The sequence below is a fragment of the Haliotis cracherodii genome, unplaced genomic scaffold (genome assembly GCF_022045235.1).
Source record: "Haliotis cracherodii isolate W230 unplaced genomic scaffold, xgHalCrac1.p SCAF_11, whole genome shotgun sequence".
NCBI classification, from domain to species: domain Eukaryota; kingdom Metazoa; phylum Mollusca; class Gastropoda; order Lepetellida; family Haliotidae; genus Haliotis; species Haliotis cracherodii.
Window position 1 is genome coordinate 7,896,155 of NW_027266266.1, and position 72,089 is coordinate 7,968,243.

Below are 72,089 nucleotides of genomic sequence, written 5' to 3' on the forward strand. Positions count from 1 at the left end.
AAACACCTGGCGAGCCAGACTGTCAATTTGTGGAGCATATCTCGGATTTATAAATAGGACCTAGACTAACATATAGTCTCTGAAATGAACATATCGTACAGAAAAAACAGTTGGCTCAGTTATCTTAATAAAAATATAATAAAAAGGGAGCCCAGTGATTCACTTCATTTTCAGATACTGCAGTAATCTAGACTTGCCAAACATTATAGACTTGCATGGGCTGTAGTTGATATATTTGTATCAGGGTCTGTAAGACAGACTAAAATAGGACCATGTAGTGGGCATTCAGACTAATGGTGCGATGTTGTGGTGACTGGGCAAACAAGTTCTGAGTGAGATACAACACGGATGTGTTTCAGTGATGACTTTTCTTAGAGAACCATCGCAGCACTCGATGACCAGCCAATGTAGGGCCACCCCTTTTTCGGGCAAGGCACGATCCGCTTCTTTCATACTATGCACAAACACAAGAGTGACACCTAAGCGGCCTGCCATCTCTTGCAACTCATGATGGAACGGTTGCTATTCACTGTACACCCACACGATGCGATGGGGTGGTGTATCCAACACCACAGGGCGATGCATCTGATCCATACATGATTTCGTTTTCCTGACCCTGTTGGCCCAGCAATTAGCATAGTTAAAAAGGTGGCGTAGGGTCAAAGGTGAGGTCATGACCTCTTCATCACGTGACATAATTTGTTCTTGGAGACTGGCACAAGGCAACGGATACTTTCAAGCATGACCTTTCTCTTTTATCTTTGTCAAATTAAAGCGGTGTTTTGCAAAGAAAGAACTCTCAAACTTGTTCAACTCCTACGAGCACAGACATGACAGACAGTGTTTACATCTCAACTCAGCCTCTACCCTCGGCTTGGCACCCTATTGGAGTTGAGATAAGCCAAGAGACAAAGAGTCAGTTCAATTAATCACTGTTTAATGAAAAACAACAACAACAACATACATACATAAGAAATACGAATCAATGGACAACTGAGGAGGGGGTGCTTTACATGTCCCTCAAAGAACGCTAAAGCTTCAAATCTTCAAAAACAAACAGTTCTGATCATGTTAATGGCCACGTATATCCATTCAAATCCCCGAAACAGACAGGAAACATCACATGTAGTGGTTAGGTATCTCGACATGTCGTTATGGCGACAGTTACTACCACCATCATGTCTGAATTGATCTTCTTCAAAAAGAAGATCGTCGCATGGCATACCACGGTCGTCGTCGCCATTGAAGGTATCAACCGGTGATGGTGGTGGTGGCACATCATCAAGCAGGGCGGGTGTCCTGTCAATCATACAAGAAAAGAACCCTTAAGTATACCAACTATAATAATTCATGCATTCGTTATACTAATGGACTGTGGAGATGATAGATTACTGAGAGGAGCTTATGCACCCTCGGTGACCCCAGCAACCTTGTTGCTAGGCTGAAGACACATGGCATTGTTTCGCCACAAAAAATTACAAATTACGTCATCTGGTATTGTGACGTGATTGTAAACTTCGAGGTACAAGGTTCCCGTTCCACAAGGCGATCGTATTGTAGCGCAAAACAACAGTCGTTAGTCAAAGTTTAAGTATGTGTTGTGATAACCTTAGCGCTACGATAATTCTGTGGAACGGACGTCAGAATTCTAAAGGTGGACCGTTGCATAGTATTAAATTCATGTACTTGATACAAATTCTGGCATACACATACAATAGAATAGCATGGTACTTACAACGACCGTGGTCGCCTTTTTGCCTTTTTTGCAGGTGTTGCAGGTTTCAAAAATTCTGTCACTTCCGTTTTCCTGTCTGCTGCTGCTGCTGCTACTGCTGCTGCTGCTGCTGTTGTTGGTGTTGATGGTTCAGTCGGTTTCATCTTCATGTTTCCAAGACGTTTTTCTTTTCTGGCCACAAGTTGTGCCACGCTGGGCACCCAGATGGCATGCCCAGATGGCAGCAATTTCGCTTCGACGGCCCTTATTTTCGCGCTTAACATTTCATAGTAACCTTTGTACAAGGCACTAGATTTTATTATCAGATCATGCAGTTCTAACTGATCATCAATGATTTCGTACACTTCACCGCTCACTTCATCGCACACTTCCCTCAGTACCTTGACATCCATGACCTTGGACATGATGTTGCTTCTGTGATGAAAAAGTGATGACAAGATGAACGTGTGCATTTTTATATGAGTCAAAATCCACCAATCGCCACTCAGTAAAAAGAACCAATCAGCGTGCAGAGTTATGGACCAATCAAAACATTGGGACAGCACACGAGTTGTGCTTTCTCTCCCATTGAAAATGCATTTTACTATGGAAAAGAAACACAAGGCTCGAGTCGGTTTGGATAAACCTGGGCGCAGACCAGGCATGAAACGGCCCAATCAGCGTGCATAGTTTGCACCAATCAAAACATGGAGCGACACCGAAACGGACCAATCAGCGTGCATAGTTTGGACCAATCAAAACATAGGGGGGCCACCGAAACAGATCAATCAGCGTGCAGAGTTTGGGCTGGCCAATCAAAACATGGGACGACACCGAAACGGACCAATCAGCGTGCAGAGTTTGAACCAATCAGCGCGCAGAGTTTGGACCAATCAAAACATGGGACATTTCGATCCACTCCTCTCCTATAAAAACAGCGAAGCCACTAACACCGGCACAGTCCTAGCACTGAATGACAATATGGAGAACTGCATGGGATCTGGAGCTCGTTTCGGTTGAGGTACCTCCTTCATCAACAGCATTGCCATCGCCTGCAAAGGCAGCCTGCCGGTGTACGTCCATGACACTGTGGCATGTGATGGGTCATTTCAGTGTACTTATTGCCATTCCAAACAAGGACACTTACATGAGGCGTTTAACCCACGCCAGTAAGTGTCCAGTCAGAAGAAAGATGGCGACCCATTCGTGCACCCATATCTCCCGAAAGAACACTTTGCAAAACCCCAAAAACAAACCCCTAAAGAACCCCACCCTCCCCACCCTCTTAGATGCGCACGCCTCTTGGAACCAGAAGTGCCGCCATCTTGGATGGTGCCGGGGGTCCAAGGGTAGCGACCCGTTCTAGGGTAAACCCCCTCAGCAGAAGCAGCATATGAAAATGATACACTGCTGTGTAATACTACATTACCATGATATCGTATATATAATATATATATTATACATTTCTATACCGCAGGTATCCAGGTGCTGGTCTGTTTTGCTCCTGTTAGCAGCAACAATGCACACCAAGCTGACTGTCATGGCACACATTTCTTTCTCTACAGACGACCCCTCACTTCGTTCAATAAGGCCAGACTTATAAGGGTGGGAGGAATGGGGATTTGTCATAATTTGGTTTAAAATTTTTAAGATAAATTTTCAATATAAATTAAGACATTTAAAGAACTTATTTCTATTGTTAGGGAAAGTAAAGTAGAATCTAGTTGTTTTCTTAACATTTATATTTTGTCTGCAGAATGAATATAAAACCCACTGCTTTTCATTCAAAGTTTTTTTTCATTTCGCTTTTTAGAGTACCGGGCTTAGTGTGGGGGCACGGGTGGCCCAGTCGTCTAAGGCGCCACGATTCGCTGTGCAGAGTTGCGTCCCTTGGGTACGCCAGAAATATATGATTGTGGGTTCGAATCCCGGTTCGCCCGGATTATGTTTCTAGGTTTGTCAGCACCATACCCGTGCTTGTGGGTTTCACCAAAGTGGTAAACGTCTGAGACCTGCATCACTTCGAGCTTTCCTCCCACATTAAGCTGACACGCAGATATAACTGGAATACTGTTAAAAGCGGCGTTAAACCCAACTCACTCACTCACTCAATCAGGCTTAGTGTCGTGTTCAGGATAGTTTGCCCTGTACATGCTGTACAGTGAGTGAGTGAGTGAGTGAGTTTGGTTTTACGCCGCTTTTATCAATATTCAAGCAAGATCACGGCGGGGGACAACAGAAATGGGCTTCACACATTGTACCCATGTCGGAAACGATCCCGGGTCTTCGGCGTGACGAGAGAACGCTTTAACCGACCGCCCCTCATGCTGTACAGACACATGAATGCAAGTGTGCTTGTGGCTGTTCGGACTATTGGAGACTTGTGCTGGTTTTGTAGTACCAGACCACTGAGATACCCTGCCGCAGTATTCCATCAATAACACACGAACAGCATACCAACTCCAAGCTGACCAGTCCTTGTTTTAGCCCCTAATGCCGAGTCACGGGCAGGGTAACAAGTACCATCTTTTAAAATCTTCCTTATGACGCATCTGACCTTCCACTCTCCGGGCAGACTCTATCCACAAAGCATGCACACTTAATTGGCACAATACATTGGCCTGGGATGCTTCATTTGAGTAAATGTCTTTATTGGCATGACTGTTGTATAACAAGGTCACCAGCTCAGCTCCAGTTTACTGCAGTGATGACAATTATACATCTTTGAACTACCCTGCATCAAAGCATCCAAAGCTGTAATCTTATCAAGGTTGCTGCCAATAAGGTGAGTTGGTGTGATCTGCCAATCAGTAAAATTCACACACTTCCTTGCTGAAATTAGTGTCAACAATATTGTCTCAAGTTTTGAATAATATTGATGAAACAGATAAAAAACAAAGCCAGAAATACTACAGCGGCAAGGTCTCAGATACATGTGTTATATTTGGAATCACACTTTCTTAGTAAAGTACAAGTTTAAGTACATTTTTGGGTGGAGTCCCATCTTGGATTCATAGCTTCGACTAGGAAAGCCATTGCTGTTCACTCTTACAGGGGTACACAATGTATGTGATCTGGACTACCAGTTGTCAAACTTCTATTTTGGTGGATGCCTCAAAATGTGAGTTAGATCGGTGATTTTGTGTGCTGGAGATAAGCTGCCTCACTCAGAATGTGGGTTCGATTCCTGGATGGGACTATACACAACAAAACATACTAACTCTGTCCCTGATCACACTCATGCATCCCTACTGGGTGTCCAAGATGCATATCTGCCTCTGTCATCAACAACACTGCATGGTCACCAATGCTAACTATGCATGATCTTTATTCATAACAATTCCGATCCACGTTTTCAATGTTACCGGAAACGTGATATTTTGCCCAGATGTAGAAACCTTGGCAGTTGTTGAATGAACAACCACGATTCTCCCACAACAAAATACATGCTATTGTTGACGTGTTTATTACAAACATATTTCAGGACATATTCAACAGAACAACTTTAAAGGAACACTATCAATTTATCAATTTGAGAAAAGGCAAATACTTGGAAGTACTTAAGGCAGATAATAAATTTCTCACATCACCGACTGCCAGAAACATCAAATCAGTAACTCACATTGTGGACATGGAACACAATTATCTTACTTAGGGTGACATTTTCTAATTAACATATGAGATGATAGAAATGAACATAAATAAATGTTGTTGTATTTGTTAGTGAGCTGTGACAAGCACGATGGCTACTGGCCCAGTCGTCTGTATCAATAGTGTCCCCTTAGCCACTGTGGTCAGCTCCTGACATCTAACTGTACATTCATCGCTCCAGCCTTCAGTCACATTTCCCTCCTCCTCCTCCTCCTTCGTCAGCGCAGTCAGGGAACATTACATTTCACAACCTACCACAGGCATAATCTGATCCTATCTGTATACAAATACATTATTGATGAGAGGGACAACCTACCTGTAACTATCTGATCCTATCTGTATACAAATACATTATTGATGAGAGGGACAACCTACCTGTAACTATCTGATCCTATCTGTATACAAATACATTATTGATGAGAGGGACAACCTACCTGTAATCTATCTGATCCTATCTGTATACAAATACATTATTGATGAGAGGGACAACCTACCTGTAACTATCTGATCCTATCTGTATACAAATACATTATTGATGAGAGGGACAACCTACCTGTAATCTATCTGATCCTATCTGTATACAAATACATTATTGATGAGAGGGACAACCTACCTGTAATCTATCTGATCCTATCTGTATACAAATACATTATTGATGAGAGGGACAACCTACCACAGGCATAATCTGATCCTATCTGTACACAAATACATTATTGATGAGAGGGACAACCTACCTGTAACTATCTGATCCTATCTGTATACAAATACAGTATTGATGAGAGGGACAACCTACCTGTAATCTATCTGATCCTATCTGTATACAAATACATTATTGATGAGAGGGACAACCTACCACAGGCATAATCTGATCCTATCTGTATACAAATACATTATTGATGAGAGGGACAACCTACCTGTAACTATCTGATCCTATCTGTATACAAATACATTATTGATGAGAGGGACAACCTAACTGTAATCTATCTGATCCTATCTGTATACAAATACATTATCGATGAGAGGGACAACCTACCTGTAATCTATCTGATCCTATCTGTATACAAATACATTATTGATGAGAGGGACAACCTACCTGTAACTATCTGATCCTATCTGTATACAAATACATTATTGATGAGAGGGACAACCTAACTGTAATCTATCTGATCCTATCTGGATACAAATACATTATCGATGAGAGGGACAACCTACCTGTAATCTATCTGATCCTATCTGTATACAAATACATTATTGATGAGAGGGACAACCTACCTGTAATCTATCTGATCCTATCTGTATACAAATACATTATCGATGAGAAGGACAACCTACCTGTAACTATCTGATCCTATCTGTACACAAGTACATTATCGATGAGAGGGACAATCTACCAGGCACTGTCCAATTCCATCTTTATTGAAAAATTACTCATAAGAGGCACAAACTACTAATCTCTATCAGAGTGAGTGAGTTTGGTGTAACGCCGCTTTTAACAGTATTCCAGTTATATCATGGCGTGTCACGGGAGGCACAAACTACTAATCACTATCAGATAATATCTGTATTGAAATACATTATTTACGAGAGGGACATCCTACCAATTACTTTCCGATCCTATCTGTACTGAAATAGGTTATTCATGAGAGGGGCAACCTACCAATCATAATTAGATCCTATCTGTATTGAAATACATTATTTATGAGAGGGACAACCTACCAATCGCTATCTAATCCTATCTGTATTCAAATTAATTTGTTATGAGAGGGACAACCCACTCATGATAAATTTTGTTTCCTTTGTTTGTTGTTTAATGCCACACTCAGCAATATTCCAGCTATATGACGGCAGTCTGTAAATAATCGAATCTGGACCAAGCAATCCAGTGAGTGACATCATGAGCATCGATCCACCCAATTGGGATACGATGACATGCATCAACCAAGCCTGACCACCCGATCCCGCCAGTCGCCTCTTACGACAAGCATAGCCATCATACATTATAAATAAAATTTATATAAATAACCTATGTCAGATCTATACAACCATAAATTTATATACATAACTGACTTTATTTAAAAAACAAAATGAATGTGTTTAATAAATCATTCAAAACACTTGAAATAAAAAAAAATAATTGAAATAAAGTCGTAACTTCAGGATTTCTACTTATCCGATTCATTTAGTTGCCTCGTACAACCTGCATCAGCTACTGGAGACCTATTCTAACACGGAATCCATATGAGGGGAAAATGTTTTCAAGATGCCTACAGCTCCTGAGAACCAAGAGTTAGACAAGGATCTGGTTAGTAATACAGATATATCCATAGCAACGCCAATTTTAATTCCTTGTGTGTGCTCCAGGCCCATGAATAACATTGCATTTTCTATTACTTGATTGTTGATAAATGCCACACTCAGCAATATTCCAGCTACATGTCAGCGGGCTGTAAATACTCAAGTCAAGACCAGACAATCCAGTGATAGACATCATGAGCACTGATATACCCAATCGGGATACGGGACATGCATCAACTGAGTCACAGAGTCTGACCACCCGATCCCGTTAGTCACCTCTGATGACAAACATCGGTTGCAGAAGGTGTTGACGACCCAGATACATTTTCTAGTCTAGACCAGACAATCCAGTGATTGACATCATGAGCACTGATATACCCAATCAGGATACGGGACATGCATCAACTGAGTCACAGAGTCTGACCACCCGATCCCGTTAGTCACCTCTGATGACAAACATCGGTTGCAGAAAGTGTTGTCGACCCAGATACTTTTTCTAGTCTAGACCAGACAATCCAGTGATTGACATCATCAGCAACAATCTTGTACTAGCACTTGTACTAGACCTTCTAATGCCGACTTTAAAGTGCTAGCCCACTGAGCTACCAAGCTGCAGTTTAACATGAATACCCCACTCAGTCATAGTATACTGACTCTGAGCCGACTAGTCCTTGTTTTAGCCCCCTTATACCAAGTTGGACAGGGTAACAACAAGTACCATCTTTTGGCATAAATCAGCTGAGGATCAAAATCCCGCTCTCCAGGCAGAGACCATGGAGATGGTCGTATCTTCAGTTAGTACCCAGGGTAGTCTGGTCTATGCATGGTAGGAAATAACTCAAAGCACCAATCTAGTACATTTCTTTTGGATACCATATAGCCTCTATGTAAAACATCAGTTGCATAACAAGATCCTGATCCTTATAAACCAGTAGGGTGTTTTTGGCTTCAATTTCAAATCTAGAGGCTTTGATGTATCATGTACCGTGGGAGAAAATAAACATATCTGCCACCTATCAGATCACATTGGCATTTTTCACCAGAACATAAAAGATTTCCCATGATTTGAAAAAGATTTGATCTTAAAACTTGATCTACTGGACATTAAAAAGAAATCCTCTTATTATTTCTCTGTTTTCAATACGGTTATCATGCTTAAGATATACCATGCACATACTTCAGAATATTTGATACATTCAATAGACAAGAGATTTCTCCAACCTTGACATTACAAGTCTTGACATAATAATCATCATTTGTTTTTCGCAGAGTAAATAGCATCTGTGTGTCACATAGCATGTAATGTTCCCTTCGTGCAGCCGAGAAAATATGTCCTTCAATAAACTGAAATTGTAAATATATAAACCAGTGACAATATCTGAATACAAACTGATTAAAAAGAAACTGCTTTCAACATGTAACAATCAAATTAAAGAAGTGTCCAACTGCAGTTTTCATGTAACAAACTTGCTTCAATTTCCAGGAACCAAACAGAAACCACTTCACTATAGCTGTTGGTCTGGAAAGTAGTATTTTATGCCTGATCAACCAAATAAAGAAACAACTTCACTATATCTGTTAATCTTTGCTGGGAAGTAATATCTTATATCTTATGAACCAAATATAGAGACCACTTCAATAGATCTGTTAATGCAATTTTGGGCTGGAAAGTAGTTTCTTATATCGGACGAACAAAATATAGAAACCACATCAATATCTCTTAATTGTTGCAGGGAAGTATTATCTTAAATCTGATACCATATTTTTTATATCAAGTTACTTGTGCATAATGAAAGCCACGGTTGACAATGTGTGACTAAACAATGAAAAAGTAAAAAATCTTTCATTTTTGCATAATTCTTATATTTACTTATAATTCCTTGATTAGCAATATGTTTGACAGGAAACCTAGAGGTGACAGTAATGTTTAGCAACATGAGTTGGGTATGATCATCAAACACCCTTTCTACGCTATCACACAGATCTGTCATACAGACGATTGTGGTAACATGACAACAACACAAAGCCAAATAAATAATTCTCTGGTAACATTGATTGGGTACTGAACACGAGTTGAAAGCACCTTTTGTTAAATTGAAATGAACTGTACAAACTGCTATGGACAGACCAATGATACAGAGATCGCTATTGAGAATAATGGGAGTGAAGCTGGCACCTCAGTGACAGCAATACAGCAACATCCTGAGAGGGGCATCCATTAGAATCTTGTACAAACACTCGCATGGCTCACTCAGACCAATACAAAAAATAGGTGTTTTTTGCACATGACAATTTGATCAGAAATCACAGAATTCTATTTACATTGGCAAAACATCGGACTTGGAATATACGTGATTCATCATCATCCACCAAGTATAGTCATGAGCATCATCAATCTCTAGCTAGCCGTGGCAGAATCTGCCTGAAGGAATTGTTTCACTGGAAAACTCAGTTAGTATATATACACACTGAAATATATCACAAATTCGCGTGACGTCTCTACACAGCACGTTGCATGTATCTTGAATGGCAAATGCACTTATGAAAACTAAGTCTGGTTTGATTGGAAGGGGATATTTACAAGTCATTCATGAGTTATGTATTGTTTGAAGAAACCTATCGTTGGAAAGTGTAAGATGCTGCACAATGATACAGATGAAACTGTGTCAAATAAATAAAGGGAAATTATTCCGAATGCATGTCGTGATGCCCCAAGTTTGTATCGATGGACTTTTCAATGTATTTCGAATAAGCAGTCTTGATTGCATAACTGACAGGCAAATATACAAGGCACATGTGAGGCTTCAATAGTCATCCATTTCCACAAAATATACTGAAACACGCATCCACTCTCACTCAAACACAGTAATTATGGCAGTCGCGGGTCCTCCTCAACTGCTAAATTTGCACAATTCCCTCTGTACGCTCCATGAATTCTGATCCTCAGAAACAATGATTGGAGTCCTATGTAGTGTTCATTGAAGAATCTGACAGCTTCAGAGTACTGAACGTCTAGGCAAATGATCTAGACTACTGGCGCTGTAGCGTTGTCATGGCTGTAGGAATGTAGCAATGGCCATAATGTATGAAAGACTGAGGGTACAATCAAGTCGCGCCCTATCTCCTGCCAGCCTGCCTCGGTAACTAACACGAAACAACACCAATTAGAACCTGCACACAACAGCACTGACTTCACCTCTCTGTTGAAGCATGAGTCCGTATTCGTAAGACAAAAATACTGCTACAGGTTGATAAATATATATTTGTTTCATGGACATGACACTGTATCTTGTCCAGTGCAACAAAGATGCTGAGATATATGTAACATTCTTCAGTTTGGTAACAGGGGCCGATGTGAGCAAATGCTGAATGGCTGAAGTGGTCCTATGCTACACTGCATGGTATGTAAAGAGATGGGTCCACTCCCTAAGATGATGGTGTTGGGCCCTTGGTCTGCTGCATGTGTACCTTGCTCGATATTGTCTTGATGGTCGATGAATGGAATTAAGACAAGGTCTACTTCTGATTCAAAGTGTTTCAAGGCTTATCCGCCTGACAAAGCAACAGTGCTCTGATGTGTATCTGGTGCTCTGTGATGGAAGCTTGAGTGTGTCAAGCTTTCATGCTGCAAGATCTCAACCTGAGTAAAGAACCACTACAGCGATATTTTCCCAGATTTAACTTCACAATGCTGCAGATTACATCCGGGACGCCAGAATGGACAGTTTCAGAGCTTCACAATGTCCAGACTTCTGTCCAACATCTGATTTATAAAGATTGCTGAAGACAGTTCTACAACTTGACAATATCCTGAATTCACTGCAGATAACATTCGATTCACCAAGATTGTTGAAGTCAGTTTTACAGCTTGACAATATCCTGAATTTACTGCAGATGACATCCGATTCACCAAGATTGTTGAAGTCAGTTTTACGGTTTGACAATATCCTGAATTACTGCAGATGACATCCGATTCATCAAGATTGTTGAAGTCAGTTTTACAGTTTGACAATATCCTGAATTACTGCAGATGACATCCGATTCACCAAGATTGTTGAAGTCAGTTTTACGGCTTGACAATATCCTGAATTACTGCAGATGACATCCGATTCACCAAGATTGTTGAAGTCAGTTTTACGGTTTGACAATATCCTGAATTACTGCAGATGACATCCGATTCACCAAGATTGTTGAAGTCAGTTTTACAGCTTGACAATATCCTTAATTTAATGCAGATGACATCCGATTCACCAAGATTGTTGAAGTCAGTTTTACAGCTTGACAATATCCTGAATTACTGCAGATGACATCCGATTCACCAAGATTGTTGAAGTCAGTTTTACAGCTTGACAATATCCTGGATTACTGCAGATGACATCCGATTCACCAAGATTGTTGAAGTCAGTTTTACAGCTTGACAATATCCTGGATTACTGCAGATGACATCCGATTCACCAAGATTGTTGAAGTCAGTTTTACAGCTTGACAATATCCTGAATTTACTGCAGATAACATTCGATTCACCAACACATGGGAAGAAGTCCAGTAGCCTCAGGTCACAATGTCCAGTCACCACTGCTGATATATTCCAGTTGTTCACCAGGACAGCAGCAATCTGACAAGGTGATGACAGCACAGTTCTGGAGACTTGGTCTCAGTATTGCAAACACACAACAGTAACAGTAACCATCCTCAGAAAAACACAGGCATGCTGAGATTGGCCTCGTCTTCCCTGGGAGGCGGATGTTTCTCTGAGTACATCTTAGCGGAGTCTTGAGACAGGATGTTGGTCAGAGGATTCACGCAGTTGCCCGGGATCAAGCTCCCTAGAAAATAAAAAGGAAAAACGGTAAGATAATCTTCCAATATCAAACCTAGAGAGGGGTTTGCATTACATGTCAAATGTGGGTCAGACAATCCAGTGATCGACATCCCGAGCATCGATACACACAACTGGGACATAACATGCATAAGGCTGAGCCTGAACACCCGATCCATGTAGTCACCGCTAACGACAAGGTGAGGTGAAATGGAGTTTAACAGTGGCTGCTTGTACTAGTCTTGACTGATGCTGATATATAGTGCTAGCCCACTGAGATACCATGCCGCAGTTTAACATGAATACCCCACTCAGACACAGTATACTGACTCCGAGCCGACCAGTCCTTGTTTTAGCCCCTTAATGCCGAGCGCCAGACAGGGCAACAACAAGTACCATCTCTGAACGTCTTTTGGTATGATGCGGACAGGGCAACAGAGTTCCAGATAACTTTTTGAACTATTGAGCTTTTACTCTAGGGTTTCTATTCAAATTGGGTTATTGCATTTTTCACTCATCTATTCATCACTCTATTGGATTTTCCCCAAAATTAGTGAACATTTTAAGATTTAAAAAAAAGTGAAATAGTTCTAAATATATAGGCTTGACTCGGAAAATAAATAAGCTCGTAATTGTGTTTCGGAAATTAGCTCCTTTCTACACATGCTAAAAAAGCTTCATTGGGTATTTACGCAAACTGTTTTAGTACATTTGACTTTTTCATTTAATGCATGCGTTTCTGTACGCAAGTTAATTGAAAGTAGTTGGGTTTGGAATGTTTTTTTGGATATTTTACGCAAATAGGCTGCTTATCTGTAGCTCTGGGGTAACAACAAGTACCATCTTATAATGTCTTTTGGTATGAAGCTTCCGGGATCAAACCACTGACCTTCGTCTCTCCAGGCAGACGCTCTACCACTAGGCCATGGAGGCAGTCACCTCTAACGACAATCATAGGGAGCTGGGGACCTATATGTTTACACAGAAATCCCCAAGGAGTGCATTACAGGCAAACATAGAAGCAGTTCCATACCCACCTTTACCGGAATGCCCCCAAACTTCCCAACCAGAAACATGAACCATTCTGATTTAACCACATTAGGTGGCAGCTGACCTCACCAATATCTATCTAATCATATATGACACCAAATGATGTATCCTCTAGCAATCCTAAAGTAAGCACTGCCAGTTTCAAAACATATGCCCAATGCAGAATTATTGTGAACATAAAACATTTTTGTGTATGATTTTGAGAGTGCATTTGACCTGGATTATCAGTTTCAAATATTTTAAGAACAATCCAAAGGGCTATCCAGCATAGAAATATTATGTCCCCAGGTTGAATTCAATGTGATACAAGCATAAAGCTAAAACAAATATGTGTAGAAATATATGTGGTAAATATGCTTTATAAATGACCTTCGGTGTGACCTTGACTCATGCCTTTTACAATCATGGCCTTGCCCTAAGGAAGACATGTATGAATATCATACAACAAATTAGGCAGCAAACAGGGTTTTTCTGGCCATGACCTTGAGGATGACCTTGACCCTTGAAATGTCACATATTCATATGAAATGACGATTCAGTCCGGTAGAGTTTCATCTTCCCAAGGCAAGGGAGTTCATGGACTAAAAAAGTTTGGCAAGGGTGGAAAGTGGTATTTTACAGCCAGTTGACTCTCTTGCCTCGGGAAGATGATAGTGTTTGTGCTGGTGTATGTTTGGGTAGAAGTGATGGTGGTGTTTGGAAGAAAGGTTGGACTATGAGGACAAAATACAGAGTTTGTGAGGACAAATTTCAGCCACCATTGTCCATGGATAATGCAGGCGCCACCATTGCGAGAATCATAAAGTGAGTGAGTTGGGTTTAACGCCACTTTTAACAGTATTCCGGTTATATCACGGCGCGTCAGCTTAATGTGGGAGGAAAGCCCGAAACGATGCAGGTCTCAGATGTTTACCACTTCACGAGCACGGGTATGGTGCTGACAAACCTAGAAACATAATTGGGGCAAACTGGGATTCGAACAAACAAAATTAGGTTTCTGGCGTGCCCAAGAGACGCAACTCTGCACAGCAAAACGCGTCGCCTTGGACGACTGGGCCACCCTTGCCCCCAATCATAACAAAGAATGTTGTGTTTCAAGAATTCATGATGCTCCTAGATACCTACAACTGGGATATACACCAAACCCTGACTTACCCACAATCCTCTTGCCATCATCAGTTCGGAGCCGAATGATCTGCATCTTGGAGCTGGCTCCGCCTGGCATGGAGGCTAGGACTCCCTCCACCTTGCTCCACACACTAAGTACGGAGCCACTCAACACGTGGTACGTCCGAGTTCGCAGACCAATCTCACACTGAAGGCCTAGGGACATCTTCTTACAGTTGCCCCGCCTGGTGGATTAAAGGACCTCTATCTTATCGTACTTATTAACTTCAATCAACAACTTTCTATTAAATCTTTCCAAAATAACATAACAAAAACAATAATAATTACAGTAGCAACTCATTATTTCACATACAAACAAATGTTGCACAAAACAGAAAAGCATTTTTTTAAAATTTCAGCTCCTAATATACTGCAAGATTTGCTAAACAAACCTTAAACTAATGATGACTATATTTGTCCTCAGCAAATGTTGAGCAGTATACAAAGTAAAAGTTAATTAACATTTTAAATTTCATGAATATCAGATTTTGAGTTCTGTTCACTTTCAGGAGTGATTGCATGAAGGAAAGGCGCTAGTACTAGCTTGCTCCAATTATTGTTCCCAATCTTCAACAAACGGACAAGGTGGATCATTCATGTATGTACTGACCAGTAGGCGTGACTGCAACACTTGGCTGATGCATAATACTGGTCATCCCACCAGTTCTGTGCCTCGTCAGGCAGCACCTGTAACAAGCAGACACACAGTCAAATAACTACCATCAACAACATCATCTCAGAGTAGGTGAATTTTATGGTGGCCCATAAGGGACATGGGAGTCTGCTTTTCAATATTTTGATATTTCACTTACTTTTAGCATAACCTTTTGCAAATTAACACAATTTGTCATGCAAATATGTGATAAATCATGTATAAACCGAAAACATGGAAAATGTACTTTCAAGCAGCTACTGAATCGCAGAAGTGTGAAGCGAAAATGTCAAGAACTAAAATGAAAATGTCAAAAACTAACATGAAAATACAGAAAACTATTTCCACCGTGGTGGAAATATTATCACCGTGGTGGAAATAGTTTTCTGTATTTTCATTTTAGTTTTTGACCTTTTCGTTTTTGTTTTGACATTTTCATTTTAGTTTTAGACCTTTTCTTTTTGACATTTTCATTTTAGTTTCTGACATTTTTGCTTCACTTTTCAGCGATTCAATATCTTCTTTATACATGATTAATCACACATTTGTATGACAAATCGTGCTAATTTGCAAAAGGTTACGAATAAACTGTTGACAGATGTTGATTGACATGATGCATTGAAGATTGGCAGGAAAAAGTATATGGCTTAAAAAAATAAAAGAAATGGTTCTCGGGCAATAGCTTTTGCAAATAAAGTGCCGGCCGGTCTACTTTCATAAATGTATTCCTTGAGTAAAATACTGGAATACAGTATATTGGATCGCATTGTTTGTTAAGGATTTTCTTTTTTTATGAAAATGGGAAAAAATAAAAACGTGCGGCAGACTTTAGGATGATGCGGGCAGTGCCTGAGAACCAAGACTAGTATTTTGTAAACCTTTGGTAGACAACTAAAACCATTAACACACATGGCAATTGTCTTTGTCTATAGGAACTTGGGGACAATACAATGAAGTGTGGGATTTGGTAATGAAGGGAAGGGGAATGAACATCTGACTATTAATTTATTATGGCCTCAAGTATACTGGACAAAATTCTTAGAGATCATGAATCCTTTTGGATATTCTGCTGAAATTGTGTGTTCAGACTTCACTACCAAAAATATCCCCAAAATATTCAAGATTCCTAACTTTTTTTTGTTCAGCATATGACAGCCATTGTGGCTTGAGAACAATACCACCACATTGTCAGTTCAAGAGTGGAAGCATGTCTGACCTTCTTGTACTTCTTGCGTATCTCCTCCAGTGTCTCGCAGCGGAGCTGGAGGCCGGTGTTGGGGCGGTACACGTTGTACAGACGCTCCTTCTTCTTGTTCTTCCCCTGGTGCACGATCAAGATGGACGTCCGCTTCATGTTCCGCTCCTGAAACACATGACAGTTTCAAGCTGGACAGATTGTACCGCTATGGAGCATCGATATGTATCTTAGGGTCGAGAACACTTTCAGCAACCCATGCTTGTCCAAAGAGGCAACGAATGGGATAAGGTGGTCAATATTTATTACATAGCAGGGACATTTCCATTGTCTTCAGTAAATTTGTTTTAAATGTGTTATTTCTTACAAGAGGCGACTAACAGGATCGTGTGGTCACGCTCATGACTTGGTTGATTCATGTCATCGTATCCCAATTGCATGGATCAATGCGCATGATGTCAATCACTGGATTGTCTGGTACAGACTTGATAAATTACGGACCGTAGTGACATAGCTGGAATACTGGCATTAAACAAATAAAACAAAAGCCCTAGATTAGCTATTGACAGCATGAACATAAATCCACACCGAGATGCTAATTTAGTCAATTATATGCCAAAAGGGACCTGCCTACATATCTCAGGTAAAACGAAGGTTGAAAATATGTTTATAACTTTCATAATTTCAGTGATTAATAATATGTAGTGAAGCTAAATACTGAATGTTGCCGAGAATTTATTTTGTTTTTTCGCTGAATTAGTTTCATCTGTTGGAGGACAGACTGACATGAGGAAAACATGACTCGACCAATCAGGCTACTGTGGCAGACACAAGTGTTGACCTACCCCATAATTTTTTAACTTCTAACATTCGGGTTATGACAAGGCCCCTTGACATTCAAGAATAAGTTCCAACATTGCAAACAGTCGTCAGGTGTGTACACCTACCTGATAGGCCAGATAGAATCCCTCTTCCGATCCAGCACACTTCCTCCACAGTTCAATCGCCTGGTTCCAAGCCATGCCTCTCTCTACACTCACCTGTACAACACATACATCACTCACAACAAAAGGTTCAGGTGAAGATAACATTGTGCAAGTACTGTATAATGACAACATGATAGTGTCGGATGCAGTGAATGAGTGAGTGAGGTTTAACGCCGCTTTTAACAGTATTGCAGTCATATCGCAGCATGTCAGCTGAATGTGGGAGGGAAGCCCGAAACGATGCAGGTCTCGGACGTTTACCACTTCGGTGAAACCTACGAGCACGGGTATAAAATGGTATTGTGCTGACAAACCTAGAAACATAATCGGGGCGAACCGGGATTTGAACCCACAACCCTAGGTTTCTGGCGTGCCCAAGGGATGCAACTCTGCACAGCGAATCGCGGCGCCTTAGACAACTTGGCCACCCGTGCCCCCAGATGTTAAAAGAAAACAACCAGTCCTTCAATACTGTCTGTAATCTCTTGCTAGAGGACAAGCAGCCATAACCCAGAACAAGGCGTAAAAGGAAATGAACATTATTGAATTTTCTTACTAAAACCTTATTCTTATCAGATCCTGTAATTCATTTTGGGTGTCGGATCAAAAGGATATAATTTGTATATCATTGTGAAATAGTCCCATTATAGAACAGTACACTAAATGGCTACATCAGCTAAGACAAATCAACTTTATGGTCTGTAAACTTTACTTTGAATCTGTACTTTACTAGGAAAGTGTTATCCCAAATATAACATGTTACATTTGACCACTTCCTAAATGGCATTGTGTGTTAATATAGTTACAACTAATGATGAGTAAATTTAAGTTGAATCCCTGAATCCAGAGGTGCCAACCCTTAATGAGGCTTTGGAGTAATCAGTGTGGAACAACAGTGTAATTTCATGTAGAAAACAATAACATTAAGAGTACTGTACCAAGAAGCTGGTTTTTCGCTGACATCTTCGTCAGGCCGAAATGCATGTGAAGCATGGGTACAGAAGAACAATGTGGTGTTTCGAATTCCTAAGAAATATCGGTGTATATGCAATTAGCTCCCTGTAGAATGCTTCATGTGATCGGTGCATTGACAATCTGCTTTCTGTGATATTTAATACATGTAAATAATTCGCAAAAAAAAAACATTTGGGAAGGATAAGTTTAAGAGCGTAAGTTTAGGTGCAAAAGTGTAATTATTATGCCAAAAGCATAATGGTTGGCATCTCTGCGGAATCCCATAAACCATATTCAACTACGGAAACAAGTGACATATGTTCAATATGGCAGACAGCACCGGTCAATCAGGTCCTACTCACTGTGGTCAGTTCTGTCTTGGCCGTGTTGGTGGCAGTGTTGCCAAGGAATGTCAGTGTCTCCACCTTGTGGACCTTCTCGCCTCCAGAACCCAGATCTACATTGTGAAGTCAGTGATATGTTATCATACACCACTGCACCATTCATTGTATGCTACTCAAAACAAGTGAAAGAACACCCACAATTGGAAGGCTGTGTAATGCAATACCCACCAGCCATGACAGATTCAGCCATTGTCATAGGAAAACAAGCATGAAATACTCACATCCCCCGCCAATATGACATGTCGGGTGTGTGCAATGCATTAGCCCCTGTGAACTATGTTCACTGAGCCTCTTTGTAAAGAAACATAGTACGTTTTTCAAGATCTGCTCCGGAAACGAGGACTACCGCCATTTTCAGTCTAAATCAAAGTCGTTGCCATGGAAACTCAAAAATTTTTTTTTTTAAAAATCCCAAACTATCAAAAGGCATCAGTTCACCACTAGATCTATCTATGTGCCAAGTTTGGTGAAGAAATATGGTACGGTTTTCAAGATCTGCTCCGGAAACCCATTCCTATATCCCCCTTCCACTTTTTTTCGGGGGATAATAAATCAGGTCTTCTTTAACCTCTTTAAAGTAGTACAATACAGAGTGATCCCTTGAAGCTATGTGATAAATTGCAAAGAACAATGAAGAACGATGTGTGGCTTATTTTCCAATAAAACACTGTTCTATCATGAAGTCATTTCTGGAGATTCAAACATGCACTCGTAACTTGATGATGTTGATATTGGACAATGTTATTTTTGAGGGGAGAGTGTCCAGTGATTTGTTCCCCCATAGATGTACCTGGACACACAGAAGAATGTGATGGCCGAACAATCGCATCCAAAAGCGGGAGATATATGACAATCAGTATCAGGAGAAAAGGTACAGGTAATCGATGTGAAGATTGTAGGAATAGGAGGCAAATATCCACCTGTGCATAAAATTGACTTGTCCGGCAATGCCGAAGTTGGATTCTAGTGAGCGAGTCATCATTATTAAAATATGGGTACATACTTTAAAGCTTGTACACTATACACACTACTCAAAAGAAGTTAAATAACACTCAAATCTTTCATACTACAATAGTTAATCTATCATGCCATGACACATTAACTATAGTAATGAGAAAAAAATCAGGTATTCTTAAACATGTTTTTAGTAGCATACATCAATCTCGAGATACACAACAAGCATCGGGTACGTATTCTGATCACGAATACCCACAAGAACTTTAGTCAACGACATCACAACAGAAGTCTGTGGCATGGACTTACCCAGAATTCCCATGTCCCAGCGCCCATTCCGCTTGGCCTCGAGGATGATGGCAGTGAGTGTGTCTGTGAAATACTTGAAGAGGGAGTTCTGGAGCTCCACCTCCATACCCAGGATCCTGTTCAAGTACTTGCTGATGTTGTTGTAGTCTGGTGGAGAAAACAGGGATAGCATCACAGGGTATTACACCACACACAAATGTGTGTCAAGTACACACAAAGGTATAGAGTGGCTTAAAAAAACAGGGATAGCATCACAGGGTTTTACATCACGCGGAAATGTGTGTCAAGTACACACAAAGGTATAGAGTGGCTTAAAAAACAGGGATAGCATCACAGGGGTGTTACATCACGTACAAATGTATGTCAAGTACACACAAAGCTATTGTATGGCCTCAGGGGAAAAAGAAGTATGCATTCCAAGGGATGCACAATAGTATTCATTGTAACAAATTCTTGACAAGAAATATACACGTTAGGCGAGTTGAAATGGGGGTAAACATTGTGTCCAAGATTATTGCACTTATACAGTGATGAGTACGTGCATCTGGTGTGTGTGTGGCTGCTTGTACTAGTCCAGACTAAGTCCGATTTTATAGTGCTAGCCCACTGAGACACCATGCCGCAGTTTAACATGAATAACCCACTTAAAGGGTACTGTCTCCGCAGAATCCCAGAAAGCAAGCCAGCATCATACAGAAGCAGTTCAACATACCCTTTTCCAGACTGGGGAAGCCTGATCTCTCATCGATGCTGATCATTCCCACGCCAACAAGGCCTCTCTTCACATCTGAAAGTAGGCAACAGTTCATGTACATCACTATCTGCCTGGTTAACATGTGCTGACAACAAACTCGCCTATTTCTTAGTCCCCTTTCCCCCCTCCAGGTAAATAGACTGTTGAATTGAAATAGCTTCAAAAGCCAATTGACATCGGAACTACAATTGTGATAGAAAAATAATGTAGAAACATTTATTTGCCTGTTGGTCAATGCAGCGCTCGGCAAGATTCGAGCTATATGACAGCCTGTAAAAGTCTAGACAAGATAATTGCTTGATCAATATTGTGAGCAACGATCGCCACCGTTGGGGTATGATGACACACAATCAAACAAGTCCCCAACATCTGATCATATGGTCGCTTCTTGCTTGGTTTGGTTTGGTTTGGTTTGGCTGGTTTGTTGTTTAAACGCCACACTCAGCAATATTCCAGCTATATGACGGCGGTCTGTAAATAATTGAGTCTGGACCAGACAATCCAGTGATTAATATCATGAGCATCGATCCACACAATTGGGATACGATGACATGCATCAACCAAGTCAGCAAGCCTGACCAACCGATCCTGTTATTCGCCTTTTACGACAAGCATGGGTTGCTGAAGACCTATTCTAGCCCGGATCTTCACGGAATCGCTTCTTGCTACAAGCATAGGGTGCTTGGGACCTGCTCAAACCCAGATCTTCACAGGGAAAAATTATTTGCCTATCTTTTCTTGCTCTATTTTTGCAGATCCCACTTAGGACAGACAAAGTAAAGATCGTTATGCAGTCCCAGACAAATTCAGGCGATTGCAGAAGATTTGCAGAAAATGGGTCTTATCGCAGAATTGCAGAAAAATCACAGAATTTTTATCATTTACTGCAGATTCCTCTGGAACTACTTATGTAGCTAGTCATAAATGATAATAGCTGCAGTTTGTAAACTAAACAAAATGATCAGCAAGGGCATTACAACTGTGAGTTGGGTGTTCACTGCAAATTGCTGCAAAATTGCTGATGCTGTATTACCTGTAACCAATAATCACTCTCAGTCACTCCCTGAGGGAATTGGACGTCTAGGAACAAAGACAACATTGGGTGATACATTAAACATGACAGTCAGTATTGCCTACCGGGGAAGAAGTCTCCCTTGTAAGTCTGTGGGGGTGGCACAAGCGGTGCGTCCACCGTCAGGTTGAGCACACACTTCATCACAGCCTCCAAAGCAGCACGACCATACTGAAACATACACATGATCCTTCAATAGCTGCACGACAGCACTTCGGTAGCTACACAACAGTACACAACAGTGCTCGAAAGATGACAAACTGGCACTGGTATTCATGGTGATTATATCACGTGAGTGAGTTTGGTTTAAGGAAGATTTTAACAATATTCCAGTCATATCACGGCGTGTCAGGCTTAATGTGGGAGGAAGGCCTGAGGTGATGCAGGTCTTAGATGTTTACCACTTCGGTGAAACCCACGAGCACGGGTATAGTGCTGAACAAACCAAGAAACATAACCGGGGCGATCCGATATTCGAACCCACAATCATAGGTTTCTGGCGTGCCTAAGGGGAGCAACTCTGTTGTGCCTTACATGACTGGGCCACCTGCGTCCCCTTATCACATAAAGTCTATTACTCACTCTGATTATTTATTGGTGTCATCTTAAAATTAGGATGAACTGTTGACACCTTCAGATGTTTTTATAAAGAAATCATCTGCTGTTTTTCCTCTTTGTTTGTTTGTTTGTTGTATTAACGCAGCACTCAGCAATTTTCAAGCTATATGACGGTGATCTGTGAATAATCTAGTCTTGACCAGACAATCCAGTGATTCCCATCATAAGCATCGATCCACACAATTGGGATACAACACAGAAATTGAATACAGAAATTGGCACTAGTCCTATAGTCCTTGCAAAACTGCACAATAGTTGGGTATCATAAGGACCAGTAGACATAAGCCCTTTTTAAGGGTTTTTCTCTATGTTATCATTATAAGGACTAGTGGACTAAAACTGTTAGTTTCTAAAGCTGTACAATGACATGCATCGCTAAGTCGGCAAGCCTGACCACCCGAATCCGTTAGTCGCCTCTTACGATATGCATAGTCGCCTTTTACGGCAAGTATGGGTTGCTGAAGACCTATTCTACCCCGGATCTTTCCTGCTACATGTGGTGTTGTGATACACATCGTATTGTGCATGTGGTGTACCTGTATTCCTGACAACATGTCATCAGACAAACTCCAGGCTTGTGTGTAAACCCAAGACATAAGACTAGTTCTCACCTTGTTGTCTATATTGAACCTGCTGAGATCCCTCGACTCCGTTGCACGTCGGTCACCGTGAGTTAGCGCACCCTGCAAACAGAGACATTGTCATGTGATCTCACTCAAAGGATGTTGGCAGATTGGTCTCAAAGTTTGACTTTCTAACGAAATGACACAAACTCAAAACGCGAGTCATCAGGAGATGACATGTCCCTCCTGTCTGGTGCAAGTTGGAAATGGAGTCTGGCTACATATACCCACTTCTGATTCTTTGCCATGCGATACCTTCTGTTCAGTGAAGGAAATAATAATGGTGTTCAGTATTTTTTAATTATCCCAAATTATCAAAAGGCTCAAGTTCACCACGAGACTATAGTGAGTGAGTGAGTGAGTATGGTTTTACGCCGCTTTTAGCAATATTCTAGCAATATCACGGCGGGGGACACCAGAAATGGGCTTCACACATTGTACCCATGTCGGGAATCGAACCCGGGTCTTCAGCGTGACGAGCGAACGCTTTAACCACTAGGCTACCCGACTGCCCCCGAGACTATAGCAAGTTTCATCAAGTAATATTCAACACATGATGATTTTGCTATATATATCCCACTTCTGGTTCTTTGCCATGGGATACCTTCTGTTCAATGAAGAAAAAAATAATGCTGTTCAGTATTTTGCAATATCCCAAATTATCAAAAGGCAACATTTCACCACTAGACTGATCTGTATAGCAAGTTTCATTAAGAACTATTCAACGGTCTTGGAGTTCTGATCTGGAAAAGAGCACTACCCTCGTTTTCAGTAAAAGTCTACCATGTCATCATGAAAAAATATTAAAAATAAAAATCTTAAATCATCAAAAGGCACCAGTTCACCACAAGACTGATATGTATAGAAAGTTTTAACATGACATAGCCAATGGTTTAGGAGTTCTGCTCCGGAAACGGAAAACTGACAGACATGCTGATCGCCCATTTTGGAAAACAGAGAATCAAACTTCTGTATAATATAATTTTTCAGGTTTTTTTAAGTAGTGACTGTGATTTGGCTCTAAGCATCATTTTCAGTCAAGTTACGGGTGATTGTATCGGCTATTATAATAATTATTTCACAGGGGACAAGCCTGAGGTACTAGCAACCTATTGTGCCACACCGTTTCCACAAGTAAACTCACCAGACTCTCCAGTCGTTTTGCTACAGTAGAAGCGAACCTTCTCTCTCCAGCAAGCTCAGAGATCATGAAGACATACTCGGGTGCTGTGACCTGGTTCGACCTGTGTGTACGACCTGGACAAGAACATATTTGCATGTAGTGAGCATCTATGTGTGTATGTGTTTTGAGCTAGCAGTTCCTAATGTAAACAAAGAAAACATTGGACATGCAAGTGTTATGTTCTGTGCATAACATTACCTTCATTATTGCTGTTTAACAAATGTTTTCAACTAGTTAAAGTCAGTGAGTGAATTTGGTTTAATACCACATTGAACAGTATTTCAGACATATCAAAGCATGTCATCACAAGTGCACAATCAAGTCACAGTATTCTGACATCCCTAAGGGCCACAACTCTGTACAGCCAATTGTAACGCCGGAAAAGACTGGGCCACGCCTGCCCCTCCCAAGTATTTCAGTTTACAGTCTGTGCATAGTCTTTGTGTGTTTCTTTGTTGTTTAACGCCATTCAGCAATATTCCAGCTATGTGCTGCTGTCTGTAAATGATCAAGTCTCGACCAGAAAATCCAGTGATTGACTTCATGAGCATCGATCTATTCGATCATGAGCAATTGGAATACAATGACAGGCATCAACCAAGTCGGCAAGCTTGACCACCCAACTCCTTTAGTCTCCTCTTACGACAAGCATAGTCGCTTTTTATGGCAAGAATGGGTTGCTGAAGAGTGAGTGCGTGAGTGAGTGAGTGAGTGAGTGAGTGAGTGAGTGAGTGAGTGAGTGAGTATGGTTTTACGCAGCTTTTAGCAATATTACAGCAGTATCACGGCGGGGGACACAAGAAATGGACTTCACACATTGTACCCGTGTCAAGAATCGAACCCTGATCTTTGGCGTGATGAGCGAACGCTTTAACCACTTGGCTAACCGACCGCCCCTTCCCCGGTTGCTGAAGACCTATTCTAGTCATGGGTCTTGTTCATAGTCACTCACCGAACTGCTGTATAGCCCTATCAGCACTCCAGGGAAGCTCCAGCGTGATGTGCACTCTCCGCCGCTGGTTGTTGACGCGGCGATCAGCTTGTAGGGAGATACCCGAGCTGGCTGCTTCTGATATGATAGCTATAAACTGTGGACATAGAGGAAACCAGTTGGTTTTATTTGCATCTAAAAACCCGACTCAGTAATATTAAAGCTACTGTAATCGACATAATAAGCGCCCCGCTCTAATAGGCAACCACAGCGACATTTGCTAATATATTGGCTAGTGAACAATTTAGCACCCCTTCCGATAGATCAATGTACTTAAGGCTTATTAATTTGCGTATAATACGTACGTTATATGCATCCTTAGTTATGGGCAATTAAATTCTGGAAAAATATATCTGTCGTATATAAACATTTCAGGCTGTCAGCATAAACCACGAAATTTACAATTTTCAACAGCCTTTTTTTTATCACCAAAATAATATTCTAATAAGAGCCCCCTATTTCTAATTTGAGAGCACCCTGGGCGCTAGACTAACATTTAGTCTCTGAAATCTTATATTACACAATATCCTTCTTGACTCTAAAAATAAAAAAATTCCCTATGCTGATAGAGCTAGCTTGAGCTGGCTAGACTTGCTTTTGTATGCATTTCTAGATTATTATTTTTTCATAAAATAAATATATTCCACGGTCATGGTGCAGGACTACCTGGGCGCTTGTTATGTCAAATACTGTATATGACAGCATCACAGCGGCCTGTAAAGGATCAAGTTTGGACCAGTGATTGATAATATGAGCAATGATCTGTGCGATCAGGTTACAATGACATGAATCAAGCAAATCATCAAGGGAGATCAATCAACCAGCCATTGAGGCTGACCAACCGATCCACCAATTCGCCTCTTTCGACAAGCTGGGGACTACTTCGAACCGAGAATCCCCAGAGGTATTTCAGTTAGCTCCATGTGTCTAAAGTGGTTCAAAGCCCAAAATGTCACAGGATTACCATTTACCTCTCAGACTTCAGACTTATGGGTAAAGCCACACACTTTTAAAATCAAGAAACATTTTTTTTCATATTGCGCCTACATATTTTAGCGAGGGCATCAAAAAGTAATCTTTTTCTGTGATGCACTGTCATGGCATACCTTTTCTCCGTCCATGAACCTCTGTTTTTCTGTGAGGTTGAGGACCTCAAGGGGAACATCGACCTCACTTCGAGACTCGTAACTCACACCACCGTCATCGTTACTGACAACTCTTCCTTTCCTTCCTGTCATCTGCAGAACAATAATCAACCCTTCGTGGAGATAACTCAATTTACTGACAAAATGCATGGCAATAACGATCGAGGCACTCAAACAAGTCATCAAGCCTGTGAACACCTGATCAATCAAGTCACCTAGTACACCAAACACAGGGTGCTGATATTATGAGCCAATTCTGAGTTTGAATCCATAAGTACAATTAAAATCAGCGACTGATATTACTGACAGTTCCCGATTCATTAAGTCATCTAGCACAAAAAGCATAGTTCGTTTGTTTATTGTTTAACCCCACACTCGGCAATATTACACCTATATGACAGTGGACAGACAATCAAGTAATTGACATCATGAGCATCGATCCACGCAAATGGGATACAATGACATGCATCAACCAACTCCGCGAGCCTGACCACCCATTCCGTTAGTCGCTTCTTACGACAAGCATAGTCACCTTTTACGGCAAGACTGAGTTGCTGAAGACCTATTCTACCCCGGATCTTCACGGGTCAGTAAGAATTGTATCGTGTATCGAATCGTTGCATGTAAAGTTAGGGTGCACCAGAGCAGTGATGTATTGTTTCCCAGACTGCCTATCCCACCCTGACATTCTCTCCGCCCCCCCCTCCCTTCAGAGAAGAGTTACTGTCCCCCAGATTCTTGTGTCTTACCTCTGCTACACTCTCTGGTCCACCGAGCTCATCAATGAGGTAATCCAGTGTGTTCGGAGGAAGGTCATCTCCCAGCTTCTCAATCTTCACCAGCAGATCGGACTTCATTGACATTGCCTTATCCCAGCCATCCTCATCTAAATCACAACAATTTGAGTCCAAATACAATCTGGTGGCAACTTTGGTCACACCAATAGTTTGGTGTAGTGCTGATTAACTCATGATGACAACTGGGGCAAATCTGGGACTTGAACTTTGATTGATTGAGTGAGTGAGTGAGTGAGTGAGTGAGTGAGTGAGTGAGTTATATCACCGCGTGTCAGCTTAAAGTGGGAGGAAAGCCTGAAGTGATGCAGGTTTTAGACGTTTACCACTTCAGTGAAACCCACGAGCCCGGGTGTGGTGCTAGAAACATAATCGGGGCGAACCGGGATTCGAACCCACAATCATAGGTTTCTGGCGTGCCCAAGGGACTGGAACTTGTAACCAACAGGTACTGGCAGTATAAACAGCTTGAAAAACTAAGAATAAGACAAGGATACCCCACTCACACACAGCATGACTACTGACTTCGAGCCAACCAGTCCTATTTTAGCCCCCATAATGCCAGGTGTCATGCAGGGTAACAACAAGTACCATCTTTTTACGTCTTTTGGTATAATGCAGCAAGGGATCAAATCCCACTACACAAAATATCATGACTGTTTGCTTGTTGTTCAACCGAGAGCAACAATCCACACCATCAGGGTACGATAACACACTGTCAACCAACTCAATCCATTAAATCGCCTCTTACAACAAGCATAGGTTGCTGGAGACCAATTCTGAGCGAGTGAGTTTGGTTTTACGCTGCTTTTAGCAATATTCCAGCAATATTACGGCGGGGGACACGAAATGGGCTTCACAGATTGTACCAATGTCGGGATTCGAACCCGGGTCTTCAGCATGACGATTGAACGCTTTAACCACCAGGCTACCTGACCGCCCCATTAACTCTGAATCGCCACATGATAAATATCATAGGATAGTCATACAGTCATCTATGCAAAACTCTTTTTAACATCAATAGGTCCTGCCTTTTTTATTCAGTAGATTTAAATTAAAATACTGAGTTATATAAGCTTAACTTACTCAAAAACATATTTCCAAGACTTGAGCTTTTTACTGCTAATGATTACTATCGAAAGTCACAAACTACCCGATGCACTTGTTTTCATTCCACAAAGCTGACTAGCTGCACACTCACTGCTAAATAAATTGCTCCGTAGACTAGAAGATCCATTCTGACTGTTGGACGACGTTCCCCAGCTGCTGTTTTTCGACAGAAGGCCTGCAGCTCCTAACATCTTGTCAAACTCCTCATCCTCGTTGCGATCCTTCTTCTTCTTCTTTTCCTTCTTCTTCTTTTTCTTCTTCTCTTTCTTCACTTTTTTACTCCCTGACTTCTTCTTCTTGGTCCCCCGTTTCAACCATGGGTCTGTGGACACAGACAAAGCATTTCGTGAACCACTGATTGTAGCTCGACCATAGTTGCAACTTTCTCAAATTACAATTACCGTATTACCCAAGTATAATGCGCACTACACTCAGCAGATTCAGTATTTTGGAAAAAAAAATAATTGAATATTATGCGCAGAAAATATTACACCATACCCTTTCAGCGATAAACGGTAAACGAACGGGTGATAAATAACTTGGTCAGTACAAATTTGAAATTTGAGATAAATAAATCACCAGACACGTTGATTTACCGTTTAAATTGTATTTTGGGTTCTGCTAGGCATTATTTTAAATCCAGGGATTAAGATTACCTTGTGTATTTTCTCGTAAACTAAGTTGGAAACAGCAATCAGCTGTGCACACATTTTCTTGGAATCTACCGGTGATTCGGTCAAGACACACCCAAAGACATAACTTTAGAGGATTTTAATGCAAGGATGGGGAAAAATTGTATCAGAAAATATTTTTTTTATCAGGAATACTTTTTTGCAATATCTTGTTATTTTAGTTGCAGCTTTTACTAAATATATTTAAAATAATTATAACCCTAAGCGAAGCAGCTGATCGCAATTGACGGTTATTATTTTTACCATGGAACCAGTTTGACCAGTCACTGACGTGATCGCGAGAACTATATGTTGACATAGAATCGTCAAACTATAACAAATATGAATTTTAACGAGTCAAGTATGGCATTTATGATATACGTATCGATTCTCTGTCAACTCAACTTCGTTTCAAGGCATCAATAGCAGAAATCTGACCGTGGTTGCTGTTAGTAATGGTGAGTTGAGCGATCTTCCAATCCCTTCACACACGATTTCGCCGAAATTTATCAAAACAATATTAAAAGGAATTTTTAATATAATTTATGAAAAAAAGAGTTACAAATATAAGTTCAGATATACATAGAACACTTATGGCCAGACTGTGTAATTACATGATTAATTAACTTGCGTACTTAAGTATGGATTTGTTGACATGGTATTTCCGGTGTTACGTGCTCACGTGTCTTTCAGTTGGGGGAAAAAACATCAAAACCCATTATTGCGTGTATAATGCGCACCCCCTTCTACACAGCTGTGTTTTTTTGGAAAAAAAAGTGTGCAGTATACTCAAGAAAAAACAGTGGTAATTTGTTCCAATCTTCTGGTCAGGACACCAAAACTCGACCATATGAAGAGTCTACAGTACAATACAGCCATCTTCGTTGTGGTGGCGGATACGAAATCCAATAAAGTGAGTGAGTATGGTTACACACTTTTAGTAATATTCCAGCAATATGACAGCGGGGAACACCAGAAATGAGCTTCACACATTGTACCCATGTAGGGAATCGAACCCGGGTCTTTGTCGTGACGAGCGATCGCTTTAACCACTAGGCTACCCGACGGACCCCACAGTAATAAAGAGGTGAAGGCTCTAATGCTTAATCTTACATTACTGCACTGAATACAATGGTAAAATACCTAAGAATTTGGGAAAATAAGAGAAAAGTCCCAATTTTAATAAAACAAAGCTTTTTTCTCAATTGAAAAGGGCACTTGGTCTAGAATGCACTATCAAGCGCTGTTAAACCTACCATCATCACTGTCAGACCCACTCCCGAAGGGGTTGATATTGTCATCTCCACTCTCGGAGTCGGAGTCAGAGAAACTGCTGAGGCTGAGGTCAAAGTCACTCTGTTCCTTGCCAGAGTCATCCGAGTCACTTGAGCTATCCACATCACTGTCATTGCGGGGCTTCTTGGCATTGTTGTTGTTTACCGTATCTGTCAACATACAACATTTACACAGTAAACAGAAGAGTTGCAACTAGAATGAAGTGTCCAGTCCAACTCTACACTTGAATTGACAATTCTTTTTTTTTATTTTGTTTGTTTGTTTGTTGTTTAACGCTGCACTCAGCAATATCAATATTCCAGCTATATGACGGCAGTCTTTAAGTAACAGAATCTGGATCAGACAATCCAGTGGTTGACAACATGAGCACCGATCCACGCAATTGGGATCGAAGACGTGCATCAACCAAGTCAGCGAGCCTGGATTCAAATGATAGGGATATTGAGATATTTCATACAGACGTTACACGATAACAATTGACGGCGGTCTGCAACATGAGCATCGATCCACGCAATTGGGATCGAAGATGTGCATCAACCAAGTCTGTGAGCCTGAATTCAAATGATAGGGATATTGAGATATTTCATACAGATGTAATGAAGCTCCATGGCGATATAGAATACTATTCATCTGACAACATAACCAGGCAATCAGCCACATACAGAACCCACCCGGGTACTTCCAAGCCCCATCAAAAGTTGGGTAGTATATTCAAAACAAATCCTTAAGAATATTCACACCTGAACTTCACGAATGTGGAGTGTGTGAGTGAGTGTGGTTTTACACCGCTTTTAGCAATATTCCAGCAATATCATGGCGGGGGACACCAGAAATGGGCTTCACACATTGTACCCATGTCGGGAATCGAACCCGGGTCTTCGGCGTGACGAGCGAAGGCTTTAACCACTAGGCTACCCAACCGCCCCTCACGAATGTGGAACAAAATCAAATTTCAGGTTCTTTCACACTTTCCCTCAAGTCTGTAAGCAGATTCAGGATAAAAACGAACCCTCCAGGAAAAAGGCCAAACAGATATTCTAAACCCACATGGTATTCTTATAATGGCTGAATAAATATAAATTGATTGCACGGCAATATTTTCAAGCATAACTCATTATTCTTAAACTATGAAAATAAGATATCCCACCCTTCTTTCTCTTGTTGTTGTTGAAGAATCCATTGGTTCTGTTGTTGGAATGTCCCCCGAGGTTGAACATGTCAAAGGTTTTCCTTCGGTCTGAGCAAGGGAAGTGTTTCTCCACCAGCGTCTGGATCACACCTCTACAAACAAACCATGGGGATATCATCATATACTTGACAAAACAACATGGGATATCATCATATACTTGACAAAACATGGGCATAGAATGTCATATACTTGACAAAACAACATGGGATATCATCATATACTTGAAAAAACATGGGCATATAATGTCATATACTTGACAAAACAACATGGGATATCATCATATACTTGACAAAACATGGGCATATAACGTCATATACCTGACAACATGGGCATATAACGTCATATACCTGACAAAACATGGGCATATAACGTCATATACCTGACAAAACATGGGTATATAACGTCATAAACTTGACAAAACATGGGCATATAACGTCATGTACCTGACAAAACATGGGTATATAACGTCATAAAAATGACAAAACATGGGCATATAACGTCACATACCTGACAAAACATGGAGATAACATCATACACCTGACAAAACTGAGCAATTTTCTGTCTGAAACTGCATTTAGAGTAGAAAACACCAAACAACCCATTCTAAATATCTGCAAACAAAGCTCCAAGATATTGTGATGTTTTTTTGTTTTTTTGTTTGTTGCCGCACACAGCAATATTCCAGCTATATGACGGCGGTCTGTAAATAATCAGACAATCCAGTGATTGACATCATGAGCATCGATCCACGCAATTGGGATACTATGAAATGCATCAACCAAGTCAGCGAGCCTGACCACCTGATCCCGTTAGTTGCCTCTTACGACAAGCATAGTTGCCTTTTACAGCAAGCATGGGTTGCTGAAGACCTATTCTAACCCGGATGTTCACAGGTCTTGTAAAGCAGACTTACTTGGCTGTGGAGACAAAGTCATTGAGTTCACCCCCCATCTCCTCCAACTGCTCCAGGGTCCTTGCCTCCCCCGTAGACTGCAGACCTATCACAACACACTGAAACAAGGACATGGTGGAGTCAGCACAGTTTGCTTGTGGAGGACAGTGAGGCAGATTCTCCGTTATCTATCAGCAAACACACTGCCATGTACATGTGGCATAAGTCGGTGTCTGAAATTCCTGGATTTTCCTTTTTTATATAAGGAATAAAAGGCTGTTCAATCAAGACCTAAAAAAATGGACGTAAAATTATGTTTTTCAAGAGAGTCCCATTTCAATCACAGAATCCTGAGTGAGTATGTTAAACCATTCATAAGAAGTGCACAAAATGTCTACAGAAAGTGCAGGATCCTAGAACCCCTCCGACTAGAGGCCTCTCACCTTGCCCCCTTCGACTAGAGGCCACTCACCTTGCCCCCTTCGACTAGAGGCCACTCACCTTGCCCCCTTCGACTACAGGCCTCTCACCTCTCACCTTGCCCCCTCTCACCTTGCCCCCTTCGACTAGAGGCCACTCACCTTGTCCCCTTCGACTAGAGGCCACTCACCTTGCCCCCTTCGACTACAGGCCTCTCACCTTGCCCCCTTCGACTACAGGCCACTCACCATGCCCCCTTCGACTACAGGCCTCTCACCTTGCCCCCTTCGACTACAGGCCACTCACCTTGCCCCCTTCGACTACAGGCCACTCACCTTGCCCCCTTCGACTACAGGCCTCTCACCTTGCCCCCTTCGACTACAGGCCACTCACCATGCCCCCTTCGACTACAGGCCTCTCACCTTGCCCCCTTCGACTACAGGCCACTCACCTTGCCCCCTTCGACTACAGGCCTCTCACCTTGCCCCCTTCGACTACAGGGCTCTCACCTTGCCCCCTTCAACTACAGGCCTCTCACCTTGCCCCCTTCGACTACAGGCCACTCACCTTGCCCCCTTCGACTAGAGGCCACTCACCTTGCCCCCTTCGGCTAGAGGCCACTCACCTTGCCCCCTCCGACTAGAGGCCACTCGCCTTGCCCCCTTCGACTACAGGCCTCTCACCATGCCCCCTTCGACTACAGGCCTCTCACCTTGCCCCCTTCGACTACAGGCCTCTCACCTTGCCCCCTTCGACTACAGGCCACTCACCATGCCCCCTTCGACTACAGGCCTCTAGCCTTGCCCCCTTTGACTACAGGCCTCTCACCTTGCCCCCTTCGACTACAGGCCACTCACCTTGCCCCCTTCGACTACAGGCCTCTCACCTTGCCCCCTTCGACTACAGGCCTCTCACCTTGCCCCCTTCGACTACAGGCCTCTAGCCTTGCCCCCTTTGACTACAGGCCTCTCACCTTGCCCCCTTTGACTACAGGCCTCTCACCTTGCCCCCTTCGACTACAGGCCACTCACCTTGCCCCCATCGACTACAGGCCTCTCGCCTTGCCCCCTTAGACTACATGCCTCTCGCCTTGCCCCCTTCGACTAGAGGCCTCTCGCCTTGCCCCCTTGGACTAAAGGCCTCTAGCCTTGCCCCCTTCTACTACATGCCCCTCACCTTGCCCCCTTGGACTACAGGCCTCTCACCTTGCCCCCTTTGACAGCATCTCTAGCGAGCTGCACACAATGTGCACACTTGGAGGAGATACACAGGTACTTGAAGAAGCGCTGGTGAGCCGACCAGAACTGGCCCCACATGCTCTTCCTCATCCTCTGCTCTGCATCAATCAAGTCTGCAGCCTGCTGGAACTTCTCACGGGCATCTACCCACTGCAACACAGAATTCACGACTCTCTCATACACATAGTGGCATCCCAAATGGAGTCATTCGTAAGATGACTGTTTATATTAATAATTAATCAATTAATTATGAGTTGAGGTTAATAGTGACTAGAACAGTATTTCAGTAATATCAGAGCATGTCATCTTAATGTGTGAGCAAAGGCCAAGGGACACAATCCTATAGGCTCAGGGACACAATTCTAGAGTGAGTGAGAGTGATTTTACGCCGCTTTAAGCAATATTCCAGCAATATTCCAGCAATATCAAGGCGGGGGACACCAAAAATGAGCTTCACACATTGTACCCATGTCGGGAATCGAACCCAGGTGCTCCAGAGTGACAAGCAAACGCTGTAACCACTTGGCTACCCGACCGCCCCCATAATACTACAGAAAAAGATATGTTTATAGACCTGACAACACGCATGTCCGAGATTTATGGACTAAACTTTGTACATGCTGATATTCAGCCGTGTTCAGCCTGTACCTAACACTAAAGTGTACAAATGATGTAGCAAACCATATGTTTATTGATTCATAGTTTACCAGCTTGACAGACTTGTTGTAGATTTCCACAAAGTTGTCAGCTAGTGGAATCTCCTCAATCTTGAAGGAAACACCTTTGAAGCTGAGCTGCCTTGCTATATACATCCCACGTAGCTTCATATCCATGGCAACCAGTTCCATAGCACCAACGCCTCTGTAACACAAAAAGGCTTGTGATATGAACATAATCGTGTTGTTCCAAATAATACATTTCACTGTTGACTGATTGGTTCAGTTTGATTTATTTTTTAATCACAAAAGTTGGGGATATGTAAATTGAGATTAAATGACCATCGATTGCTTTTCATAAACCCTTGTACAATGTTATACTTACATATAAGATAGCTACGCCATTTCTGGCCATTCGAAACAAGCGCTCACAACTTGATGACGTTGTAAATGGGACGTCATTATTTTAGGGAAGTGTGAGTGAGTGAGTGAGTGAGTGAGTGAGTCACAAGCGTGTTGAGGTGTTCCCCACTGATGTCGCTGGACAATGCAGAAGAACGCAATGGTCGACAACCACACCCAAAAGTGGGGGAGATATGACAATCGATATTGGAAGAAAAGGTGTAGATAATTGACATGAAAATTGTGAGAATACCAAACTCCCTGTACATTAGTTGCCGAGGTCAGATTGTATTCGGGGAGTCATCATTATTTGAATACGGGTTAATGTTTTTAAAGCTTGTACAATTTACTGACATCCTTATAAAGGCTGTACAAAATGTTAATATCTCATACACGAAATATACAATTCTTGGTCGTCTATCGTACAATAAAACACTGCAAAGAGAATAAACATTCATAGATGCTCCCCTCATGGTTTATTCTCCATACAGTGTTTTATTGTACAATCAACTCCCACAGGCATTTTTCACTTAAATAACAGCCAATCTATCTAAGTCAGTTACTTCCGTTCAAATGACTGGATGAAGTCGCGTTCAAGATTATTGATCTTAAATAGCGAAGTGCATGCACGTGCGTGTGAGGCTGCTTATACTAGTCCGGACTGATGTCGATTTATAGTGCTAGCCCACTGAGATACCATGCCGCAGTTTAACATGAATACCCCACTCAGACACAGCATACTGACTCCAAGCCGACCAGTCCTTGTTTTAGCCCAGTAATGCCGAGCACCAGAGAGGGTAACAACAAGTACCAACTTTTAACATCTTTTGGTATGACGCAGCCGGGGATCGAAACCCCGACCTTCCGCTCTCCGGGCGGACGCTCTACCACTAGACCAAGGAGGTGTCAATCACTCACCTCCGTTCAACTGCCTGAATGAAGTCGGTGAACTCCTTGAAAGGCGTGCCTGGTCCCCACAAGCCCAGCCTGGTCATGTAGGCCATGTTCTTGGGTTCAGAAGCTCCTGTGGCACTGGCGTAGATGACGCGAGCCATGGGCAATCTGTTCTGTAGCTCCAGCACAGTCTGGCCTGTCTTCGTGGGCTTGCTTGACCCCACAGGGCACAGATTCTTTGCTCGATGACACTCATCAAATACAATCTTTATAGTTAAGGACAAAATCACATACATACAAACAGACATTCCTGGCATTGATAAGGGAGATTCCTGATCTATAGGGAGAGGGACAGATTTATTGGAGGAGGTGCAGATCTATTAGAGGAGGTGCAGATATATCGGAGGAGGTGCAGATATATCGGAGGAGCGGCAGATCTGGTGGAGGAGGGGCAGATCTATTGGAGGAGGGGCAGATCTAGAGGGGGAGGGGCAGATCTACTGGAGGAGGGCAGATCTATTGGAGGAGGGGCAGCTCTATTAGAGGAGGGCAGATCTACTGGAGGAGGGCAGATCTACTGGAGGGGCAGATCTATAGGAGGAGGGGCACATCTAGAGTGGGTGGGGCAGATCTAGAGGGGTGGGGCAGATCTAGAGGGGAAGGGGCAGATCTAGAGGGAGAGGGGCAGATCTAGAGGGAGAGGGGCAGATCTAGAGTGGGAAGGGCAGTCAACTGAACATTTATCAGTTATGGATGTGACAATATCAAGGTCAACGTTTAGTTCAAATTACAATGTTTTGGGACAGTATTCCTGATACACTTCACCAATCAGATTGGCTAAATTTGGTATAAACAATTGTAATGATTCCATCAAAATGGCAATGGTAGGCATTAACATAGGAATCCCCACAAAGGAACTAAAACAAGGATACAAGTCCATCAAAATCTTTGCCACACCACTTGAGGAGCTGCTTCAAGCGTGTGCGGTACTTGCTGCTGGACTGACTCTCGCCTATCAGTGACGAGTATGTGGAGAATATCACACCCTTCTTAACACTCCCGTTCTCTTTGGAAGTTATCTTGGCATATTTGAACTGAAAATAGATAAATTATTGGATTGCAGTTTAAAACATTGTGACGTTGCCTAAATAACTAATGCCTCAAATTGCGACTGTGTTAAACAGTTGGTTTATTTGTTGTTTAACGCCGCACTCACCAACATCGCAGCTATATCACGGCAGTCTGTAAATAACCGAGTCTCGACCAGACAATCCAGTGATTGTCATCATGAGCATCGATCTACACAAATGGGATATGATGACATGTATCAACCAAGTGAGCGAGCCTGACAACCCGATCCCGTCGCCTCTTACTGAGTGGAGCAGATTTTACATGTTTACCATTTTAGTGAAATCCACAAGCACAGCGAACCAGGGATTCGAGCCCATGATCATGTTTCTGGTGTGTCAACTGTGAAGAGCATGGGGTACTGGGGACCTGTCCTGCCCAAGGATACCCCAAAATAGAGGAAGCTCACTTGTTTTCCATGCACATATCCAACCCCTCCCAACTCATGGGAGTGACAATGAAGCCTGCCATCTGGAGTGACTTACTTTATTCAGTGGGTGGACGTCAATTTTCCCAGCTCCTATATCCCTCAGATCTCTTTCAGCATCAACTTTCAGATCATTGGACACACTCAACCTAAAACCATGTGATTAATTACTAACACAAGAAAACTTGTCAGTTAATCTTAAATCTTTAAAACTGTTTGACAGCATTCAAGAAGTTGATAAGTAGATAAGAACACACACAACTTTATGCACAAAACGATCTTAGCGCTAAGATGATCGTAACTCCCATTCTTTAACATAGGCTTACAAAAGTCGTAGATCTAAGATCGCTTTGTGCAAGTGGGCCCAGATGTTAATATTATGTTTATTATTATTAAAGTTGTAGGTTTTGTTATTTGGTGGTTTAACAATGTAAGAATATAAACAAGGGTGTTGAGTAGTAACTGTTATGAGCCTAGTATTGTTTTACTATTTACAGTGATGAGACTGAAACAAAGCATATCCTTCAGATAGACATGATAGATGTAGCTTTATCATACAACATATATATACTTCAGACAGATGTAGCCTTGTCATACAACATATACTTCAGATAGACATGATAGATGTAGCTTTGTCATACAACATATCCTTCAGATAGATGTAGCTTTGTCATACAACATATACTTCAGATAGATGCAGCCTTGTCATACAACATATCCTTCAGATAGATGTAGCCTTGTCATACAACACATTCTTCAGATAGATGTAGCCTTGTCATACAACACATCCTTTAGATTGATGTAGCCTTGTCATACAACATATACTTCAGATAGATGTAGCCTTGTCATACAACATATCCTTCAGATAGATGTAGCCTTGTCATACAACATATCCTTCAAATAGATGCAGCCTTGTCATACAACACATCCTTCAGATAGATGTAGCCTTGTCATACAACATATACTTCAGATAGATGTAGCCTTGTCATACAACATATCCTTCAGATGGATGTAGCCTTGTCATACAACATATCCTTCAGATAGATGTAGCCTCGTCATACAACATATCCTTCAGATAGATGTAGCCTTGTCATACAACATATCCTTCAAATAGATGCAGCCTTGTCATACAACACATCCTTCAGATAGATGTAGCCTTGTCATACAACATATACTTCAGATAGATGTAGCTTTGTCATACAACACATCCTTCAGATAGATGTAGCTTTGTCATACAACATATACTTCAGATAGACATGATAGATGTAGCTTTGTCATACAACATATCCTTCAGATAGATGTAGCTTTGTCATACAACATATACTTCAGATAGATGCAGCCTTGTCATACAACATATCCTTCAGATAGATGTAGCCTTGTCATACAACACATTCTTCAGATAGATGTAGCCTTGTCATACAACACATCCTTTAGATTGATGTAGCCTTGTCATACAACATATACTTCAGATAGATGTAGCCTTGTCATACAACATATCCTTCAGATAGATGTAGCCTTGTCATACAACATATCCTTCAGATGGATGTAGCCTTGTCATACAACATATCCTTCAGATAGATGTAGCCTTGTCATACAACATATCCTTCAGATGGATGTAGCCTTGTCATACAACATATCCTTCAAATAGATGCAGCCTTGTCATACAACACATCCTTCAGATAGATGTAGCCTTGTCATACAACATATACTTCAGATAGATGTAGCTTTGTCATACAACACATCCTTCAGATAGATGTAGCTTTGTCATACAACATATACTTCAGATAGATGTAGCCTTGTCATACAACATATCCTTCAGATAGATGTAGCCTTGTCATACAACATATCCTTCAAATAGACATGATAGATGTAGCCTTGTCATACAACATATCCTTCAGATAGATGCAGCCTTGTCATACAACATATCCTTCAGATAGATGTAGCCTTGTCATACAACATATCCTTCAGATAGATGTAGCCTTGTCATACAACATATCCTTCAGATAGATGTAGCCTTGTCATACAACATATCCTTCAGATAGATGCAGCCTTGTCATACAACACATCATTCAGATAGATGTAGCCTTGTCATACAACACATCCTTCAAATAGATGCAGCCTTGTCATACAACACATCCTTCAGATAGATGTAGCCTTGTCATACAACATATCCTTCAGATAGATGTAGCCTTGCCATACAACATATCCTTTAGATTGATGCAGCTGTGTCATACAATTTCAAATTTGCATATTTCCTCACCATAGTGCTCTCTTCCTCCCCTGAAGATAGTTCTCATAGATGATACCAGCAATTGTCCTGCCTTTGCCGACACCAGCACCGTCACCTGCAACAGTTGAGGCAAGTAAGCAACCCCCACATACTGATGAACGTACTAGTACTCAATTACAGGCAGTGTTTAATAAACAACATAGTGAACTTAGTGACTTTAGCCACTTGTGGAAGCCTAAGTCAAATACAATCTTGTTGGTCTAGTAAACACAGCTACTATAGTTTCACCAGTATTGAGAATGAATACAATCTTGTTGGTCTAGTAAACTCAGCTACTATAGTTTCACCAGTATTGAGAATGAATACAATCTTGTTGGTCTAGTAAACTCAGCTACTATAGTTTCACCAGTATTGTGAATGAATACAATCTTGTTGGTCTAGTAAACTCAGCTACTATAGTTTCACCAGTATTGAGAATGAATACAATCTTGTTGGTCTAGTAAACTCAGCTACTACAGTTTCACCAGTATTGAGAATGACAACATAGTAAATTTTAGAATTGATAAGTCATAGACGAAGAGATAAGTTTGTCCAACAAACACTGTTTACCTGAAGCTACTAAAGAGAAACTGTTCTATAGTTTGTGAGGCCATCTCTTGTCCTACTTCATGCTTCATGTGGCAAGGCATACTGTCATACTGTCCCAATACCTCACCACCCCTGCTTTCATGTCTCATATATTTTTAGATTTGTTTGACTGATATGGTCCTTCATAATTCCCCAATTGGGTTCAGGTTTCTTGTTAAGCCATTCCTGAAAATGCATCGTTCTATGTTTTGGATCTTTGTCTTGCTGGAATACCCACCCGTTATGATACTAAACTTGTGGAAGATGTCCCTGTAGAATGTCAGTTACCTTCAAATACACATACTGGTGTGGCACTGAACACAGACCCCCCCACCCCACACATGAAATTTAGGACTGAACTATGCAGAGCTCAAGATAAGCTGCGTATCTGCATAAAATATGCATCAGAAATGCAGAAATACGCAGTAAAATAAAATCCAAGCATATCAAATACGCAACGAACATTACAAATACACTACAAAAATATAACTTGTGCATATCACCCTGTATTCATTCTCAATACTGAAATAACCCTGCGTATTGGATTAGCAAATCGGCAATTTATTTTGAAATTATAAATGGGCATTCCGTCAACCTTGCCAAACTCCACGATGACAGTTACATCATGATCATTTGCCATCACACTTTCTTGTGGAAGTATCGTGGTATTTTTTAGTCCTACAAAGCTCTCGAACCCACACGACACCAGTTTGCAGGGACTAGATGATTAGTGTTTTTAAATATTTAACTTAAATACCCACATGTGTAAAAACTAGTGGGTAATAGAAATTTAAATACCCAGATGGATTACTGATACCCAATGATTTTAAAATGCATGGGTAAAATACCTACAACACCAAAAGCTTATCTGGAGCTCTGACTATGAGTGCTGGTAAATAAGTTTGTCTGTACCTTTGGTCCACATATTTATGCAGTTTGGAAATAGCCACATTGAACTTTTGTCTGAAAAGATAACATTGTCCTAATTGATAGTTCTATGCTCCAAACATTAGTTTAAACGTCTTCTTGCTGTTCAGGTATAGGGAGTGGTGATGGAATTCCTCAGTGATTTCTGAAAATCCATTGCATGCAAATGCGTTCTCATTGTCTCTTTAGACACATGTACTGTCCCCCTATTTATTATTCCATGCCTGATATTTTCTATGCTCATGCATGTTTTTAGACACCAATATACCAACCAAGTCGCCAACTGTCTTTGGCCTACCCTACCACTTACATCAACACACCCTACTGATTCAGAGTCCTCCAATACGCCCTAACTTACCTATGAGATAGCCAGCACGTTCGCCACTGGGCAGGATTGTCTGATGTCTCTGACTGGAATACACAATGGCCTCCAGCTGCAGAGCAGACAACTGACAATTGTCCATCACAGACTCGGGTATACACAGCTTGTAGTGGATATCTGGAGGCTCCACGCTGGCCATTGAGCTCGTTTCCACAACAGCGTCAGGATGCTTTTCTCCAAGCTTTACTGTAACATAAATTTGGATGGTGATACAGGCCTCAATTTAGCTACATAAAACAAGTGAAACCTATAATTGAAAAAGGCTTCATATTTATGTCTACATCCACCAAGTATGTTTCTGACTATCACTTACTTGTCCACACAAAATCAATCTTTGAACAGACTCTATACCTCTGAGGTTTATTACCATTTATTCCCTGTGTTATGTCTAATATGGGCTTGAAGTAAGGAACTTGATTCAACTTGCATTAGCAGCATGTTGACTTGAAAACCTCGCTGCATAGACAAAACCAGGTTGGACACTGTTCCACTTAATTCATCAAGTTAAAACAGATGCATTAACACGTCTAAACAAACAAAATGTCAGATCTCTGATGACTGAGTAATGATTTCATATTAATTAATGACATATTGCTGTAAAACTTAGTAGGAACATGTGCACATAATCTTGAAGTACCCACAGTTTGATGACTCCAAGCCGAGTGAGTGAGTGAGTGAGTGAGTGTAGTTTTACGTCGCTTTTAGCAATATTCCAGCAATATCAAGGCAGGGGACACCAGAAATGGGCTTCACAAATTGTACCCTTGTCGGGAATTGAACCTGGTGCTTCCGCATGACGAGCGAACGCTTTAACCACTAGGCTAACCGACCGCCCCTTATTTGGCATGAACAGAAGTCCTTTGGGTTGATCAGTTAAGTCAAGTCAGGTCAGACTTGGGGGGGGGGGGGGGGGGGGGGGGGGGTATGAATATTTTATCCCACAGGTTGGTAGGTTAAAAAAATAATTCATTCATCAAATGTTAAACTGGAGAGGATAAAGACAGAGGAATAAAGATTTGACATAATTTGTTTTAAAGTGGTAAACGTCTGAGACCTGCATCACTTCGGGCTTTCCTCCCACATTAAGCTGACACGCCGTGATATAACTGTAATACTGTTAAAACCGGCGTTAAACCCATCTCACTCACTCCATCAGCAATGATCCACTAATAGTTCAAGTAGTGCTACTCACATTTTTCCGGCATGTAATCGAAGTAGGTCTCTGCATGTCCCAACTCCTCCACTTCCTCTTCCACCTCCTCCTCCTCCAAGGCTGTTGGAGGACGCATGATTGTCTGACTGTGTTGTCGATGGACCTGAAAGTGGAACAATTAAAGTTGATCAAGTGTTTTCCTGTCATCTGACCCATCCTGATTCAGAGAACTTTTCTGTCATGGCATAGAACACAGACAAGGATTTTTCTAGGCTTCCTAACTAACTGCCATTGCCAGACAAGTTGGGAAAACTGTGTACAAAATTGGAACTTTTCTTCAAAAGTCCTTATTTTCTTAGTGTTTGATTGGCATTCTCTAAGTTGGCAAATAAGTAAGAAAAATGTAAAAATGAAAAAACTTTATGAATAACAACTTCAGATTTACTGCATAAAGCGACGTTTCAATAACGTTGCCATATGCAAAAAGCGTATAGTCGATGAAGTCATCTATATCCCCCGCCCATTTTAACACGTTATGGTCCCAAACCAGGTAACCGACCCAACATTTCTCTTGTCAAAATAGCTGCAATTAAAATTCTAAAATAAACATTGAATACAAAAATGTAAAATTTAACATTAAAACCTCTTCATGTTCATTGTCCTGTTAGTGAAGTGTGACCAGGCTCCAAGTGCTAACATTATGTCCCCCGGTCATTGGATCAGAGTGTACTCAATTTTCATTCTCAGCTCCCTAGGGAGTACACAACCAAGGCTGCCCTTGTCAAACTTTTCATGGAAAATAATTACAAAATAACCAACAAGCTACAGGGAATTACGGATTATCTGTTAATCAAGAGCCTTTGCCTAGGGACTTATGGCATTCATTCACGAGGAACAGCTAATCCATATTTTTGAGTTTCAAGTTGGTTATACTGACATTTTAACAATGTTTACGAGAGAAAAAAAACATGAAATGTCACACTGCAAAGAAACTGCACTGAAGGCAGCCTACTGTTCAGATGACGTAATGTCAAAATCTGTGCAGTCATGAACAATGGATGACGTTGTATTGAATATTTCTCAACTATGAAGCACTGTGACGTCATAAAGGTTGAACTGAGCAACTGAGAATCGTTTTCTATCCTTATCTCTCATACCACAATAACACTGATCTGGATATCATGAGATACAATACAGTTTTCCACCTACCTGTATTCCAGCAATGTTCTTTAGCCGAACATCCTCTTGAGACCACAGCCTTGAGAGATCCTTATTAGAAAGACTAGTTTTGATGGCATTAATGTTATTACCATTCACAAGTGACGTTGCCACATTGCTTGGAACCGTAGAAGTAACTGAGCGATTTCCTTGTAAACTGTTCAACAAAGATGTCTGAGCGGGAGTCATAGTTGAGCCAGGTAAAAGCTTCCCTCCCGACATCCCCACTTTGCTGACAACCTGTACTGGCGAACTAGTCCGCATTATTTGCCCGTTCACTGTGGAAATTGAGTTCATATTCTTATTACTACTTGCTACAATAATCTTTGGGCTGTTTGCACTGGTCACTTGTGGAGTGAGGGTGATGGTTTGCCTGCTCCCCACGTTGCCTCCGGACCCCATGCGGGTGATGGTGATGACGCGGGGCTGATTGGGCGACACCCCCTGCACCAGGGAGCGTGTGATGCTGCTGGGGAGGGACGATAGTGGGGAGGAGGAAGAGTTTAACAATGAACTTGGAACACGGATGATCTTTGGTGCATGTACTGTGGGACTTTGTCCAGGGACTATATTGGCTCGTAGTAGAGACTGTGGAACACCGGCCAGTACCTGCAACATTGCAGCATAACAAATCAATTATTCATTTCTGTATGCCAGGCTGCTTAGGCATTTAAATAGAAATCCCAAAGTGCCCTTATCGGGAAATTATGAAAATTTATTTCATTCAAAATCGAGATTTAAAAAAAAAAAGATTTTCCTAACATAAGCATGATAAGAGGTATTTGAAAAGTATTTAAAAATTGCAGTCAAAATTTCAATGCAATAATGAAACAATGTGCACTGAACCTCCTTATCATGCTTATTGATCCTGTTATCAGTGAAATGAAGTCACCTTTAAAAATCCAAAACATTAGTTATACCAACATTAACATGAACTGAGAAACCTTAAATTCTAATGTGGAATTTTTTACTGACATTTGGGGCCCAATATCAGCGTTAGAAACTGGCATTAGTCCTTTAGTCCTTGCCAAACTGCCCAACAGTTAAGGTATCATAAGGAGTAGAAATTTGCCAATTTTAGGGGTTTTGCAATATGTTATCACTATAAGGACTAGAGGACTGAAACAATTAGTTTCTGACGCTGTCTAGATATCATAAATCCTTGTCACTGGTCAGTATACAAGAATAAGCTAAACCTGCACTAAGGGATGAGGTTAGTACATGAATCAGATATTGATAATTGAACACTAATCACATTCACTGAGCACTGTATGTAGCATGTTATGATACTACACATTTAAGGGCCCTGTTTATAGTTGTTGTCGCACATACAATATTATTAATAGGCTGATTTTCTTAAGACATAGATGTATAGAGGACTGTAGAGAACTTTGTGAGGTATATATTACTGGTAGATTATGAAGTGAATATGTCAGTGAGTAGCAATAACAAGAGGTTTCTCAGGGATTACTTTGGGCTGTGCCCATGCACCACATACACACTGAACTACGAAATGGCAAATCAAATTAGCGAACTGCAGACAGCACAATAAATAATCTGGGCCAGAAATCAGAAATCGTATGATGATTCGTAAAAGATCACAGATTGTTTACATAGGAAACATCCGCTCTCTACAGTCTGGGGGAATAAAAAGGCATTTGGAAAGCTTCACAAGTGGTCGTTTTTCTCCATGTCATACAGCATGTACAGATATGTAAATTGTTAGAACTACTCCGAATGACAATTGCTTCTGTCTAGGTAATTTGTGTAACACGTGGAATATACAGCCAAAGAAATAGGAAAATCATGTTCTGTTTAAACTCAAATGACAACAGTAGCAGGCCACACTATGAAGATAGTGATCCCGAGTTTACTCATACAGGAACCAAGAAATTTCAATCGAAAAATAGTGAGTGAATATGGTCTTAGCAATATCACCGCCGGGGACCCCAGAAATGGGCTTCACACATTGTACCCATGTCAGGAATCGAACCCAGGTCTTCGGCGTGATGAGTGAACGCTTTAACCACTAGGCCACCCAACCGCCCCTCAAAGGAAAAATAATGGGACAAGGGGTCATTGTAGGTTAGCAATAGGAGCTCCAGGCCCATTCATATTATTTTCCAGAGTGATACCTGGTAGTCGCAGCGGTAAAAATTGTTCAAATCAAATGGAAACATCAGATCATGATTATGTAGCCACACTTGGGAGGAAATATAAAATGGTGATAAAGGGGGAATGTTTGGTCCTGTTGCATAGTTACAAGTCTCAAACTGGCGGGCCACATTCCAAAATTGACAACAGAAAAAAGTAGCATCAACGAGGAGGACTTCCTTGATGATGCAGGTGATGTAGAAACAGTCCAGCTTCTGCTCCTGGACACGTGTGACTTACTGGGCTCGGGGTGTTTCTTGGTTTGATATGTGCAGAGGTTGCAGTCAGCTGGCCCATGGCCTGGTTGAACAGATCAGCCTGGTTCACGTCACCATGCTTGCTGTTTGGTGTCCCATTTACCAAGGGTGAATCAGGAAACCCCTGCAAAAAATTAAAACAACTTTAACCATTTGGCAACACATTATACACTGATACTAGTTGGTTGGTTTGTTCTTTAACGCTGCCCTCAGCAATTAAGTGCTAGATCGTTACAACTATAACAATAGCTGTTTGTTCTTTGGTTGTTGTTTTTTGTTTAATGCCGCACACAGCAATAATCAAGCTATATGACGGCTGTCTGTAAATAATCAAGTCTGGACCAGACAGTCCAGTGATTGACATCATAAGCATCGATCCAAGCTATTGGGATACGATGACATCAACCAAGTCAGCGAGCATGACCACCCGATCCCGTTAGTCGCCTCTTACAACAAGCGTAGTCACCTTTTACGGCAAGTATCGGTTGCTGAAGACCTATTCTACCCCGGATTATCACTGATACTAATCAAACTAATTATCATCATGCATACTGCTATTATCATTATTATTATTATTATTATTATTATTGAAACTTTAACAATAAATTGTATATTCATAAACCTATCGTATCTCACACTATGCATTTCTTCCTTCTTTCAGTTTCAATCCTGGAGTGGAAACAAAGTTTCCAGTTTAAAAAAGCATAACACCCGAAAACATCCCAGCATTACCATGATGCCCACCCAAAACAATCGGTCACGCACTATAATCATGTGTGCGGTAAGCTTAAGTGACCGGATCACATGACACATCCTGTCTTTCATTCTCTTTCTTAGAGCGTAGAGACTGGAGTAACCGGTGCGGGCGTGGCTGGGTGGGCATATAGTGTGTGACATAGGATAAGTATATAAATATACAATTTATTACCATAAAATGCAAGTCTTTAACTTATCCTATCTCACACTATGCATTTATCCCACAGTTGGACAGTGGGACGCACATACCCTCACCTGTATCAGACTACAACTGTGAGATGTACATGAGGAAGCTGGTGATCAAGGATGCTTCAATATCAAGATCAAGAATGTGAGGCCTCCAACCTACCCTTGAGGCATTGACGAATAGACGGTGCGTCAAAATGGCGGCCTCAAGAGACTCCTGCACAAACATTTGATTCCTGGAGCCACAGAATGAGAATCAGGACAGTGCAGTTGTTGTCCTGCATAGGGGAAGGTGGCCTCTCTGGGTTGAGTGCTTGTTCAAATGTCAACAGATACAGGAGCTGCTGCCATTGTCGAAGATGTAACGACTGTCTGAGTGCCAATGGCACTAGTTTCTTTTTTTTCGACCACCCGTACGGAGGGAAGAACATCTTGCTGCTATGAACTGAAGACATTGCGTAGGATTGGGCTTGGATTTCACTATGTTGATTAGCTTCTGAGTGAACTTGAGGTGCTTCACAAGTGTTATATGATCAGCGGGGGCTTAGATGCAATCATCTATGTACACTTCAAACACGATTCCTCTGCGGTGAAGGAATTGTGTGATTGGCTTTGTGTTATGTGTGAAAAGCCACAGGGAGCACATGAGCCCCTTCCAATGGTAGTGATTGCCTTGGAATATGAACCATAGGTAATGGTGGTGATCCCGATAGATTGGCACATGAAGATAGGCATCTTGTAGGTCAAGATTGACCATGAAATCGCCTTGTTGGATGATCTTATGAAGAAGTGTGATGGATACCATCCGAAAATGAGGTGGCTATTCGAGGAACTGTGCATTAAATGTCTTTATTTTGAAAGTCATCCGAAATTTGTTGCTGTCTTTTTCGGCAAATATAATCTCAGGGTACCTGGGTACTGACCTAGACAATATATATCTTGGTTTGTGACTAATGTACCGATGGCGTCTTAAAGGGCTTGAAGTTGGCTGGCAGCATATCGTCTGTGCAGAGGATTGGAAGTAGTTTGGGGAGTCACAGATAACGGAAATCAATAGGCATGACTCAGAAGTTGAGTGATGAAATGGTCGTCCAAAATCGTCCAATTTTCTCAAAAAAATGTCCAAGTCTCCTGCCTATTGGCGATTTGAGTAATGGTACGGCTGGGGGCATAAGGTCGCAATCATATCATATTCAAAGACCAAGCTGGACACCTGTCAAGCAGGCCATAACATGAACTCACTTGACTTTGAGACAGGTGCACTAACAATAGATAAATAAGATGGCCCATGAGTTATATGTTGGTGGAATGTATTTGTAATTAAATCAAACAGCCCTCTAGCATGCCTAGCACTTGCCTTTCATTCATATAACCTTGAATACGCCCCAAAGGCCAATCTCATGGATGTTTGAAATCACCCAATACCAATTAACAATTGGTTAAAATAATATTGTGATAAATGTTCTTGAAAGAAAGAATATGTATACAGGTTCTACCTTAAGTGTTTGAAATACAGGTAAAAAGAACTTGTCTGGCTGCCATCAGGGCCCACATCTTTCAGACGCTGCAGGCCCTGACCAAACTCCCCAGGACCTCATTTAAAAAACTGCCGCTTATAGTGAAAACAAAAGTGACACATAAACTGCAGGCCATACAGACTACGGGCCAACACGAGATCCCTAGAGGGCTCTACGGGCAGGCACTTATCTCTAATACCCTTACATGATAGCCGCCCTTCTAGGTGTAGATGCCATGGCTAAGGAACAACCTTTCAGGCTGTTCACAGTGACCTTGACCTCAACAGATAGCTTGGCACTGCCAAAGTTTCATTTACTGATGGTTTACAGCGTTAACAGTGTATTTAGTACAACTCCTAACAGCTACAAATGTTGTCAACTCACCGTATTGTGCAAACTGCCATAGTCACTTGTAGATGGCACTGAGGATTCACAGCTCAAATCTGCCAAATCATTTCCAGTAATTCCAGACTCATCCAATGCAGCCGACAACAGGTCAAAAGAGTCATTCTGAAGCAAAAGAAAGTCCAGGAGTTAGAGAAATTCCTCATATGCTTTACAGTTCTACTATGACCTATAGATTCAAGATTTCCAAAAAAGTGCTTAGAAATCAGATCATCTTTAACATGTTCGTCTGTTGCTGAATGTCCCATTCAGCGATATTTCAGCTGTATGTCAGACTGTAAATAATCTAGTCATGGCCAGACAATCCAGTGATTGATAGTATGAGAAATAAGCCACGCCATCAAAGTACGATGATACAATCAACAGCCTGATCTATTATAATCTCCTATGACCAAAACAGTCTCTGGGGACCAGGGCCCACTTGCACAAAGCAATCTTAGTGCTAAGATGATCGTAACTCCCATATACATATATATATGACAGCAGTCTGTAAATAATCAAGTCTGGACCAGAAAATCCAGTGACTGACCTCATAAGCATTGATCCATGCAATTGTGATATGATGACGTGCAAAACTAGGCCAGCAAGCCTGACCACCCGATCCCATTAGTCGCCTCTTACGACAAACATAGTCGCCTCTTACACTGTTACAGCAAGCGTGGGTTGCTGAAGGCCTATTCTACCCCTGATCTTCACGGGTAGTTAGTTAATTTTGACTTGTTACATTTTAAATAAGAACATTGATAAAAAAGACTGATCAAATGTTTTACACAATAACAAGACAAAGCATTGGCTAAAAGCATGTGCAATGATCCAAGCCCTCGAGGTATAACATTCAGTGGGTAGAGGCTGCACATTGCAACCACCTGATCTCCATCATAGTTGGCTCTAACACCAAGCATGGGTACCTGGCCTATTCTGTTCCAGATGCCTGACAGGGATACGGGTTAGTAGTTTTCAAAGTGGTTGGTTCAGCAATATTCCAGCTATATGACGGCGGTCTGTAAATAATCGAGTCTGGACCAGACAATCGAGTGATTAATATCATGAGCATTGATCCACGCAATTGGGATCAATGACATGCATTAACCAAGTCAGCGAGCCTGAACACGCAATCCCGTTAGTCGCCTTTTAGGACAAGCATAGTCACCTTTTATGGCAAGCATGGGTTGCTGAAGACCTATTCTACCCCCGAATCTTCACGGGTAGTTTTCAAAGTAAATTGAATGTTATTTAATGGGGCATCAGCAATATTCCAGCTGTATCAATGTGGCCTGAAAATACTTAAGTCTGGACCAGGCAAAACAGTGCCTGAAAACATGAGCAGCGATTCAAGCTATGATGGTATGACGGCACGCAATGAGCCAAGGTAACTGATCCATATCATAGTCAGCTCTGGTGTGTTTCAACTAGATCAATTCTATTACGTATATAGATTACATTCAGTATGACTTCCTTGTAACAGACCATGTCCTATTAATGAAAGCAGCACTTCCCCCTCCCTTTAAATAAAATTTAGCTTAGTCATGTTAAAAATACTCTGATTTAAGTAAACAAATATTTCAGGAAATTAAGTTATCCTATAAACAACCAAATTTATAATTAATTGTTGAACGCTTAATGGTTCCGTGAGATGAGAAAACAGATCAAGGGTTAGACCTTGTCCCAGAAGTTTCTTCCTTGATGTAGGTACCCAACTGTAAGGTGATTGAAATCCGATGAAATCCCCTTTGTGACTCAAACTTCCTATCTGTCGTTCACATAGCACTGGGGCATCAATTAAAACAATCATAAACGAAAAGTAACACATAATTAAACGACAAGGACAAATATTGAAATTCCGAAAGTTAAAAAAAAATGTTTCTATTTTGCGGATTGTCCATGTTTACGAGTTATCCCATTTGTAAAATGCCTCCGTTATATATCAGCTTGTTTTGAATGGAACATTATTTGGTTAAACACTGACATTACAAAACAAAAGGTGCAAGATGTGCATAGGATTTATCCATGTCAAACAAAACACATTATTTGGCATTAGTGATCCAGTGTGTCGTGTCTTTAGTGTGGTGGTAAACGTGAGTTTACTTCCTCACTTCAAGATCGAAATTTATGGTAAAAAAACGAGTTTGGTTGTGTTATTTCCTTTACAATAGTTCAATTGTAAACTAAATATTTCTATTTAGTCGATGCTGACCGAATACATGGCTTACATTTGCTTCTGTTGCCATAATATTTTCACAGCAAATTACGACACCTCTTCGGCAACATTACTTGTCCCTTGCTTAATTACCCACAATGCATTTCAGACTATCTTCCCAAAACTTACATTATTATTAACAATATTTACGTCCTATCAATTTATCGTAATGTATATAATCATTTTCTAATATTTCAAACAGTAGATGAAATATATGTAATTATACTTTACTTGTTTATGGAAAGTTTCCATACTAGAATTGAATGTGTATAATAAGCTGGTGTTTATATATGGTAGTTCTGCGTTAGGAAGCTAGTATAACTGTGACACCATGATTTTTTAAAAGTAGATATCCCCAAAAGAAATTCAAAACTTTATTTTCATCCTTAATATTATTACGATAAATGACGAACTACATACGCTCGTGTAAATATTAATTCTTCTATAAAGAACGAATAGTTCAATCGCCGGAAAGCCAATCAAATTCCTTCAAAGAACGATCCAGGACCAATAGAATGTCCTCTCGCACGGCATTGCGACCAATCAGCAAAGCGTATTTCACACAAATTTGTGTTCTCTGTTTTGGCGATGAAAGTCACGATCTGGTCTGATTGACATACAATATTTGTGACGCGTGTGTGTATTAATGGTATGGTTGTGAAACAGGTCTATGTTTTATATCATCTTCAGAATGTGTTCGCTTCCATTTGACTTTTCAGACGATGCCACATCCATACTTTCATGTTTGGATTTGATCGGTTGATAAAGAGATCTATGATTTCATGCATTGATATGATGATGTGTAGCGTTTGGGTCCGTGGTTTCTCAATTTAGTGTAGGTCCTAATAATTTATTACTTTGCCTCAGATAGAACGTCTAGTTAGGTAGATTAGATATCATCATACGTCTCCAACACCGGCTTAGTTACCCTTAAATTAAAATCGGAGTTCAGAAATGTACACAAGTGTGGCATTATAACGACGCTGACTTCATGATTGTATCGTAAAGGTATGACATTTGAAAAAACGGGTATATTACACATGTGACACTGTAGATGACAGACAGAAATTAGTTTCGTAAGTGCCGTAAATCTTCTGCCTTGCTAGATAACGTTTGTGTTTACAGAAAGGTACCTTGGTCCGGAAATGTGCCCCAGGTACCAGTCTGTGTACATTCAAGATGTCACATCCAAACTATCATGTCATAATTTCATTGATACAGAGCTCTATGACTTCATCCATTGATGATGTGTTGCGTTTGGGGCCATGGCTTCTCAATTCAGTGTAATTGTTCGCTTTTCTGTAGAACATTTTGCTGTACAGGGAAGGGGAGATCGAGAACTTAAGCTTCTGTCGGTTTAGTCTGTTCAGTCGGCTGTCTTGTCTCAATCTGTCGATTGTCACCTGTCAGATTTGGCGGGTAAGTTGATCATGTGCCTCGATCACACCCGGAAACATACGAGTAACATCGGGTGGCCAATCCGATGTAACCCAATGTACGAGTGTGGAAGCACCAATCACTACATACCTGTGCCAACAATGATCCCTTAAGATTGGTATTACTTCTGCCCGTAACAATGTAAAGCAGGGGTTACGAGCAGAAACCTTTCCATAACTTTAGTTTCATTCTATCATTTGGTTTCAGATGAGCCATCAGTATTAGGGGAATATGGAGAAAACTGCTGATTCTGAGACTGTCATCAACACTAGGACAATACAAAGCAAGATCCAGTTGGAGGATAAAGGTAAACTAAGATGGGATAACGGGTAGGCTCCATGGGTCAAAACTAACTAGACGACAGATCATTCTGGACTAGAGGAATCAAATCAGTCTGTAGATTTTCACTTGTGGATTTATCTCTCTTTGGATAACTATTCTTTAACTTTGAAAATTGAAGCCAGAGTCTAGTAAAATTGTTTGGTCCAGTGAGTTCAGGTCCTCATTTACTTGGTTGATTGTATGTTAGTGTATAAATGTATAGACTTATACCCTTGATGTCCATCACTGAGAGGGTACGGGTGGCCAAGTCGTCTAAGGCGCTGCAATGCGCTGTGCAGAGTTGCGTCACTTTGGCATGCCAGAAACCCATGATTGTTGGTGCGAATCCCGGTTTGTCCCGATTATGTTTCCAGGTTTGTCAGCACCATGCCCCTGCTCGTGGGTTTCACAAAAGTGGTAAACGTCTGAGACCTGCATCACTTCGGGCTTTCCTCCCACATTAAGCTGACATGCCGCCCTATGACTGTATGCAGCATTAAACAACAAAGAAACGAACCCTTGTCACAATGTTTTCAACAGTGGTTAGGTATCAAGGACCTAAATAAAGCAATTGTCAAGCTACATGACAGCTAGACTTGTTTTTTCTTTCCATTGTAGGGCAGATTCTCTTTCCCCCCCCCCCCACCCCTCTGAAATCCGAATGTATCAGGTTATGTTGAAGGCAGTAAAATTATCTGAGAGAGGATTTTGATATTTTGGGCCCCTCCCTTTTAAAAATGCTGGATATGCTCTTGGCAAGTCACTATTGTTCCTAAATTTCAGATGAGGACAAGACTCCTGATGGTAATGAGTCCCTTCAATCCTCCTCCGTCTTGTTGACTCCTGAGGCATCCCCCGTCAAAGACAAAGACACCGTCTCAGAGTCTGCTGCATGTAGTGATGACAATGGTGTGGAGACGTCAAATGCAGGCAGTCGGTCACCATTGGGTGTCGACCACACATATGCCCAAATAGAGCCCAAACTGTGTTTGTCAGACTCTGAATCTACCTCACATTGTAAGCAGCTCAGGGAAGGGACTGAGAGTCCTCTGTCAACAAGTAGTTCACAAAGTTCTGTGCCCAAGAAGAGGAAAGGGAAACGAGGGAAGGTGAAGCCTACGCCTGTAGATGACAAGTCCTTCACACCACCAAGACCAAGGCCAGGAAGGAGGAAGTAGGCATTTCAAATTTAGGATTCACCAAGTTTGGCTGTTTGATATATCCTCGTGTACTGTTTTTTCGAGTTCCTAAGAAGTATTTCTGTTTACGTGTCTTATAACAATCACCCCAAAATTAAATTACTTCTTACCTTTGAGAACATTTATTTCTGTTAACACTTGGGCGGTTAAAGGACTATGTCTTGTTACACAACTGTTACATGTGATAATTCCTTGCCAAGCGAGACAAGTCAATCAGACACCATCTTGTTATCACGGTTATGTAGGCATCAATTTCATCCATTGTAGAAGATTTTGCAAATATTTTTTTTTTTTTGCTTTTCTCGGAAATAGGTGAACTAAATGTGCTGACACTTTACATGGATTATTGTTTGAGTTTATCATTAGTATCATGAATATCGGCAGGCATTTTCATGATTTTACGTCTTCTTGTTTTCTGATCTAATTTCTTCTATTTCTATTTTCTCAGAAAAACTGAACCTCCAACACAGAACAAAACAATTACAGACTACTTCCCCGTGAGAAGAAGTGGTCGCAGATGTTTGTCCTCACTCAAGGTATGGAATTGAATCATTGTGATGATATCTGCTCCTCTAATTTGTGTGCATGGGTTCTTCTGGAAATGGACCACCTCCGTGGTCTTGTGGTAGAGCGTCCGCCCGGAGAGCAGAAGGTTCGGGTTTCGATCGGGTTTGGCCGCGTTCATACCAAAAGACGTTAAAAGATGGTACTTGTTACCCTGTCTGGCGCTCGGCATTAAGGGGCTAAAACAAGGACTGGTCGGCTCGGAGTCAGTATACTGTGTCTGAGTGGGGTATTCATGTTAAACTGCGGCATGGTATCTCAGTGAGCTAGCACTATGAATCGGCATCAGTCCGGACAAGTACAAGCAGCCACACACTCACATGCATGCACGTCGCTATATAAGTGCAATAATCTTGGACGCGACGTTAAACCCAATTTCACCTCACCTCTTCTGGAAATGTCCACAGGTGTTGATTTGAATTTTCATTCATGGTTGGTTGGATCATGTTGGTGTATGTTGTTTTGTTTGTTGGGATTTTTTTTTTCCTAGGGGTTTTCTTGGTTAGAAGACCCATGAAGATTCTGGTGTAGAATAGGTCTTCAGCAACCCATGCTAAATGCTTGCCATAAAAGGCGACTAATGGGATCGAGTGGTCAGGCTCGCTGACTTCGTTGATGCATGTCAACGATCCCAATTGCGGGGATCGATGCTCATGATATTGATTACTGGATTTTCTGGTCCAGTCTCAATTATTTACAGACCACCGTCTTATAGCTGGAATATTGCTGAGTGCGGCGTTAAATAACCAACCAACCTGGTTAGAATAGGTTCCCTGCAACCCATGCTGGTTGTAAGAGCACACCATGTGTTGGTTGGTCAGACTCAGTGACTTGGTTGATTGCGTTTCATCATAACCCGACACTGGATTGTTAAGGAAGAGAATTTGTGGATGTCAACCTCTTTATAATGAGGAACACAACGTTTCGGAGTATATACTTACTCCTTCATCAGAATTGTTGTTTACAATATCAGTCAACTGGTCCAGACTGTTATTTCCAGACTGCCATCATATAGGTGGAATATTGCTGAATAGGGCATTAAAACAACAGACATGGTGAATTTGCTGGTGGTATTGTATATGGTAGCACACTTCATGTAATTAACCAGTTAATATGTTGGGTTTGCAGAAAGAACAAACTGAAGAAGTAGAGAAGAAAATTCTTTCCCACTGTGAAGAGGGGTTGAAGGTAGGTCCATCTCTTTCTGTAGTTGTCAAGACTGATGTGGGGCACTGGTGTCCCAGTAGTCTTAGGCATTGCAATTAGCTGGGCAGAGTCGCATCCCTTTGATGTGCCAGGATTGTGGGTTCAAACCCGGTTGGCCTAGATTATATCTAGTTTTGTCAGCACTATACTCATGATTGTGGGTCTCACCAAAGTGGTAAATGTCTTGGCCCTACGTCTCTTTCCTCCCACATAAAACTGACATGCCATGATATAACTGAAAAATCCATTCAGTTACTCCAATCTCACTCACTCCATCACAAGATTGATGAACTAATTGACAAGATTTTGTTAAACTTCAAGGCAGCATTATTGCAACATTCTTGAAAGTTCAGATATATAACAAACCCATGCTTGTAAGAGGCGACTATGCTTGTCGTAAGAGGCGATAAACAGTTTGGGTGGTCAGGCTTGCTGACTTTGTCGATGCATGTCATCATATCACAATTGTGTGGATAGATGCTAATGATGTCAATCACTGGGTTGTCTGGTCCAGACTTGATTATTTACACACCGCTGTCATATAGCTGTTATATTGCTCAGAGCAGTGTTAAACAAACCACAAAAAATCCAAAACAGTATAACAGTTAATCACAATGGTAAACATTACCTGCCCAAAGAATAATGCATCAAACTTATCTTCGTGCATTGTTTCCACATCATATCATCAAAAGATGATAATAAGCTGCTGTCATAAATCTGGCACTGAACTACTAACTATGCCATGAGACTCTCATCATGGTGGTGAGGAACAGTTACCCTGTGTTCAAAGTTAAGCATGTGGGGCATGGATGGCCCAGTTGTCTAGGGTGTAGCAATGCGCTGTACAGAGTTGTGTCCCTTGGTTACGCCAGAGACCTATAATATGGGTCTGTCAGCACCGTACCTGTGCTTGTGGGTTTCACCAAATTTGTCAACATCTGAGACCTGTATTACTTCATGCTTTCCTCCCACATTAGGCTGACACACTGTGATATGACTGGAATACTGTTCAAAGCAGTGTTAAACCAAACTCACTCAAAGTTAGGCATGGAAGTGAAATGATCCATCCAGGTTATGTAATCATGCTTATGTTACAAATCAAGTTTTAAGGGACACCTTTATTTGATCTACTATATCAGCAATTCTTAACTGCCCTGGGAATTCAGAAACTGGGAAGGGTATTATCAATTTCTATGAAAAGGGCCTGCCGCCATGGTCTAGTGGATAGAGCATATGCCCGAAGAGCGGAAGGTCATACCGAAGCACAAAGATGGTACTTGTTGTTACCCTGCCTGTGGCTCAGCATTAGGGGGCTAAAACAATTACTGGTCGACTTGGAGTCAGTATACTTTTTCTGAGTGTTGTATTCATACATTAAACTGCAGCACTGTATCTCAGTGGGCTAGCACTGTTAAATATATTGATATTAGCACAAACTAGTACAAGCAGCCACGCATGAACATCATTATATAAGTGCAATGATCTTGAACGCGAAGTTAATCCCCATTTTACCTCACCTCGCTTATGAAAAGGAATGGTCAAAGGAGGATTAAAAGTTTTGTTCTTATTCGTACACTTAAATTCGAAAGGCACATGAAAACCTCACACTTGGAAAGAATATCCCTTATATTTCAGGTATCAGTTTACACTGTGGGTTGCAGTTAATAACATGGTGACCTGTGAAGATCCGGGTTAGAATAGGTCTTCAGCAACCCATGCTTGCTGTAAAAGGCGACTATCCTTGTCGTAAGAGGCGACTAACGGGATCCCGTGGTCAGACTCACTGACTTGGTTGATGCATGTCATAGATCCCAATTGCCTTGATTGCATAGATCGATACTTATGATATTAATCACTAGATTGTCTGGTCCAGACTCAAATATTTACAGAATATTGCTGGAATATTGCTGAGTGCGGCGTTAAACAGCAAAGCAAAGCAAAGCAAACAAAACCTAATAACATGGTATATGAAACCTGTTGAATATTTACCTTTTCTTTTCAGGTTGTGAATTTTGAGGGGAAAGGTCGTGGTGTGATGGCAACAAGATCTTTCTTCAAGGGAGAATTTGTTGTGGAGTATGCTGGTGACTTGATAAATATTGGAGAGGCGAAGGAGAAAGAAAAATATTACTCTGGTAACCCCAAGGTTGGCTGTTACATGTACTACTTCATCCACAAGAACAAGCACTACTGGTAGGTCATGGCAGTTCATTAAGTTTGACTGTTGTTAAGTTTCAGGTGTTTAAATTCTTGTTGATATAGCATGGCATTGAGACTTCTCAGAGATGGTAATTAAGAAACGTTCCAATCATGTCAGTCTCCTCGGGGATTTGTGAACATATAGTTCTAGAGTGTTTACTTATTCAAGCACTGTGTGAGAAAAAGAATATATTTTTACAAACTTGAAATTCTTGTTTCTTGTCTTTTGAATGATATGTAAAAATATTTATAGTATCGGCCTTCTTAATTTCCTCCTTGGACCTTTGATGTAGGCAAACATTATTCTTTTCTGCAATTTATTATGTTTTGCTACTTATGAATTGAAATACTTTGTTTGATACTGTAGTTTACGTTGTCTTATGGATATATGAGCCACTGTTTTGAAACATGAATTTATATTTTTCCAGTGTCGATGCCACAGCCGAAAGTGGAAAATTAGGTCGACTCATCAACCACAGTCGAAATGGAAACTGCCAACCCAAAGTATTTGAAATCAAGAAATTGCCATACCTAACTCTCGTGGCGTCACGCGAGATCTCAGAAGGGGAGGAGCTTCTCTATGACTACGGGGACCGCAGCAAGTCCTCGGTCGAGTCTCACCCGTGGCTGAAGTTATGAAGTTTCTGTTGTGTCTAGCTTATAGTTCTTGTTCATATGATCTCGGCATTATCTAGTTGCAGTTTTCAAATATATGGTCTGATTTATGTACCACTCCCCAAAATGAATTACTGGAACTGATAAGAATAAGGTTTTAGTAAGAAAATTCAATAATGTTCTTTTCCTTTTACGCCTTGTTCTGGGTTATGGCTGCTTGTCCTCTAGCAAGAGATTACAGACAGTTTTAAGGACTGGTTGTTTTCTTTTAACATCTGGTGGCCCGGGTGGCCCAGGCGTCTAAGGCGCTGCGATTCGCTGTGCAGAGTTGCATCCCTTGGGCACGCCAGAAACCTATGATTGTGGGTTCGAATCCCGGTTAGCCCCAATTATGTTTCTAGGTTTGTCAGCACCATACCCGTGCTCATGGGTTTCACCGAAGTGGTAAACGTCTGAGACCTGCATCACTTCGGGCTTTCCTCCCACATAAAGCTGACACGCCGTGATGTAACAGGAATACTGTTAAAAGCTTTGTTAAAACAAACTCACTCACTCACTTTTAACATCTAGTAATGTATGAGAAACACTTGTCTGAAATGAGTTGTCATTTCAGTTCCTGTTGTCTGGGAGATATGGGATAGCTAGGTGGTTAAACCATTTTTGTCATGCCAGTGCTGGGTTCAATTCTCCACATAAAGCCCATGAAGCCCATTGCTGGAACATTGCTAAACAGGGTACGATCCGACATACTCGCTCAGCGGGTCCTGGCCTGTAACAGATCATATGTACATAATGTAAATATGTTAAGATGTTGCCTGTATTGACAGATAATGCAGGACAGAACAAGAGCATATAGTGACAAAGTTGACACCCATGTATCTCCATTGCAATATGAGTATGTATTGGATTGGATGTCAGATTATGTGATGGCTGTTCTTCTGTTACCACTGCATAATTTGAATCAGGGTTCTGATTTGTTTAACGTAGTGTCATTTTCTTTGTTTCCATGAAGGGGAAAATGAAATGTAAAATTAAATAGCCTGTTTGTGTCTGTGATAGTTATACATTGAGGAGGTGATGAATCGTTTTGTGCGGATTTTAGAGCAGCCTCTTTCAATGTAGAAAGTAGTCTCCCTTGAATTAATACCTGATCAACACTGTGCTGGGATTTATCTGGGATTCCCAAACTGAAGAACACATACTTCTTTTCAAAATTGCAATTTTTGTTAAAATTAATATTTTTTTCGAATTGGGTGGTACATGTATTTTAACATTGCATTTAATAGTGCATAACTAAGCACTGAAACGTTTTTGATCCTCTTTCAGTCTGCGATTGCAGCCACTAGTCTGAAGGCCGAGTATTTTACAATTTCTTCTGGTCCAGTAAGATCAACTTATTCTATATTAAGACTAGTGTCTTCTGAAAATAATGCCAAAATACAAGTTAAGACTTGTAGACTCCCAAGTATTTGGCTCCGACTGCTCTTTATTGGTCCTGTTATCAGTGAAATACATGTCATCTCGACAAAGCTATACCATTGGTTATCATGATTTATAACAGTAACTTCATGAATTGGGAAATGTTTAATTCAAATTTGGGAATTCGTACTGAAATTGACTAGACTTGGCTCCGAATATCGGCCTCTGAGCAGGTCTAGATAAATCTCTGCCGACAGGGTCAAAAGTGTGTGTCTATTTACACCAAATGAATTTAGCAAGATACCGAAAGGATTTGTATTGTTGGTATGTCCTTAGCAGTCTGCTATTATCCAGAATTGTGGTACAGTAAACTGACGGATATAACGAACTTACTTTTTTGGTCCCGACTATTTGCTGTAATTATGCTGTATATATGCTTATAACGAACTATGGTTATAACGAACTAAAATTAGTAGTCCCTTGAGTTCGTTGTAACCATACTTTACTGTAAATTGGGTTCAATTTATATGTACTTGTCTCTACTTTTAGACACAAGTCTGTGAAGTAATAGCTATTATCATGATTATTGTGTTGGTAAGATTAGCTGTATATCTATAGCTACTTCAGGGATACTAATACCCCAGGAAACCTCATGACACCAGTCCTATTTCTCATATGGATGTAATGTGTGAAGCCCATATCTGGTGTTCCCAGCTGTAGTATCGCTGGAATATTGCTAAAAGTGTGTAAAACTATACTCACTCACTTCATTATTGACTGGTGACACGGGTGGCCCAGTCGTCTAAAGGTGCCGTGATTCGCTGTGCAGAGTTGCTTCCCTTGGGCATGCCAGAAACCTATGATTGTGGTTTCGAATCCCGGTTCACCCCAATTATGTTTCTAGGTTTGTCAGCACGATACCCGTGCTCGTGGGTGTCACCGAAGTGGTAAAGGTCTGACACCTGCATCACTTCGGGCTTTCCTCCCACATTAAGTTGACACGCTGTGATATAACTGGAATACTGTTAAAAGCAGCGTTAAGCCCAACTCACTCACTCACTCATTATTGACCTGTTTGTTTATACTAAACATGTAGAATAACTTCTTTGATAGGCATTTAGAAGTTGGAGTACTCAGTAAGGATAGGATTTATGCTTGAACAACTTCTTTATTATCCCCCGCCCAACAAAATTCAATATTTTTTCATGAAACTTTGAAAGTCTGTCAGGTACATGCTGAACTGGTGCCTTTTGCTATTTAGAAATTTTAGAATTTTTTATTTTTTACGTTTCCATGGCAACAAGATGGACTTTGGTTCTGTGAGGGTAGGCTTTGTTTCAGGAGCATAACTCATAAACCGTTCAATATTTTTTCATGAAACTTCGCAGGTTTGTCAGGTACATGCTGAACTGGTGCCTTTTGCTATTTAGAAATTTTAGAAATTTTTATTTTTTACGTTTCCATGGCAACAAGATGGACTTAGGTTCCAAACTCTTCTTTTTTTTACAATTTCCATGACAAGTTCCACCTCGGTTAAAAAGGGTAAGGGTTTGTTTAGATTTAATTATGTCATAAATTCTGCAACAGGGGCGGGGGATATAGACACGTTAGTGGCAAACTCTTGTTACAATTAAGAGCGATGTTTTGGTGTAGGTTCTGTGACACTGTGATAATGGTGTTAGAACCTACACCGAAACGTAGCTCTTAATTGTAATCAAGAAGTTGTTCATCCATAAATCCTACCCTTAAACATGTAGAATGGGAATAATAAGAGGAATTTACTAGTCATGCTAGTGGTAAGAGATTGTGATGGTGTAGTTATTCCTCATGTCAACATTAAGGTGCAATTTTTGTGGATTCATTTCCTAGTCAACCATTGGTGTCATCAGCTATCCATCTATTGGTAAGCAATATGTATTCAGGCTTACATGCCCGTACCAGCTTCATCATGTTTATGTTCGCTCGTCGCGCCGAAGACCTGGGTTCGATTCCCGACATGGGTACAATATGTGAAGCCCATTTAAGGTGTCCCCCGCCGTGATATCGCTGGAATATTGTTAAAAGCGGCGTTAAACCATACTCACTCACTCATCATGTTTGCTGGTTCTGTTAATCATCTTTAGTTGATCAGTTGAGTAATGTTCCGTACAGTTGATTGGCAAGCTGTTCGAACTTCAGGACCTTCCGATCACACTCAATATGCAACTGTGGTCTTTAAACATCCATTCATTACCGGTATTCCACTGTTTGATACTTACATATCTGCAACATAAGACTATATTTAGTGACAGCACAGGCTGTAACACTTGTGATTCAGTCCATCATCATACCAATTTAAGACCTGCATCACTTTGGCTTTTATCCACATCAACTTACGTGACATGACAAATACTGTTTAATGATAATAGCGTAGAATCTCAGTCAATATGTCAACCTAAGATTTGATTTTAGTTTCAAGTGGATCTCTGAATGTTTTACTTGAATAATACCAAGCAAGACAACTGGCAAAATCTTGCAGACATACCACAGCAGAAATGGTGTTTCATTGACACTCAACTTCTTTCTTTCAATACTTGTAGTGATGACTTCCAACTCCATTTTATCATGTTGGTGTACCGTTTAAGGTTGTAAAGATGTATTTAAATGCTCAGTGCTATGAAATGTAAGCCAGTTCATGGAGAATGCCCTTAGGTCCTAGATACTATCATCCAGGGCCTCATTCCACAAAGAATTCTTAGCGCTATGACAATTGCAAGCCTATATTATTGAGTGGGAGTTCGATCATAACCCTAAGATTGCTTTGTGGAACAGAGACCTGGATCATAGTTTCAAGGTCCTCAAGGATTTCTCTGTGTACTGGGCCTCATTCCACAGAGCGATCTTAGCACTAGGACTATCGCAAGCCTATGTTATTGTATTAGAGTTACAATCATCATTGGGGACACGGGTGGCCCAGTCGTCTAAGGCGCTGCGATTCGCTTTGCAGAGTTGCGTCCCTTGGACACTACAGAAACCTATGATTGTGGGTCCGAATCCCGGTTTGCCCCGTTTAGGTTTCTAGGTTTGTCAGCACCATACCCATGCTCCTGGGTTTTTACCGAAGAGGTAAATGTCTGAGACCTGCATCACTTCGGGTTTCCTTGAACATTAAGCTGACACGCCGCGATATAAATGGAATACTGTTAAAAGCGGCGTTAAAAACCCAACTCACTCACTCACGATCATCACACGAAGATGGCTTCGTGGAATAGAGCCCTGGCTGTCACATAATACTGAAAAACGGAACCATTTAAGGGCATGAACATCTGACATTGTATATTTTCTATATTGAACACATGTATTATCATTGTATATATCATTATGTTAAGAAATATTTGTATGATAGATTGTATGTCCTGATATGGAATTATTTTCAGTCCACTTTTAAAGTAGGATACTGACTGCCGAAGCAATTGCAAAATTCATGTTACAAACCCTCATTGCTTTGATTCATGAGCTCTGGCTCTCTGATACTATGAACTATGTTTATGCTTTTAAGTTGTTTTTTGCCAAGTGGTTCTGATACTCAAGTGCATTTTCTTGGCTATTAAGCAATTCCATGTAAATGTGAATGCTTTTAGGGTTTGTCTGAATTTCACTGCTGCCTCGCCCCCACTGCACTTTTAAACACACTGCATGAACATCTTATTGATATCATGAATATATCCTTTACAACCCTCTGTTTGACACATTGATTTGTCTTGTCAAGGTTGTCTGCATGGCCATAGCCTTTTTAAAAGGTTTGTTTACGGCCAGACTAGGATTGTCAATATCATCATCTTCATGAACACCAACCTCATCAAAATCAGTCTCATTTTGAAAACATCACGTTTCATTGTTATCAGCAGCAGCATCAATAATCATAACAGCATCAACAACCACACGCGATATTATTTCATTCTGCCGTGGTATTTTCTCTCCTTCCAGTGCTACATCTTCTCTATCACTCTGACACCTGCTCATGTATTGTCCTCCTTTCACCATGTATTGTCCTCCTTTCACCTTTCACCATGTATCGTCCTCCTTTCACCTTTCACCATGTATTGTCCTCCTTTCACCATGTATTGTCCTTTCACCATGTATTGTCCTTGTAGTTTTTATTACGTCATCTGTGTTTGTTAACGAACATGTCAACATTATGTCAAATCTTTATGAAACCAGATAACTGAAATTTTTTAATTTGAAAATGTGAATTTTTGTATGTAACTAAGACACAAGAAGATCTTAAACATCAATGCGTAGCATTCCAATCATTAAGCAATGTGTTTTGTTGCCAAAATATGCAAGTAAGCTAGCCCTTGTTTCACAAGAATCTCTCTAGATGTGCCTGTCTGTCCATTGAAGGAATTCCTGTATGCAGTAGTTTAATTATGTTGTGATACTCAGTCATGCCAAGCAGATCCCTGTTTGCTGGTAGAATCTCGTCCAAGTATCTATTTCAAGTCACTAGTTCCACTGTGTCATCAGAACAGTTATTGATAATCATCTCCATCACATCTGAGCCTGCATGGGGGTACGTGACCCAGTTGTCTAAGCCGCCATCATTGTTGCTATGCAGAATTGCATTCCTTAGGCCAATGACGTTGGTTAGAATCCCAGATATGGTCTGATAATAATCCTTGGTGTCGGACCAAACCTAGTGTGATCAGTTTGGCAGCCAAAGCATGGAGCATAGATTGTCTTGTCTTTCTGTATATAATGTATCTTGAACCACCTTTGAACAATGAATTCTGCCTACATTACATGAAAGTTTGCTGTTTGACTTAGACTTAAGTTCAGGAATAGTTTCTCAGGATTGCTTTACGGGTGTCAAGTTGGTAACCCAAGGAAGTTCAAATCTCTCAATATCTTGTTCATTTTTATGATCAACTCAGATTTTCCTGTGCCTACTCCTCGAAAGAAGTTAAAGAAACCTGATTCTTTAATGTTGCTATAGTTAACCTTTCACGGCATGACCGATCAACTATTGTAAATTAAAAGAATTGAATGTTCTGATTAAGGTTTACCTTAACCACATAGAGAATATCTGTTTCATACACAGCACACATTACAACATCTGGACCTGTACTAAACACTGGTGACAAATGCAGAACATAAGCCCCTTTAAAATACTTCAGATGGGAGCGAATCAGTGTTAGTTGATCAAGCAATACATCTTGCCTACAGATCTTGCACTGGTAAGGCCAAGTACATGTACAGTCAATTCAGGTTCTCTCAGTGACCCAACGTGTGTATTCCTGCTGATTGTTTCATTTAAGTTTCCAATAAGTTGTCATGTAATGAATTCATATCACTTCATGCCCTTTATTTCATTGAGAAATTTTGTTGAAAATAAAATGAATTTAAACTTCGTTCTTGAACCTTTTGTTGTGTTTCATGTCTGTGCCAAAAGCTTTTGAGTCGACTTGCCCAAAGAATTTGTGATCTGCATCAACAATCAGTCACCAAACATACCCTTGTTATTGATACACCCGCACACACCATGCACAGATGTTGTGTGTGTGAACTCTTTGCAAAAACCTCATGAAGACTTTCATTCCAGCAACTAACATATTTATAAATGACGTCAACAGTATTCATACATATACATATCTGTACACCAAAACACCCAATCATTTTTCCCATAACCGTCATACACCTGGAGCTGTTTCGCCCCCTTTCACCCTACCACACTCAATGCCCCGTGGGTTTCCGGGTTAGAATAGGTCCCCAGTTGACTATGGTGGTCGTACAGTCGACTTAGTGGATCGGGTGGTCAGACTCGAATACTTGGTTCATTGCGTGGTATCGTACTCCGACGGCGTAATCACAACATCGATCACTGGATTGTCTGGTCCACCTCGATTATGAACAGGCCGCCGGCATACAGCTGGAATATTGCTGAGTGTGGCGTTTAACGACAAACAATCAGTCAGCAATCAATAAAGTCTCAACGGTAGGACATCATCATCTAACAATCTATCTGTAAACGTCTTTTAGCCTTTACGTATCTATAACAGATAAAACCCTTTCCATATTCAAACGAATTCTCTGCTATGAGCAGATTTACGATTCCGACTATATCATGATCATGTGTTCAAGAATTCCTATCAAATAGTAATGATACCAGGTATTCGTGAAAAGGTGATAGAATCCTACCCCACCGGTAGCACCCGACACAAACACGCAAAGGCAAGTTAATTGTCCACCTGGAAAAACACTGGAGTTATATAAAGCAATACTCTTACGTGATGAACGTTTACTGCATGAAGACACTGACTTTGATCGATCATCCCAGCAATGGTGTCACGGGGATTTACCGAAGCCTGTGTAAGTGCGAGTCCTAGGGACTCGGTAATGAATTTTGGGGGTCCCGGGAACAAATTCGGGTACCAGGTTAGTGACTAATTCACTGTACCAACAGCAAACAAGAATACAAATTATGTGTGAAGCCTTTTGCTTCTTTCGGAAAGGGATTTTCTTGTTTGAAAGGGAATTTAATGACTGAGTAAATACATTTGACATGGAATGCCCGAGCATTGATACATAAATATCGTACAAATCAAACTTAAAGTTTCAATTTAATCATCCCAGCATCCATATCCCAGCGGGCCCAATAGATATTATTTGTGCCCATTCATAATTGTTATGCGCACAGGCCGCAATATTTTGCCCCCGGTAAAACCCTGGTGTCTCTACAAATTTGGATACAAAATTCTGATCCGATTCTATATATCGTTGCCATGTAAACCATACAGAACATGACATTATTTACTATTACTTAATTAAGTTTTTTTATTACTCATTTTTTAATGCATCATCATGACCTCAGAGTTTTGACATATAATACCAGTATGGGTCTCTCTGGAATATACATGTTGTTTTGTTGTATTGAAACTTCTGTTTATAGGTTTGTAATTTTCGTGGTAATATTGTTTATACCTCACCTCACCTCATTATCCTCTGAACCATGAACCCAGCAATTTGGTCTCTTTAAAATTGGCTCACAACATCTACATTCTAAGGGACCGACTATATGCATTTCGTTGATGGGTACCGTTGATATCTTATCTTTAAAATCAATAAATTTGCTCTTTTCGGCATAAATTAATAACATTTCAAACATGTTAGGACTCGCATGTGGTTGCAAGTTCATTTCCTACCCTATTCTTCATCGAACCAATATATTTTTACACAGCAGTATTCCGCCACAGATTATTTTTCACAAACTGTTGAAGGAATGAGTGACGGTTAAATAGACATAATCACATAGAAATAATCACATTTCTACAGTTCTTTCAATAATTTTCCATTACATGAAAAAAACTCGGTATACTCTCCTTTGACACTCAGTTAATCCGTTTTTGCTCGTGTTGTACTTTATGCATATTGTTCATAATTCTTTGATGATTGTTTTTCATAATCGTCATTATGATTAAAATGCATTAAAATGTTATGGCGGTCGGCAAGTCATGGTCGACCATCCACTGTATTACATCTCCATTCTATTATGATGAATACCGCTAAATATTATCATTTATTATTACAAAATCATTTGCGAAATTTGGAACAAAATCCAAGCTATATTACGGAAAAGGGCGTCAAAATCGGCTCTACATGGTGTACCCAATTGGTGTGACCAGTCAACGCTTAAACCCCGCTGGAGAAACCTCACCGCCAATGGCTGTATCGGTTAAGGTTACTTATAAACAAATGTCAAATCAGGTTGGAAGTGTTGTTAATTTCATGCAGGTGTTCACCAGAATAGTCACGTGATGTCAGGGTTACGAGTTTAGCCAATCGGGAAACACTTCCGTTGCACGAGTTTTTCCTGCGCGTAAACCAGATTCTATGGATCGAAGCAGACGACGCTTACTTTATCAGATGCACCGGTGCATGTTAAATTAATTTCATCAAGCTGTTTAGAATTCATTTAAAATCGAGATAAGAATGGGCTTAGATTCCTATTTCTCATGTATATATTATTCACGCGCTACTTTGAACGCTGCGTTTCAAACTTTGGTATGTCATGTGCATTATGAAGACTTTTCACGAAGGAACATTTTTCATCTTGATTTCCTGCCCTGCCGTCTGTTTTCACTCTGGAGAGGACGTTCAGCAAAACGACATGGTAAGTGCAGCCATATGTAATTAAACAATATGTTGGTGAACATATAATTATGTAAACGGATAATCGCTGTGGCTGTAACGATTGGCAGTTGATGTGATGTGATGTGTGTGTGTCTGTGTGTGTGTGTGCGCGTGTGTGTGGAGGGGGGGTGGGGGAGCGTCACATGTCGTCAATGAATGGAGCATATTATTTAATGTAAGAATATGGCATGTACATAACACATTCTAAATTCTGTTTATGTTCTTACACCTCTGTCGTTGGTGTTTTCAACTTAAACAATTACACAATTATAAATTAATTATACTTCAACCGAATTACGACCGGAAAACCAAGGATGGGTATCACACATTTTACCCAATTTGGGTACTTGACCCGGATTTTCGTCACAAGAGCGAACGTTTTAACATGGTTTCTCTATTCAAAATCAGTGATGTAAACAAGAGAAAACAGTTTCGTTGCCGTCATAACGGCTTCCTCAACACAATTATGCATTGTTAATATACCATTTCTAAACTCCGCCCGTACGAACAAATGGTATATCATTTATCAGTATTTTTAAGATAATGAATGAATGAGTATGTTTTTTTACGCCGCTTTTGGCAATATTCCAGCATCAGGGCGGGGGACACCAGAAATGGGCTTCACACATTGTACCCATGTCGGGATTCAAACCCGCGCGTGCACACTATACACACACCAAATTATTTTTTCAATAAATTTTCACAAGGAGAATTTTGTCAAACGCCTCCACACATTGGCCAACAACATATGCTTACATGCAGAGTATTTGCTGCGAAATGAACGTTTAACCATTCATTGCAGCTCCATCTTGTCCAGCTCCGCCATGAAAGGTGTAGTAACATCAGTACATGCTGTTTTCTTTGTGAAACCTGCAAACTGTTGGTTTAATATCAATAAAACTTAGTATTAATTGCAATAAAAACGACTTTAGCTCCGTCGATTCAACAGTCTTACTCCGACGAGGGTAGTTGTTTGGTCCGCTGTAAGCAACCGCAAACTTAGTACCAGTGTCTAAATAGGGAGGGGTGAGGTTAGGTGTCAACAAATCTTCACAAGGTGTGACTTTGCTAAACCCCCGCACACATTGACCGACATCTACATGCATACAAAGATTTAAAAAATAACGAATCTAGATTCAATATATATAGCAATTGGTTTGTTTGACATTTTGTTTTGTCAAAGATTAATCTAATATATTTGCTGTACATTATAATGAAATTTCAAATTGCTGAGAATACTGTCGATGCATTAAATGGCCTGAAGAGTTAAGCTAGATTGTTTTTATATTTTGATGTATAGAGCTCGGACATACGTTTGTGACTGATCGTGATATAAAAATCAGTTGTCAATGTCATCGGTTGTTCTGCAGTTTGTACATTTTAACTGTGGTGATCACTTTAGTTGCAGGGTTTAGATCTGCAATGGCTCTGTGAATTCTTCAACTTATTTTGTTTAAATGGGTCGAGTTAGAAATAAAATGTGCCATTTAGTAATACTTTTATTGTGAAGGGATTTATGTCCATATAGATTTACAATTTGGAATATAAATTTTGAAATTAGATGCCATTTTATATTAATGTGCTGATCCTCTTGCTAAGTTAAGAGTTTTAGAGTTCTCGGGGTAGATAATAGGTCAGATAATATAAGTAATGTGTTGAGGGAGGTTCCAGTTCTTGCCCTCAGGGCTACCTTTAGGGATTACTTAAGAATGGACTTTCACTTTGTGTGAGTTCATTGAAGTATGAACCTTCATAGACTGCATGAACGTCGTGGCTCAACTGGCGGCGGGCATGGTGGCTGCATGGGGTATGTTCCCGTGTTGTTTCAGGTGAACAATTAACTTGCCTTTACATGTGTTTGTGACGGATTCCACCGGTGGTGCAGGATACGCTGACCTTTTCGCGAACACCTGATATCATCACTATTCTCGAGAGATTCATAAACACATGCTCATGACATAGTCGGAATCGTACAATCGACTCTGCTTTTAGCAGAGATTTCTATTGAATGTGGTAAGGGCACTGTCGCTTTTATTTATTGAAAGAAGAATGGGGGCAGGACTTTGTTGGATTGTGATAGGGTCGGAGGCTTGAAATGGAGACTTTAGTGGTGAAGATTGAAAGTTTTTTGCGAGTCGGACGTTATGCTGATGTTGATGCCGGGATGTTGTTGTCGCCTTCGACAATCTTAAGAATATTTCAGAAATAATCAGGATCAGTTCGTCTCGTATGTTTATGCTTCAGTTGTGACATCCCACTTCCTACAATAGCGAGTTAGTCTTTTAATGTATTAGTTCCATTTAAGACGCGCCACTTCCTATTAAAATGAGTTGTACTTAAAGTATTTTAGCGCAAGTTGAGATCCATCTAGACCTCTTAGGCGATGCAGATACAGACATTATCTTTTTCTATTTCATGGTTATTGAAATGAATTGGTCTTTTAATGTGTCAGTATCAGTTGAGGCGCCCCATTTTATTTCATTAATATGAGTGTATCTTTTTTTAGCTCCAGCTAAGAAGCATTACTATAATACTGAGCTAGATTTTGGGCGAAACTATCGTAGCCCATAATTGTCGTAAAGTTATCGTAAGGAAATCGTAGGCTATCGTAGCCTTTTTCGAAACTATCGTGGCCCTAAGATATCGTAAGATTGTCATAAATCTAAGATAGCCCCATACCTGTCGTAAGTTTATGTAACATAATCTTCATCAAAGATGGCGGCATACTTTTCTAGATATAGATATTTTTCAAACAAATAATATCAAAGATTGACATTTCATTTTGTTAAACTGTGTGATTTAAATTGACACTTCCAAAAAACATGAAGAACGCATCAAATATATCACGTTAGAATGTTTCCTAATCGAGACAGCCATCAACATAACTTTGGAGTCGCTAGCTTACAGTATATTTCTATCTGAGTCCATGATGAAGGGGTGTGGAATAACATACCTTTTTGAAAATTTGGGAAGGATTAAAACGGAAGGTGTCGGCAGGCTCTATATTAACGACCGTGACCTTATTGATAACTCAGGGGCAGCTAATCTTATTGATTTAACAAAGAAATACATGTGATCAAATATGCGTATAGTATATGCGTGTAAGAATATATTTAACGTTTTTCTAGCAAAAGTAATTGTATTTGGTTTCGTTTTCAAAACAACACCTAGGTTATCTATATTACTGAAAGACAAATACTTGACAAGTGATTAAATATTGTCTGTTGAATAATTGCCTTCTTTAAAAACAGGTGAATAACGACATAGATGTATTCCATTAAATATAGCAATTCATTGA

The 72,089-nt window shown here is 40.8% G+C and overlaps 3 protein-coding genes across 3 annotated transcripts; 1 reads left to right on the top strand and 2 right to left on the bottom strand.

Annotated features, from left to right (window-relative positions):
• Positions 1 to 1,046: 1,046 nt before the first annotated feature.
• On the bottom strand, positions 1,047 to 2,139 carry LOC139455341 (uncharacterized). The gene is made up of 2 exons (XM_071236895.1): positions 1,736 to 2,139; positions 1,047 to 1,299 (listed from the first exon to the last, which is right to left on the bottom strand). Exons 1-2 carry the CDS (start codon positions 2,137 to 2,139, stop codon positions 1,047 to 1,049), a joined length of 657 nt encoding a protein of 218 aa, XP_071092996.1.
• Positions 2,140 to 5,179: 3,040 nt separating this feature from the next.
• Positions 5,180 to 51,752, bottom strand: LOC139456173 (protein strawberry notch homolog 1-like). Its single transcript, XM_071237732.1, has 30 exons — positions 51,676 to 51,752; positions 49,445 to 49,570; positions 46,585 to 46,725; positions 44,182 to 44,799; positions 43,012 to 43,135; positions 41,796 to 42,005; positions 39,914 to 39,998; positions 37,712 to 37,802; positions 37,031 to 37,192; positions 36,123 to 36,364; positions 34,854 to 35,007; positions 34,114 to 34,296; positions 32,510 to 32,607; positions 31,555 to 31,688; positions 30,368 to 30,556; positions 28,532 to 28,762; positions 27,286 to 27,422; positions 26,498 to 26,629; positions 25,353 to 25,488; positions 24,362 to 24,474; positions 23,206 to 23,277; positions 22,042 to 22,147; positions 20,863 to 20,937; positions 20,151 to 20,297; positions 18,846 to 18,940; positions 17,491 to 17,583; positions 16,565 to 16,711; positions 15,307 to 15,383; positions 14,685 to 14,881; positions 5,180 to 12,486 (listed from the first exon to the last, which is right to left on the bottom strand). Exons 1-30 carry the CDS (start codon positions 51,691 to 51,693, stop codon positions 12,353 to 12,355), a joined length of 4,467 nt encoding a protein of 1,488 aa, XP_071093833.1. The 5' UTR covers positions 51,694 to 51,752; the 3' UTR covers positions 5,180 to 12,352.
• A 491-nt stretch (positions 51,753 to 52,243) lies between these two features.
• LOC139455342 (N-lysine methyltransferase KMT5A-like) lies at positions 52,244 to 59,410 on the top strand. The gene is made up of 7 exons (XM_071236896.1): positions 52,244 to 52,311; positions 53,307 to 53,406; positions 54,204 to 54,594; positions 55,068 to 55,155; positions 56,312 to 56,371; positions 58,392 to 58,582; positions 59,017 to 59,410. Exons 2-7 carry the CDS (start codon positions 53,331 to 53,333, stop codon positions 59,225 to 59,227), a joined length of 1,017 nt encoding a protein of 338 aa, XP_071092997.1. The 5' UTR covers positions 52,244 to 52,311; positions 53,307 to 53,330; the 3' UTR covers positions 59,228 to 59,410.
• The last annotated feature ends 12,679 nt before the right edge of the window (positions 59,411 to 72,089 follow it).

Excerpts from the sequence above, each read along its gene's own strand:
- LOC139455342 (XM_071236896.1), top strand. The coding sequence starts at position 53,331 with ATGGAGAAAACTGCTGATTCTGAGACTGTCATCAACACTAGGACAATA. Across the intron at positions 56,372-58,391 it reads ACTGTGAAGAGGGGTTGAAG|GTTGTGAATTTTGAGGGGAA; the intron begins GTAGGTCCATCT and ends TTTTCTTTTCAG. Across the intron at positions 58,583-59,016 it reads CACAAGAACAAGCACTACTG|TGTCGATGCCACAGCCGAAA; the intron begins GTAGGTCATGGC and ends ATATTTTTCCAG.
- LOC139455341 (XM_071236895.1), bottom strand. The coding sequence starts at position 2,139 with ATGTCCAAGGTCATGGATGTCAAGGTACTGAGGGAAGTGTGCGATGAA. Across the intron at positions 1,300-1,735 it reads AAAAGGCGACCACGGTCGTT|GACACCCGCCCTGCTTGATG; the intron begins GTAAGTACCATG and ends TATGATTGACAG.
- LOC139456173 (XM_071237732.1), bottom strand. Across the intron at positions 34,297-34,853 it reads ACAACAAGTCTGTCAAGCTG|TGGGTAGATGCCCGTGAGAA; the intron begins GTAAACTATGAA and ends TCTGTGTTGCAG. Across the intron at positions 32,608-34,113 it reads ATGCTGTCAAAGGGGGCAAG|TGTGTTGTGATAGGTCTGCA; the intron begins GTGAGAGGCCTG and ends TCCTTGTTTCAG.